The sequence below is a fragment of the Puma concolor genome, chromosome A2 (genome assembly GCF_028749965.1).
Source record: "Puma concolor isolate L17-30 chromosome A2, mPumCon1.1.hap2, whole genome shotgun sequence".
Lineage (NCBI taxonomy): Eukaryota > Metazoa > Chordata > Mammalia > Carnivora > Felidae > Puma > Puma concolor.
Window position 1 is genome coordinate 35,034,761 of NC_141668.1, and position 72,089 is coordinate 35,106,849.

At 40.1% G+C, this 72,089-nt stretch overlaps 2 protein-coding genes across 4 annotated transcripts; both read right to left on the minus strand.

Annotated features, from left to right (window-relative positions):
• Positions 1-1,096: 1,096 nt before the first annotated feature.
• Positions 1,097-36,647, minus strand: CAV1 (caveolin 1). 2 transcript variants are annotated; one of them, XM_025929725.2, is made up of 3 exons: positions 36,490-36,647; positions 34,891-35,055; positions 1,097-3,314 (listed from the first exon to the last, which is right to left on the minus strand). In XM_025929725.2, exons 1-3 carry the CDS (start codon positions 36,517-36,519, stop codon positions 2,973-2,975), a joined length of 537 nt encoding a protein of 178 aa, XP_025785510.1. In that variant the 5' UTR covers positions 36,520-36,647; the 3' UTR covers positions 1,097-2,972. The 2 variants fall into 2 exon arrangements, with proteins under 2 accessions (XP_025785510.1, XP_086548032.1); XM_086691906.1 differs by lacking the exon at positions 36,490-36,647 and adding an exon at positions 35,775-35,913.
• A 23,092-nt stretch (positions 36,648-59,739) lies between these two features.
• Positions 59,740-67,776, minus strand: CAV2 (caveolin 2). 2 transcript variants are annotated; one of them, XM_025930033.2, is made up of 3 exons: positions 67,243-67,553; positions 66,726-66,913; positions 59,740-62,009 (listed from the first exon to the last, which is right to left on the minus strand). In XM_025930033.2, exons 1-3 carry the CDS (start codon positions 67,390-67,392, stop codon positions 61,859-61,861), a joined length of 489 nt encoding a protein of 162 aa, XP_025785818.2. In that variant the 5' UTR covers positions 67,393-67,553; the 3' UTR covers positions 59,740-61,858. The 2 variants fall into 2 exon arrangements, with proteins under 2 accessions (XP_025785818.2, XP_025785819.2); XM_025930034.2 differs by lacking the exon at positions 66,726-66,913 and having other exon boundaries at positions 67,243-67,776.
• Between the last annotated feature and the right edge of the window lie 4,313 nt (positions 67,777-72,089).

Genomic DNA, 72,089 nt, shown 5'->3' on the forward strand with positions numbered 1-72,089 from the left:
AGGGTGTTTTTGATGAATAGCACTTAAATTGGTAGAACCAAGTAAAACAGACTGCACTCCCCAATGTTGGTGGGCCTTATCCACTCAGTTGAAGGGACTGAATAAAATAAAAGGCTGATGCTTCTCTGCATAAGAGAATTCCTCCTGTATGACTGCCTTCAAACTGACATTGGTTTTTTTACTGCCTTTGGACTTTAACTAAAATATAAGCTTTTCCTGGGTCTTGAACTTTCCAGCTTTCAGACAGAAATTATACCATTGGTTCTCTTAGGTCACCAGCTTGTTAACTCACCCTGCATTATATTGAGACTTTTTAGACTCCATAAATCATGTAAACCCATTCCTTAAAATAAATCTCTTTATCTGTCTATCTCTATGTCTTTATGTATCTATTTATATTATTCTGTATATATACCAATATATTTGTGAATATAAACAACCACTGTATTTCTTATTGATTCTGCTTCTCTGGAGAATCCTAATACAGCAGCTCTGAAAGTAAACTTAACCAAGGCCAAAAACAAACTGTGACTGAAATTGCCCTTTTAACAAAATCCCAGTTAAGACACAGCAAATTTCAAAGCATTAGCTCCTGGATGTGTCATTTACCAAATGAGAATATTAATATTCATCACAAAGTTGTTGGGGTCTCAAATTAATTGGCATATAAGGTGGGTGGGGAGATGGGTTAAACAGATGATGGAGATCAAGGAGTGTACTTGTTGAGATGAGCACTGGGTATTATGTGAAAATGTTGAATCACTGTATCATACACCTGAAACTAATATTACATTGAGTATTAACTAACTGGAATTTAAATAAAAACTTAAAAAAAATAAAGCATTGGGTAAACTGCTAAGTAAATAATTCTTATTAATTATAAGTTTTATCTGAAGTAACTCATGCATGGTGATGGCCTTAGAACAAATATTCCACCTAAATTACTTTGCAATAATTGATAAGCAGAAGCCCATTACCTCCCACAAACATACTATAAATATATACACACACTATGTACATGATCACCACACACAGACACAGACATAGACACTGACACATACATGCCTGTTTTGGGGAAAAATAATAATGCTGACTGTTCAACTGTTAAACATTTTATTGTGGAGGCTTGTAACCTTTATAGGACATGCAAGATAAAAAAGTGTAAAATATATCAGTAAGCATATAAAATTTCAGCAATCTTTTGGACCAGCAATTGATTTGCAAAAGGGACTAGAACAGACATGTCTTGGGATACACAGTTTACAGATTGGATCACAAAGCAATTCCCCAAGTGATTTTCCTCATATAAAGATAAAAATATCTTTACACTTAAAAAGTATGCAGTATACTACATTTTCAGTTATGTACACAGTTTAAAAGTAAAACTATGTCCATGCCAGTGTCTGTTTTAAATGCAAAACTTAAACATAGGTAACAGGTTGATAATTAAAGTGTCAGGAAAACAGAAAAGATGAAAAATAAAATCAAGCAGAGTTCCAATGGGTGCATGAGAATAAAAATATAAGCATATAACTGAAGGTTGAAAATAATGTCCCCAAGAACAGAATCTTAATATGAGCAGGAGGAATAAAAAGCTTTTAGATGTACCAGGAAGCTTTCTTTATGACTCAGGTTTACAGGTGAAATTCCTCAGTTTGAGTTCAGAAGAATTTGAATTTATTCCAGCAAAATTACTTCAATCGTTTATTACTGCCTCCTCCCCATCTTCTTTCTGAGCAAAGTGATGCTTGGATTAGGTCCAAAGCTCCTGGCAGGGGGAGGGGCTGTGTGTCACAGCATAACAGACGGTTACAAGTGCTTTACTTTGAAGGGGTCACATTTGCAACAAGTCTGACAGTCTCACACAATGGCCTCCATTTTATGAGCCCTTCCCTGGAGGCCTGCTGATCAGCTGAAAAGGGAACACAATGTTCAGCCACTAAACCACCCCAGTGATGGATTAGTTTGGAGTCAGGAAAGCGTGATTATTCTTGAAAATAAACGAAGCTGAATAGACATGCTGACCTCATTCAGCTGATGAGAGGCAGGGAAAGTTGGCTTCCACTCCTGCCAGCCCAGAGAGGGCTCAGTCCCACTTGTCCACCTTAATTCGTTTCATGGGGTTGATATAGACCATGCTCGATATGGATAAAGATGCTGCGTAATCAGATGCAGACAGGAACTTCATCCAACTCTGTTTCTGAAAGTCAGAAACAAGCATGGAGAACTAGGCAATGGATTTTCTAATTTTGGTCTTCAGGGAGGCTGCTGACCTAATGAAAGTTGATTAGTTGGACCCTATTTGAAAAGGAAATTGTGAAGAACAGGAAGGCACTTAGGTCTCATTATCTATATGACAAATATTCAGGCACAGAAAGTATCACAGGTTAAAATTTCAAGAAGTGTAAGGCATTAGTCGCAACATGTGAATGTAGATTATGTTTTCTAACTTGATAAAGATCACTTGATCCGATTGGATCCTTAAAGTGAATGGCAGCAATCTACTAACACTTCAGATTGTGGGGGAAGAGTTTGCTTAAAACCTGCCCACATACCTGTACACTCAATGGCTATAGCCTGTAATTCTTCCCTTACCATAAAATGATCAACATTTTAGAATAGGCACTTGAGGTTGTTCTTTTTTTTTTCTCCTCAGTTCTTCATATTTCTCTCAAATTACCTTTCAACAATAGGTCCATGTCTCAGCCAATAAAACAATGATCCACATGCAAATAAGAATGTAAGGCAAAAACTTTAAATGGGTTTAAAAAATTGAGACCACCAAAAAAATAGATGAAATAGCTCAGAAGAGACAAATAATAGTTACAAAAACTGAGTGATTTCTTTGTTCTGAACCGAGAAAACTCATTCATATACTGTTGCTATACTAGCAACTTGAAACTTGAAATTGGCACCAAGAAAATTAAAAGGAAAAAAAAGAATCAGGTATACTTTTATCCCTGAAGTGTCATTTATATTTCTTTCTGCATATTGATGCGAATATTGCTGAATATTTTGCCAACAGCCTCAAAGAACGGGTCACAGAAGGTGTGGACGTAGATGGAATAGACACGGCTGATGCACTGAATCTCAATCAGGAAACTCTTAATGCACGGTACAACTGCCCAGATGTGCAGGAAAGAAAGAATGGCAAAGTAAATGCCCCAGATAAGCGCCATTGGGATGCCAAAGAGGGCAGACAGCAAGCGGTAAAACCAGTATTTTGTCACAGTGAAGGTGGTGAAGCTGGCCTTCCAGATGCCATCAAAACTGTGTGTTCCTTCTGGTTCTGCAATCACGTCTTCAAAATCAATCTAAAAGGAAGAAGTGACAGAATGTGAGCTATAATACAGGAAAAGAAAAGCAACCACTATTAAGTATCCATAAATAGATATTAGTTTTTATTAATAGGTTCTGTATGAGATGCTCAAAGGCACCCAGAAGCATTAGCATCACTTGGAACCTGTTGGAGAAAACACAGATATTTGGGCCCCACCTAGACCTTATTGCATCTCTGGGGGTGGAATCCAGGAGAACTTTTAACATGTTCTGTAGATATTTCTTTAAAATCCCTGCCTTCAAGTAAAACCTGGCAACATGGATAAGTATACAAGGTACACAGTAAACTGTAAATGACATGACCAACACAACCACACACACAGTGTTAAGGAGGTATTGTATAGTCAAATACTGGCTCTTTGAAAACTCAGTTGATAGAATTTCTTCAAATTAGTTCACTTTGAGCTATGATTACTCAAGGAATGGTGGGGCTTGGGCAGGGCTTGGAGAATAGGGTATGATTTGGAGAGGAAGAAGGGACCTTGGAAATGGTGTGAGCAAGACCCCAGGAATAAGGAAGGGTGATACAGTGAGTATATAGGCAGACAGACCTGTACACACAGCTAGAAAGACAGGTCGAGGCCAATCTTGATTTTATTTTACCTGTAGTGGAGGGTCCATTGAAGATACTGGAGCAGGGAAAGATTTATCAAGATGAATTTAACAGCAGTGTGCAGGCTGGAGAAAAGGGACTCAAGGCAGAGAGACTGCTATATCCCAAGTTTGAGATGGTAGGGCCCAAAATGAATAGCCAGGAAAAAGAAGAAAGAAAAGAATGAATTTCAAGGATGTTAAAGGAAGACCCCACAAGATTTGGTTACTTCAAGGTTAGGGAGAGAGAAAAGCCTAAAATGAGCCCTGAGCTTTGAGATTCTGATTTGCCTGCTAGGGGAAACCAACATGACATTAACAGCAAGAAGAAAGTTAGAAAGGAAGACAGTTAAAAACATGGTAAGGGAAATACATATTTATTCAAAAATATGTAAAGTTTTGAGTAAAGACAGATGCAAATATCAGTGGTCCACAGCAGTGAATGCTGTGGTAGTCCCTATTGGTGGCCACTAGGAAGTAATCAAATGAGTTTGCAGTCATATAGCACTTAATAGTAACCAAGCGCTTCTACATGCATCGTCTCCATATGACCTGGGGTTTCAAACCAATCTGAGAAGGTAGGTTGGTATCGCTTTACAAAAGAAGATCCGGAAGTTCAGAGACACAGAGGGGCGCCTGGGTGGCTCAGTTGGTTAAGCATCTGACTTCGGCTCAGGTCATGATCTCACGGCTCCTGAGTTTGAGCCCCACGTTGGTCTCTGTGCTGACAGCTCAGAGCCTGGAGCCTGCATCAGATTCTGTCTTTGCCTCTCTCTGTCTCTCCCCTGCTTGTGCTCTCTCTCTCTCTCACTCTTTCTCTCTCACTCTTTCTCAAATATAAATAAACATAAAAAAGAAAAAAAAAAAAAAAAGAAGTTCAGAGACATGGAGGGGGACTTGCTAATGTGATTCACACAGCAATGGTGGGACCAGAATGCAAACTCAACACCTTTCCTAACAGCATTCTCTCCTACAGTACATGTTACCAATGAATTCCCAGGAGCTTTTCTCTTTCTGCAAGGATTTATATAAACTTAACTGAAGTATAGGATTAAAAAAAATTAACAATAGAACAGTAGGACAGAGCCAACTAAACTGCTTGGCAAAGGCAGGTATATGAAGGGATCTAATGTAGTTTGAAATCCAGACAAGTTGATGATTGCCAGCAACAACCCAGGCAAGCTCAGGATTAGGGAATGAGGACTTGGTGACTCTCTGGAGCTTCTCAGTGCCAAGAAGCCACAATTGATTCAACACAATAAAACTTCTTTTGGAAAAAGTACATGATGCTTACCAATAAAGTTTATTTTCTAGAACATTCTGTTTCTTGATCTATTGTCCAATGTCCTAATAATGTAATATGTAAAAATGGTATGTCCGCAATTATGTAAATGAAGTTAAACAGATTTATTGTTCTAATTTTTTCTTTGATTTAGATCTAGGCTCAGTAGTAAACATTTACTTGTGTTAAAATTTTAAAAGGTCGTATGAAATAGGTAGCAAGTCAGATCAATCTGTGCAATTTACTTAATTGTCTACTGTCAAGTTTTGTTTTGACACTGTATTTTCCTAAAGCTATTAAGAATAAAAGCCTGTGGGGGCTCCTGGGTGGCTCAATTGGTTAAGCATCTGACTTCGGCTCAGGTCATGATCTCATGATCTCATGGTTCATGGGTTCAAGCCCTGCGTCGGGCTTTCTATTGACAGCTCAGAGCCTGGAGCCTGCTTTGGAATCTGTATCTTCCTCTCTCTCTGCCCCTCCCTCACTCGCACTCTGTCTCTCTCTCAAAAATAAATAAACATTAAAAAATTAAAAAGAAGGGGCGCCTGGGTGGCGCAGTCGGTTAAGCGTCCGACTTCAGCCAGGTCACGATCTCGCGGTCCGTGGGTTCGAGCCCCGCGTCGGGCTCTGGACTGATGGCTCAGAGCCTGGAACCTGTTTCCGATTCTGTGTCTCCCTCTCTCTCTGCCCCTCCCCCGTTCATGCTCTGTCTCTCTCTGTCCCAAAAATAAATAAACATTGAAAAAAAAAATTAAAAAAAAAAAATTAAAAAGAAATAAAAGTCTGTGGTTTTTCTTCATCTAACTGCAAGATACCCAATAGTTTTGTTTTTAAAAGGTGACCTTCTTTTGTAAAAGGATTTTGTGAAGTCAAAATTAATACACAAGAGCAGACATTCTTTTTTTTTTTTTTAATTTTTTTTTCAACGTTTTTTATTTATTTTTGGGACAGAGAGAGACAGAGCATGAACGGGGGAGGGGCAGAGAGAGAGGGAGACACAGAATCGGAAACAGGCTCCAGGCTCTGAGCCATCAGCCCAGAGCCCGACGCGGGGCTCGAACTCACGGACCGCGAGATCGTGACCTGGCTGAAGTCGGGCGCTTAACCGACTGCGCCACCCAGGCGCCCCAAGAGCAGACATTCTTAATATGGGGTTAAAAGATGGGCAGTGGTGGTCCATGAGTGCCCAGAAATGGGAACATACATTTTGAGTGTACAACGGGAGAGGGTACCTCACTTTTATTAAAAAATAAAAACAGTTTACTATCAAAGGAGGGCAGGAAGCACTTTACTAGAGTAGGGTATTCCTACCTCTTTACAGAGCAGACTTGAAGCATGGCTGCCTTGAGATTCTTTTCCTAGGGAAGGGAGAGTTACTAACATTTGTTGACTGGCTATTATGTCAGACACCGTTCTCAATTTAACTCACATCAACTCCTAATGTATTATTCCCATTTTACAGGAAAAATGCAAGCTTCAGAAATGTTAATAATTTGTCCAGATAGATAAGAGGTAAATTTGAGGTTTGAATCTGGTCTGAAAGATACACTTTCTTCAACATATCACTTTAGAAAAAATATTTTTTGAATCTTCTCCAAGGCAATTGTAGTATTTCATAATTAAAAAGCACATTAACAAAAAATATAAAATTGCTGAATTTTACAGTTCTGGTAACTGTAAGAATTCCCACAGTATGGTCTCTGAGGATGATATTAACAATGATGTTATATACATCATATATACAGTTGGTCCTTAGTGAAGATCTATGGACATATGAATGTGGATAAGATTTCTTGATAATAAATTTATTTTCTAAACCTAACTATAAATTCATTTTTTTCAACAAACATATTGAAAATTCTTAACTGCCAGTGAGCATGATTTATCTGCATGTGAATTTAGAGCTGGTCTGCAGGGGTAGACAGCAACATGACAAAAATAACATGTTATATAAGTATATTCAATTAGTTGCTGCTTTAGTCCTGAAATTTTTAAATGGCTAAAGATTACTAAAAGTATAGCCATTTAGATTCAGCTGAGAAAAAGAAAGCAAGGCAGGTAAAGGAAACACACTGGAGCCAGAAATAAAGCTTAGTTCTCCCTACTTCCATTTCTACAACAGTAATAATAATAGGTTTTTGTGAGGAGTACATGAGATAATGTACGTAAAGTCTTAGTACAGGGATAGAGCATTATAATATAGCAAATGCCCAATAAATAGTAGCATTAAAAAAATTCCTTGTTGTGGTTGGCTAAGCTTTTTAATTGACAGTTATTATTATTATTGAAGCTATCAACCACAAAGCACAAGTGATTCAAAAGAAGTAATTTCCATTTATAATGATCTTCACCACAACCCTCTGAGATGCATGCCATTTTTCCCATTTTACAGATGAGGGTAGTGTGGGAGGTTAAGAAATTACTCAAGTTCACACAAATGTTAAGTGGCAAAGCTGGAACTTGTTCAACTTCCAGTGTAAGCTCTTTCTGCTTATGTGTACCTGGGATTACAAGTCCCTATACTAGTCTTATTTGCTTAATTTTGACCCAGATAGATATGCTTCTCAAAATATTCACATTTTGATTATTAAAGGAATTATTGTTGATAGTGTTTCCATTTTAAGTTAGGACATCTAGTAACTAGGATGTTTTGCATTTTTGGTACTGATTCCATTTTCTTGGCCTCGCACAGTATGTTCTCACAATCCTGGGCATCCAGCCAAGAACTCTTACTCTAATTGGCAGATAAGGAAACTGAGGCACAGAATGATTAAAATGGGCCAGACATTCTTTTTCAACGTTTTTAATTTTATTTTTGGGACAGAGAGAGACAGAGCATGAACGGGGGAGGGGCAGAGAGAGAGGGAGACACAGAATCAGAAACAGGCTCCAGGCTCCGAGCCATCAGCCCAGAGCCCGACGCGGGGCTCGAACTCACGGACCGCGAGATCGTGACCTGGCTGAAGTCGGACGCTTAACCGACTGTGCCACCCAGGCGCCCCGGGCCAGACATTCTTAAAGTCCCAAGTGAATTAGTGGAAAAGCTGCAATTAGAACTTTAACTTCCCGATTCCCAGGCCTGAGTCTAGTCCTGTGCTCCACACTATATCCCTAGGAATTACATCTGTCTCACCATATCCCTTCTCCATCTACCCCGTCCATATCTCTAGGTCTCCTGTAAGTCTCTCATTACATTCCAAGGCATTGACTTGGAAGCTATCTCCATGTAAGGTTACGAGAAATGTCCTTTAGCAACGTGAAGATGAATGCTTTTGTACATATATCCTGACATAAGCAGGAAGGAGTATTTTTTAAAATATCTTCATTTTGACATGTATTCACAATGCATTGAGCCCCAATAAAGTTCTGCTAGATAATCAGTAATTCCATATAAAGTCCGTTCACAATCCCCATCACTCAGAGCATAATTGCTTCAGCATTTTCATAGATGTTTAGAGCTGAAGGAATCCTAAAAGAAATGGAGTCCCACTTGAGAAATTGACAGCCAAAACTGTCAGATGACTGGATCAAGGATACCTTCCCACTTAATGGCAGACACAGGATTAGAATTCAGGCTTAGGAATTCTCCAGGCTCCTCTGCTACTGTCTGCTATCACTACACATCACTAGTCAATCTAGCTGCTACATTCTGTAGCCAGCAAGACAGCAAGACAGCTAGACTTGCATCTAAACTTAAACATCATCTTGCTTTCAATAGGTCCTGCAGATCTATTGTTGAATGAATGATAGCACCTCTCTCTGACAATCTCCAATGTGTTCACTGTTTACATCCATCATTGGTTAATTTATCCCTCATTAAAACTATCACTCTGAAGTCTCATTTCCTCAGGGACTTACTCCTCTTACATGTGACTAGGGCTTGCCTAGAGTGGGACTTTATTTGCTCACTTAGGTTTGGAGCAGAAGAGGAATTAGAGATTTGCTTTAAAACAAAAACCAAGGGGCGCCTGGGTGGCGCAGTCGGTTAAGCGTCCGACTTCAGCCAGGTCACGATCTCGCGGTCCGCGAGTTCGAGCCCCGCGTCGGGCTCTGGGCTGATGGCTGAGAGCCTGGAGCCTGTTTCCGATTCTGTGTCTCCCTCTCTCTCTGCCCCTCCCCCGCTCATGCTCTGTCTCTCTCTGTCCCAAAAATAAATAAACGTTGAAAAAAATAAATAAATAAAACAAAAACCAAGAGGTGCAGGTGCCATTTATTTTCTTAAAATGAGATGCCTCAGATGAGCTTGACCTGCACCTCCAAGAACTGATTTTCTGTTATATAATCTATGGAACAAGTTGTCCTTCTGGAAAGAATCATTATGCAGACTTCAGGATCAAAGGCATAAATGTGTTTCAGTGATATTTCTGTGTCTTAATAGATGTTTTATAAGGAATCAACAGTTTACACTACTAGATTTTTATAAATGACATTAAATTCCTTTGTGCAACATTGACTTATGATGCTATAATTTCAGAAACATAAGTCAACAAAAATCTAGCAGCAGGTGTTAAGGAAAACAATCTATCTTGTGTTTTGATCATACTTGACTAATATAATAAATCTAAAAAGATTTCATCTTGTTAAAAGTATGTCATGGCAATATTTTTTTAAAAAAATTTATATGTACACAGTATTAATAAAATACAGAGTCATTTTTTGTCTCAAAAATCTGACATTTTATTTCTGAATAAGGATTTTTTTAAGAAAGAAACTTTAAGTACATTTAGGATTTCATAAGCAATGAAGCTTACATATTGTTTCTATGGGAAAATATCTTTTTAGACTATTAGTGGAAATTGTGATTATAAAGAACACATAAATAACAATATACAAGATGTTTACGAAAGACTTGTGTGTTGTCTGCCCAACATCCACAGAATCCTGATTTATTCAGGTACTAGCAATAATTCTTTGACCTCAGAGATAAGACATGGTTGGTTTAGACTTGCCATGGTAGTGGTAGTCTCCTTGCTGAGAGATTGGTTTAAGGAAAACATGTGGCCCAGTTCTGGATAAGTGGAAGTCTGCTGTGTGGGACTTCCAGGAAAGCTTTATCTTCCTTTTGAAAAGAGAGAGGTGCATGATGTAGCCCTTTCCCCTTTTATCCTGCTTAGAATATGACGTGTTGCCTTAACGTAGGGAAGGCATCTTGTGATGAAGTGACGTGTATATTTTAAAGGCCAAGAGTATAGAAGATGTTGCTTTTGTCATTATCAGCCTATAAAAACAATGCCAATAGCTGTCCATCTCTAGACTTCTTATGTGACACATATATACACTTATTTTAAGCCACAGCTATTCAGGTTTTCAGTTTCCTATAGCAGAAAACACCCCTAAGTGATACAGTAACTAATAGTCTCTTCTGTTGGTTGACATAGTAGTTGTATATCTCCACATTTAGAGACCTGAGTTCAATTTCTAACCTCAATGTATCTTTCTAACACTACTAGACTACTCCCAGAATATGTTACTAACCTATATCAGAAAATACTGGCTTTACATTAACATTTAGTTTCAGTAAAGCACAAATAGGATGATAAATTATGAAAGAGACAAATGAACATATTGTGTGATAAATAGCATCTAAGATGGATCCCAATGATTTCTTCTCCCCTACTTCCTGTTGTTCATGCCTCATATAATACCCTCCACTTGAGTATGGGCTGGAATTAGTGATTTCGTTCTAAATAATAAAAACATGGCAAGAGTAATGGGGTGCACTTCCAAGATTAGGTTAAAAAAGAGTGTGGCATCTGTCTTGCTTCCTTTCTTACTCTCTTGCTTGCCTACTCTGCTAGAAGCCAGATGCCAGGGGTGAGTTGCCCTATGGAGAGGCCTATGTGGAAGGAAATGAAGGAGGATGATAGCCAACAATTATTGAGGGACTGAGGCCTCTAGTCCAACAGCCTGGGAGAAATTGAATCCTGCTGTCAGCCATGTGAGTGAGCTTGGAAGTGGGTCCTCTCCCAGCTGAACCCTGAGGTAACTTCAGCCCTGATAACCTGGATTGCAGCTTGTTAGAGACCCTGAGCCGGAACCACTAAACTAAGTCACACTTGGGACTCCTGATGCACTGCAAGATAATAAATGTTTGTTGTTTTAGGCCACTGAATTTTGGGGTAATGTTATGCCACCCTGGATAACTAAAACAATTCCAAAACAAACCACCTTTATTTTGATTATCATTCCTTATTTTATATTTTATTTTTCTTTTCTATTAATTCAATTCTCCATACTTACAGAAAATTATAGGGGTGCCTGAGTGGTTCAGTTAGTTAAGCGTACAACTTTGGCTCAGGTCATAATCTTGCAGTTTGTGGGTTTGAGCCCCACGTCGGAGTCTGTGCTGACAGCACAGAGCCTGGACCCTGCTTCAGATTGTGTCTCCTTTTCTCTGCCCCTCCCCCATTCATGCTCTGTCCCTCTCTCTCTCTCAAAAATAAATAAGCATTAAAAAAATAAAATTACAACGTATGTATATAAACATACTAGAATTCAGTCTTGGGGAAAAATTCAGGAATATATGAAAAGGAAAGAGCATTTTCAACTTTCTTCAATGTATGTCAAACAGCATGTTAGAAAAGTTTTAGGCTATTTATGGTTCCATCATTCATTTACCTAAAGTGGGTTGGATTTATAACCAAATAGGCACCAAAGACTAAGAGCCAGCTTCATCTACTCCATCTAGAAAGTCCATCACCAAATCTGGAGATATCTCTATATCTATCTATCTATCTATCTATCTATCTATCTATCTATCTATATTTTAAGTAGGCTTCATGCCCTGTATGGAGCCCAACATTGAGATTGAACTGACAACCATGAGATAAAGACCTGAGCTGAGATCAAGAGTCAGATGCTTAACTGACCTAGGTGCCCATGGACTCTTATATTTAATACTTGTGAGTGAACTACTCAGGGATCCCCAATTCCAAGGAGTTCTTAGCAGGGGCCATGTAGCAAAGGAATCAATCAACTGGGGGAGAGTGCTTCTTTAAAAGGCGCTCAGGTCCCATTTCATTCTCAAATCAGATTCTCTCCTGTGGGGCCTGCGGAGTCTGATTTTTAACAAGCTTTCTCGTCTTTTCTCACGCAAAAGACTAAACCAGAGTTACGCCCTGCCCCTTTGGATTTAGTGATATCTCCTTTTTGTTCGTGCTACTCTTTCCCCTCCATGCCGTGAAGTCCTAGTTTGCTTTCTGCTTCTCTTTGGGAGCTCCTGCTGGATGGCACATGGAAGTCAGTGGATAATGAATGGAAATGCTCTTTGAAAGCTTTTCCTAATTTAATCCTATAAATATGTATTATTGGACAAGGATGAATGACTTATTTATTATGAAAAACACTCTAACTGGCAATAGAAATCCTGATTTATTTTCATGATGCTAAACCCAGTATAAACAAAAGTACATTTAAAAAATCAAATACGTACTTCTAAAATCCGAACGTATGTACCAAACCCAGTCACACAGAAAGTAGGTTTAGACTGATTGCAAGCTCACTTCACTGTTCTCATGTATATTTCCAACATGTTGAGCAGCCTTTGAAGTTGATGGAATACATGTGCATGAATGTGTGGGTGTAGAGAGGGTTGAGGACTAGCACAATTAAATGTTACCAGAATGTAGGAACTTTGCCCTAATGCCCATGTGTTTTCTCAGGGGCAAGGGCAAATACCCATGTGTTCACTGGGCCAAACTGGCACCACTGAGGGAAAAGGCTACAGTGTTCTTGCAGCCTCAACTGAAAATAGGCAGCCTGGGTTCTGTTAATGCCTGCGATTATTTGGATTCCCAGAGAGTCCACACACAGCCCTAAGAAAAATGTAAATCTGGGGTGGAACACTGATGTATTTTGAGCTGCCTTGGGGTGGTAGGTACTAGGCAACTTGACCTTACAGAAAACAAAGGATTGCCTCCTGGAGAGGGAAGAAGAGGGTTGCATTATTAATCGCGGTTTCAAGCTGGAAGATGGTAAGGGGGGTATTTGCCTACTTCTGTGAACAAGAGGAGATGGTGTGGGTGCAAGGGGAGGAATTTGGAGGAGATCTGCAGTCCCTGACCTGGGCCGCCAGTTGGGACCTTTGGGTCTCTCCCTTTGGACTGACCTCCCCCTTGTTGCTTTCCAGACACTGGAGAGGCCTCAGAATAATGACATTTCACATGAGTGCCCTATTTCACTCATCTGCTTCCATTCAAAAAGTTGTGAAATCCTAGGTTATCTTTATAATAAGAATGGAAAAAAAATCTTTTATATTCCCACTAAGAAGAGGTCATTTAACTAATAAGTGACTGGACCAAACCAGGACTTAAGGGAGGTCTGTGTCTGTTGCATTCAGCTTGATATCTTCCATGATACCTAGTAGTACTATGCACCCACAATTATCAAATAAACATTTCTTCAGTAAGTATACTATTTTAAAGGAGTTATAAATGTTCATCGAAAGGATGTAGGCATATATAACGTTTCACTAACCATCATATTATCTCCTATGAATTCTTTACCTGATATCACAAGTGCGCTTTTATTTATCTATTGTTTTGGTATCTCATTTTGTTCAAAATGATGTTCTTATTTACCACAACCCTATATTGCCATGACCATTTTGATCAAAATGAAGTGGTTATCATTTAGGTGGCTTGGGCACCATGGAAAGGGGCAATCCAAGCTCTGAAGTCTTCATCTTTAAGGAAAAATGATTTAGAAAATGTTGATTAAAACATATCTTTGCTTGGTTGGGTTTTGTCCCAATGATCTGAATAACTACAATTCTGTAAACATGGCCCAAACGCAGGGGGTGTGCACTGAAGTATGGTGAGGAGGAGTCACCAAGAGAAAGCAAAGGTGGAAACAGGAATAGCAACTAGGCCCAGCCCTGCAGGGGACCAGCAGAGCACCCCAGTGGGGAATGGATAGTGAGGGAGTGAATTTGTTCTTTTCCCAATGAATTCCTGTTGCATGTATGTGTGTTTGTGTGTCCCCAGTTCAGGAAAGGAGGCCTACAACTAATTTGTACTTCAGAATGCATTTAAGGGACTCTGTTTACTTTCTTAGCAGGAATGTAGGAAAATATATAGAGAAAGGCAGAGTATTAGGGTGGCAGAATCAGTTGACCCTTGAATAACCTAGGTTTGAACTATTGGGTCCACTTACACAGATTTTTTTGGGTAAACACAGTACCACACTATAAATGTGTTTTCTGTATGATTTTCTTGATAACATTTTCTATTTCTCTAGCTTACTTTATTTTAAGAATATGGTACATAATACATATTACAATCAACATGTGTTAATTATTCCTGTTATCAGTAAAGCTTCCGGTCAACATTAGGCTATTAGTAGTTAAGTTCTGGGGGAGTCAAAAGTTATATATGGATTTTCAGGGGCACCTGGGTGGCTCAGTCAGTTAAGCATCTGACTCTTGGTTTTGACTCAGGTCATGATCTCAATGCCTGCGTCAAGCTCTGCATTGACAGCATGGAGCCTGCTTGGGATTCTTTCTCCCTCACTCTCTGCTCCTCACCTGCTCTAGCACATTCTCTCTCCCTCTCTCTCTCTCTCTCTCTCTCTCTGTCTTTCAAAATAAGTAAACTTTAAAAAAAGTTGTTTGTGGATTTTTGACTGCACAGGGTGTGGGCACTGTTAGCCCCTATGTTGTTCGAGGGTCAACTGTATATTCTGAGGCAGCAGACTTTTACAGAGGCCTTGGAATAGCAATAACTTACATTATATAGCACTATATGCCTCTGGGTTCATATCACATCCTGTATGTGAGGAGCTAGCTGCAAGGCAGGAGTTATTTTCCCTATTTTACAGACTATGAGACTGAGCCTCAGAGAGGTTGTAATCATTGACTGGATCAAATACAAGACTTGTCTCTCAGGATCCTCATTCAATTCATCATACCATTCTCCTCAGCCCCACATCAAAATTCTCATTTTGTTTATGCAATACTGCTCATTCAAGTGGAGTCACATAGGAATTTCTGAGTCCACATGTCTGGTTACTCTCCTTTCCCTATACCCATGCTTCCCATCCAAACTGATACAGAATGCTTCTCTGACTCAGCAAATCGCCATTTTCATCAGGACAGGGCATCTGATCCAAGCCAGAGGATGTGGTTGTCCTTCTGCTGTCAAACCTCCATGCTAAGTGAGGTTACCCTCACTCCCCAGCAACCAAGCTCCTTTATACCCAGGACCCTTGGGTCATTTGACTAACCACTGGTCACCAGGGTCCCCATTGTCTTGTCATCTCTCTCTGGCTTTTCCATGTTTACCATAAGATGGTATCTTATTCCATTCCTGTAGGGCCAGTTGTCCAACATTAGTACACTCAAGAAGTTTCTGGGTGATGTTTGTTAAAATGCAGATGCCTGGGCCCTGAGATCCTAGATTGGTGGGTTTGAGGGTAGGGTCCAGGTATCTGTACTCCCTCCCCTATTTTATTTTATTTTTTTATTTTTTTTTTATAATTTTTTTTTTTTTCAACGTTTATTTATTTTTGGGACAGAGAGAGACAGAGCATGAACGGGGGAGGGGCAGAGAGAGAGGGAGACACGGAATCGGAAACAGGCTCCAGGCTCCGAGCCATCAGCCCAGAGCCTGACGCGGGGCTCGAACTCACGGACCGCGAGATCGTGACCTGGCTGAAGTCGGACGCTTAACCGACTGCGCCACCCAGGCGCCCCTCCCTCCCCTATTTTAATGCAAAGGGTCTGGGGAAGATACTTTGAGAAACAAAAGCTGCCTTAGGCTTCATTCCCTACTTCATTCCCTACCTGAGTGTCTGAGAAATCTGACAGTTCTGAGTGGGCATGATAAGAGATTAGTTACTGTGTTGCTCCCTACTTTTGAGAGGCAATATTGTCCCCTCCCCTGGTTCATAGCATGAAAGCTAGGTTTGAATCTCAACTCTGCTATGTTATCTTACATAAGCTCTAAGCCTCTCTCTCTTAGTTTCTCATCTGTAAATTGGAGGTCAAATAGTACTTACTTCATAGGATTGTTCTGTGTACTAAATGACTTAACTTATGCAAAATGTTTGGGACAGTGCCTGGGGGCAATGGTCAGTGCTACATCAGGAGCTTCTGGTCCAAGAATCCCAACCAGGAGAAGTGGGGAAATGTCAGGGATTTCAGTAACAGTGTTGGGAGAATGGAGGAGATATTTTGGAAAAGGAGAACTCTTGGCATTCCTGAAATCGTTTCAGGCAGGTGAGTGCTTATTTTGCATCCTGCCATTATGCAAACAAGAAGGATTAAGCCATCTCTATCAAAGTGCATCACTCATCTCTATCAAGTGCATCAGCCTTCTGGAGTTTATTATAAACATGAGGCACACAGCAACCAAATATATCCTGGAGAAGATGATGCCCCAGCTGACTGAGCTCCTGGATTTGTCAGAAGGTGGCACCAACACCAAGTAATGGGACTCCCTTTGCTTTGGATTAATTCTTTTTTGCCTTCTTCTTTTTCAGTCATTTGAAGGTAACCAACAGGTTTCTCCATCTTTTGCTCTTCTTAGGAGGAAGTAAGAATTACCCTAGGGTTTGTATTACACTTTAAAATTTTAAGTTAAATTTCTCTGTTCTGATAACAAAAATATACATTCCTAGTTTGCATCTTGTTATGCATTGAATTGTGTCCTCCTCAAAAAGACATGTTGAAATCCTAATCCTTAGTACCTCAGAATGTGACCATATTTGGAGACAAGGTCTTGCAGATGTAATTAGGATGAGGTCATACTGGAGTAGGGTGGGCCCTTCATCCAATATGGCTGGCATCCTTATAAGAAGATGGTAATGAAAAGACAAACAGGGAGAAGGCCATGTGATTGGAGTTATGCAGCTGCAAGCCAAGGAATGCCAAACATTGCCAGCAAATCACCAGAAACTAGGAAGAGACAAAGGATTCCCATACAGGTTTCAGGAGGAACATGGCCCTGGTGACATCTTGATTTTGGACATCTAGCCTCCAGAACCATGAGACTATAAACTTCTATTGTTTTAAGCCACTCTGTGTGGGATTGTTGTTAAGATAACCCTAAGAAATGAATATACATTCCTTTCAAATTCCTGAAAACTATCCTCCATGATGATTTCCAGGTTCCAAAGCATTTTCATGCTTCCTGGAGTAGGTTGCCCACCCTCTTTTTCTGGGGATCCCAGATAGAAATGTAAAACTATATTTAGTGTACCTGTGACGAGCTGGCTCTGAACCTTCTTTAGGAACCTGAACCATCTCTTCTGTCAACATGGCCTCACATATTTATGATCACAAAAAGTGCTTAGTTGCAGATGGTTCGGTACAAAGCAGACTGCATATCTTTTGATTCCTTATTTAAATCTTCAGTATTCTGATATCGATTTGGTGGCACTTGCTGATGTTGAGTGTCACCAAACAGGTGATATGGAACAAGTGAACAGAGTAAAAATAGGCCATGTAAGGGCTAGTGATAGGAGAATTGACTGAAGCAGTGAACTTGAACAGGAAGGAGTGGTGCCTTCGGGGATTCTTGTTTGTCATCCTTGAGGAGAAATAACTTCAGCCCTTGGAAGTATTGGAAGTTCTCTTAATAGAAAAGTCCTGCATTGCTTAATGCATGGAAATCTTATTCTACCTCCAAACAGCATTTATAAGGATTCATCTAGAGGCCTCACTTGCTCACGAAATTCTATGTTTACACTTGGGAGTTTGTTATTCTTTAAACTTCTGGGTGTGTCATGGGACAAATATGAATGATTACCACACTAAAGAAAATAAAAGCTCTTTCCATTCTAACAAAGACACAAGAAACGGAAATGTCTTCACCATTTTCAAACTACCGATTGGTCTGCATAGACATTTGTTTGAACCAGAGCATTTCCAACCCTCTTAACTTCTTTTCAGTTTCTACAATTCACTTCCTGATGGTGGGAGTTATTTCCTACCATTCAGTTAAGTCAACTAGGGTTACTAATAGCATTCATCTTACCTCACTGCTGGAATATTTTCCCCTCCAGTGCTTAGAGTCTGTTTATTAAACAAATAGAAAATTAATGAAATAAATCTCTGCAGGTTTGAACATTGCTAGGCAAGTAAGGAAAAGGATCTAAACTAGAGTTCTTGTCAGGTCTAAGCAAGGATAATCACAGCCATTATGTGGTTCTCAAGACACAGACCCTAACTTCTACCACAAGGTTTCTCCATCTGAGCACTGTTGGCATTTTGGGCTGGATAATTCTTTGTTGTGGGGTGAAAGTAGGGGTACTGTCCTGTGCACTGTAGAATGATTATCAGTATCCCTATCCTCCACCCAATAGATGCCAGTAGTACCCCCTAAACTGTGACAATTGAAAATAACTCCAGACACTGCCAAATATCCCTTAGGAGGGAGAGCAAAAGTATCCCTGGTTGAAAACTACTGCTCTAGAAAATCATAATTTGATACGATGAGCTAGGACCTGAACTTTAGAAATATTTATAGCCTAGAATGCTTGTATATTTATTGCAGGTACTTTTGGTTTATAGTACTATGGCCTTACGAGTTGATTGATTGATTCATTCATTCATTCATTCATTCATTTGTTCAGTATTTATGAAACACCTACTTTTGAGGATGGAATAAGTAAAACAAAGAAACATAGCTGGTTATGAGTCATTGAGAAGGGGGCAGTGCAAATAAAATAGAGATGACCTCTGGCTGCTCAAGCTTATTCAGGAATCATTACCAGAGAGGGGTGATGTCCTTCTGTGGTGCACCACCTTATTATTAAGGTGACAGAGGAATTTTCTTTCTTGCTCCTCCCCAAATCAGTAATAATTTGAATTTAGACTGGAATTTTGAGTAATTTCTTTCAGGACAATGACCCGAGTCCTTCCCTGTTTTAGGGCCTTCCTACCTCCTGTTAGTTTTGCTTGGAACTCTCCTTCCATCACTCTTCACCTGGCTAGCTTGGAGTTTTCATGTATTAATCTAAATGTTCTTTCTTCAAAGACTTCTTTCTGGTCCCCACCCCTTTTCTCACCTGGATGTTTTATCATCCAGCCTTTCTGACACTTATTTAATGGTTTGATTGAGTGAGTGTGTGTTTGAGAAAGAGAGAGGGAGAGAGGGTAAGAGCTAGAGAGAGATTATTTCTGCTACTAGACTATAACCTCCCTGAAATATAGTTTGGTGTGTGTGTGTGCGCGTGTGCACGCACGCATGCACGTGTGTGGGAGGGAAGGAGAGAGAGAGAGAGAGAGCACAAGCAGGGCAGAGGGAGAGGGAGAGAGAGAGAGAGAGAGAGAGAGAGAGAATCTTAAGCAGATTTCATGCCCAGAATAGAGCCTGACTCAGGGCTCTGTCTCAGGACTGTGAGATCATGACCTGAGCTGAAATCAAGAGTCAGACACTTGACTAAGCCACTCAGGCTCTCACCTCCCTGGAATATATTAGGTACTAAATTAATATTTGCTGAATAAATGAATGAATTAGTTAATGCTGCCATTTGCTTAGCTATATTTCTCTCTCTTCTATTTACAAGAGCACCAAACTGATAAAATGTCCTTTAGGAAAGAAGTTCTGAATATGTTATTATCCCATCCAAGGGTTAGTAATTGCATTTATTGATCGCATTAAGTTATTCTAACACAGTCTTAGTAATTTTGGTGAAAGAGTGATCAAAGGTGATTAATAACAGCAAACTCAGATTAATTCAATTTTTGCGTCTCATGAAATTTGGGTTCAAACTTATGGATTTAGACATAGCTTTGCTTAGGGAGTTGATTAGTTCCTGAAGAAGGTTCAGGTGGTCTGAATTCATGTTTAGTTTTGGCATCGTACAGGTTGGGTGCTAAGTGATAGGATTAAAATCATACAGGGCCCTAAATTTGAAACTTTATATGGATCAGAGAGAAATAAATTATAGCTGGCTAACGGGAAAATCGGACTCAAAGTAATAGTGCTTCTGCTGCATAGCTCTTAATCATCTGATTCTATTGCTCTCAGATGGGCTGTTAAAAGAACTTCAGAAATGTGGCCACATGGGCTAGGTGAATTTGACAACTGTCAGCACTCAGAAAGTCTGAGCATTTTTTATTTAGTCAGACTTTTTTAAGACCATTGCTCTAAAGTTGTAAGTAAGGGTGTAATCTGTTAAGTGAATGAAGAGGAATAAACTGGTTACAAAAAAAGATTACTGAAAGTTTGTAATCTACTTTGGAACTGATTTTCTGGTCTATCTTGGGATACAAGCAGACAGTTTTGAGGCAAGGACAATAAAAGGGAAGACCACAGTTCTGAGCACAGATGAGAAGGGAAAATGAACTCCAGCTCCTCATCTCTTTAGTACCAAATATTTATTGGTAGTTTATTCAGCATGTCATCTGTCGTTAGCTCAGTACTTCAAAGATGATTTAACTGAATCCCACAGCCTGAATATTAAGAATGAGAATCACGATTGGTAAAATCTAGGAAGAAAGTAATAAAAGTAGTATTGATGAGGAGTCTTCCACCATTCTTTCTGAATGGACTTCATATACCTTTACAGGCTTCCACTCTTATGAATACTGGTCAACCGGATCATAGAATTTTAGAAATGAAAGCAACTTAGGGACCATCTAGTCTCTTATTGATTGCTATAGGTGAAGAAACTGCTGTCCAGAGGGCCCAAGTGACCTTTCTAAGCCTCAAGGCAACACTTGAGGTCAGTGTCCAAGAAAGGGTAGAATTCAGACTTTTTCTGAGGCTCAGTTTCCCCATCTGCTCTGAGGAGGAATTGGCATCAGTAAAGCACTTCTCTCTTCTCTGTGCCAGGCACTAGAGAAACGACAGAGACCTGCCTGTTGCTAGGTCCAGTGAAGCTTCCTGTGGCCTCTGTACCAGTAGAAGAAAAATCAGTGCATGTTGTTAGCTCCATTCTTAGTATGCCTGAGCCGTGAACCATGTAGAAAAAGGGGAATGGGGATGACACTGTAACCAGATGATATTCCTCTTGGGGAGAATAGAAAGAATGAGCAAAAGAAAAGGGAAGCAACAGGACTGGATTACATGAGTGACACGAGATTTATCCCACATACAAAGTCTGTCTTCTACAGTTGCTATACTACAGTTCCAGAAAGTATTTTTTGTAATAGGAATTTGAGAGACAATATCATACTCCAATAAAAATGCTAAGGATTCCCCAAAATGAAGACCCTGAGAAGGAATAATTTCCCCATGGTGGCCCTTATGGTCCTGAAAGTTTTATAATGGCACATAATTTTATTATTAAGAAATTCAGACTCTAAACCAGACTCAAATCTGGCTGTACATTAGCCTAACCTGGAAAGCTTTCAGAAAAACAAAAAACAAAAAACAACAATAAGAAAAAAAAAACCAAATAACAATACATAGGCCTGGGCCCCATCATAAATTAGTTCAGTTAGAATTTCTGGGGATGGGATACAACAGTATTTTGAGATGTTCCCCCGATGATTTATGCCTAAATCATGTGGTCTAAAGTCACAAAACAGCCACCCCTTTGCAGAAGCCATACTGTCTAGTGAGTTTAAATCACAATAGGGGTTTATACAAACTGTGAAATTGTTTGAATATGCAATGTGTAGGTGGGAGTGGATGGGCAGGCTTGCCATAGAGATAATATTTCATACTGACCTTTTGGTACATACAATGCATGCATTTTTCAGTGTTCTACTTTCAGATGTTTACCACATGCATTCCCAACCACTGTTTAAAACAATGCCGTACCAACTCCTCTTTGCCCTCAAACAAACCAGGTATCCTGCTGGAATAGAGGAAAAGTGCTCATATGTATGCCAGTGCTTAATTATGAGACTGTGTGTCAATGCTGTTATACATCTATTTGTAATTGCAGAGGTAGAGGAATTTGAGCAGTTACATAGCAGTTACATAGACAAGTTACATAGACAAGTAAGGAATTTAACACACAACTATTATAAAACAACCTCTGTGACACATTCCTGGGATTAACCCCTCTTATTACTTGAAATTTCTTCTCCCAGGAAACCTAACACTTTTTTTTTTAAAGTGTACATCCCTTCCTCCCTTTTCCTTGTCCTGAATGGTGATTGGTCTCATAATAACCTGGCAATACCTAAAGGCAGCTGTCATTCCATGTTCCCTTCCAACTCTTCTAAAAAATTGTCCAGACAAAGAAGTCCCTTCTGAGCCATACCTGGAGGTTTCTCTTCATCCCTTATCTCCTTCCTTTTGCTCTTCTGTGGGATCTTTCTAGCATCTCTACCTCCCTCATAAGATCAAAACAGAACACATTTTTAATAAGTCTGACAAATAGCAAATGAAGTAGAGAATCTTGTAGGTGACATTTCTTCTGATTGCATTGTCCATTTGATTCCATCTATTATACTTCCTTTAAAGTATCATTATATTACTGAGATGTTTAGTGTTTATGAACAACTGGTAGACTAGCTTGCATCCCCTATTGCCCAAGGGGAATGGAGCATTGTGGATTCATTTAAGGGCACATTTACAATAGTGATTATCACCCTGGAGATCTTGGTCCCTTATAGACTGTGGAATTATAACAAAGGGTTTCCATATCCATTATGCTCACCAAGCATCTCGGTTTTCCACATCAAATTTCCACAGAAATGACAACCTTTTCCTGGTATTTTCTTATTTTTCATAAATTTACCTTATTTTTTATAAATTTTTATAAAATTTTTATAAATTGTTTCCTACTTAATATCTATACGTTTTATTTCTAGTCATTTATCATTATCTCACTTTGTATAGGCCTTTATCTTAATAGGGCCATAAATATAGGCCCTATATTTATGGGCCACTTATAATTTGTCACAACCACTTTGATATTAATCACAGATATTAACAAGGTCATTGTAATTGGTGTCATTTGTAAGTTGTGAGTCCTCTTATTCATTCCAGTCATTGATAAAATATTAAATGTGCTAGGTAGGGCTGTGGTCTTGGCTGTATGTTAGATACCAGTCACACCTAAAATTCTCATTACACATCATCACCCTTTTTTTGATGGCTACTTTCTAGTCCTATCTATTCTTAACTAAATAAGATCCTGATCTCCTATACTTAGCTTGTTGATAGGGAAACTGGAGTCAAACCAAAAAGTCTTACTTTTATACATATTGCAGTAAATCCACTTCTTCTCACAGGAGATGAGAGAAAGGATGGAAAAGGAGCTAACTTCTTTTCATTTGGGACAGACATCAACAATGAAATGAATGATGTCTGATCCTTTCTAGAGACATCTATATGTATTGGTCCATTTTTCTTCTCCTCCTTCTCTTTCTTCTCTTTCTCCTCCTTCTCCTTCTTAAACCTGAGACCTATGAGAGAGGACCTCTGAGGTACAAAGAAACTTCTATGCTGTTGGAATAGTGGATTAATGGTTACCACCTACCAGTTAGTAAAATCTCAGAGCTCTATGTACTTAAGATCTAGAAGTAATAAAGCCAAAGAGAAGGAAAAAGAAGCTTGGGTTTCTCAAAGCTTTTGGCTCCTTCAGGTGTGGAAGGTTTGAATTTTTCTTCAGAGCTGTCTCCTGACTTAGTCATTCCTCTGATGTTTGCCATTGTCCAGAGGCATATGGGTGGTCTGACAGGGAGTTCTTACCCCCTTCTTTGTAAGGGATTTCTCATGTGTCCCAATATCCAACTGTCAGTCTTCTGGCCCCAGTGGGCAACGTCAAACATCAATAATGGCATCTCTTGGCATTCTGGGAATTTGCCTGCCCTATGTGCCAGAAACTTAGGAGATTATCCTTATCCCCTGGGCCCTGGGAGACCATCCAGGTGCCATAGCCTGCTCACTGAAGGCTCAGGAGAGATGCATTTGTGTCCTCCTCAAACTGGAGACAAAAATAAAATTTTTAATAATAAACATATACACAGAACATGTTTTCTCTTTACTTTAGTAAATAGAGTTGATATTTTTGGATTTCTTTATTATCTGGATATGTTTTTTCTTAGAAGGTTTAAAATGTGGCTGCCATAGAGAAAGGGGCAAAGGAAGACACTCAATAATGTAATCCTGTTGTCCTTTCACTTGCAGGAGACATTCAGTTACTTAAAGAAGAATTTCAGCAGACAACTTGACATCCATTTTCTGATGGCAGACTCAGTGTGGGGCCCTGGGGTGGGCACTGAGCAGCCACAGTTCTGGGGCCACCAGGGGGTCACTGTCCAGCTCTGAAGGACTCAGGCATGCAGTGGAAAGGGAAGGTGGGGAGGACATGGGGATAGAGAAGCAGAATACTTAGAAGGCTTTGATGTATACCAAAATAGAGATAAAAACAAAATGTGGTGGAAGCGAAGAAAAGAGATAACCAATTCCTATGAGATTGGTCAGCAAAAGCTAACAGAGGCGCCCATGTCTCAGATGAGCCCTGGCAGAAGGCTGTGGTTCTGTCAGGAAGACTCTGGTGAGGAAGGACTCAGGACATGCTTTGTGCCTGGTTTGGAGTGCATGCTTCTTAAATATTTGTTAAATGGCCTTTCTAACGGAGTACATTATCTGAGAATGACTCTCATTCTCACCTCTATAACTACAGTAATGGAGGTGTTTACTTAAAATAGTTCGGTGAAATGGTGATTATTAACTATTTTGGGCAATTTCTCTCCCTATTAAAAAGCATGGTGCTCAGGATCAAGTAAGGAAGAGATCTGTTGACCTAACCAAAATAATTGGTGATCTACAATGAATGCAATTCCATTTCCTTGACATATTTTGGTATACCCATTTCCAGCTATATTTTATTACTGCTAATCATATAGAAAAGGCCAACAGTGAGCCATGATTGATAAAACATTCCCATTGTTCTTCTGAGAGATTAATGGTGCCTTGTAAAATGCCTTATTAAGTCTGTTCCTTACTTCTGGCATTTGTTTTTGAGAACAAATACATAATTACTAGGGAGGAAGTCTCAGAGAAACTACTTTCAGGATTAAAGAGGCATTTCTCCTACTAGCATAAAACTAAGGTTTTTCTCAACTGTTTTCTGTTTTCACAACGTTTTACTGTAACAGCACAAACGTCTAGAAAATCGAATAGGCAAATTGAGAACCTTAAATAAAGCTGTTAAATTGAAAGTGCCTGTCAGGACGTGCCTCATTCTCTCACATCTGCTCCTCCTCCCCACACATCCAGGTAGGACCAGCCACACCCCAGGCACTTTGGCCAACCTGGGCAATCAGGATGCTTTAAAGACCCAGGTGATTGAGCACAAGCCAGCACTGCATCTTGTCTGGTTCTGGGCATGTATTACTCTTTAGTCACTGAGACCACATCCCCACTTTGTACCCCAATTCTGGTCTTTGGGACTTGACCCTCCCTGTCTTATTGGGAACTCACCCAGCATCTAGATTTCTTGAGGTCTGGGGTCTTACATTAGTCTTCACATTGGTCCTTTTCCCTCCTTCCCCAACCCACCTGCCAGCATCTAGAGTCTGACCTTAGGACTACAGGCCTGTCACTCCCAACTCAGAGGACTTCTGGAATCCCCCTTGCCAAATGCTGTCCACCTACTCTGAGAACACAGTCATCTCTTTCTGCACTGTGGTGACATGACTGTCTGCTTGGACTATGATCTATTGCTGGAGAGAGAGAGAGAGGCACTGGATGGAGTACAATGGTTAAGAACCTGAGCTCTAGAATCTCACTGTCTAGGTTCAAACTCTGACTCAACCACTTCTTACCTATGTAATTCTGAGTAAATGAATAAGCCTGAGCTTCCTTATCTGCAAAGGGAATATAATGGTGATAATAATAATAGTCCCTACCTCAAAGGGTCATTGGAGGAGTAAGTAATCTGTGCCACTGAGCTAGTGTGTAGGAATGTTGGCAGAAGCATCCCATCTCCTGTTTGACTCTTGCCTGCACATCTGGCACCCTTTGGATGGCCCCACTGCTTGAATTTAGCCCTTTTTATTAGTAAAGGTCATATCTCATCAGTTCGCTTCGTGGCCTAATAATGCCTTGGTGGATTGCTGTGGCTTATAAAGGGACAAATGCCTTGGCTGGGCACAGAAGACCCTGCTGATCTGGGTATTGGTTGTGTCCCTTGCTTTCGCCCCACTGACTGTGTCATCAGACATGGCAGCATTGTGCAAAGAAAGAAATGGACATGGGGCTACTGGAGTTGGCATGTGCAAAGCTCATTCTAGCACAGAGTGGATGGCAAGATGGGGAGAAGGGGCCTTCTTTTTTTCTCTCTCTTTGCTTCTTTTTTTCCCAGTCTTACACTTTCTCAACTACTTGGGTCCCTATATCAGCATCTTTTCCAGTTACTCATTGTAAGTGAGAAGATGTAATTGTGTTTGATACCTGCAACAAATAGGAGATGATCCAATGCAAGCTCTAGACACAATTTATCTTTTTACATAGACTCTATCAATGTCCATTTTTACTGTAATGTCCTTGCTGGGCTCAGGAAAGGTTTATATATTGAATACAGCTTTAAAAGTTTTACTTTTAAATTGCTGTAAGATAGAATATTAAGCACATATACACAACATCAAATTTATTTAAGCCTCCTCCAAATTAAAAATGCCTGGCTCTTAATTACCTAAACAGCTGACAGTAGCTGAAGAGGAAGCTTGGTTGTGCCTTTAGGAATATGTATTTCCCCTGCCATGAAATAATGACCAACAAGAAGACATCTTTTCAAGGTTCAATAAAAGAAAACAAGATGTATTTTATATCTGAAACATCAACATAGTTCCCATGAGAGGCAGGAAGTATGTATTCTGTGCAGGTGTAAATCCGTTCTATCAAAGAATTCCCCTGGTAGTTGCACAGTACATGGATCATGCAGATTTCCTTTAAGACAAAATTAAAAACACTTCCCCCAACCCTAAACAATGGTTCATGTGAAAAGCATGCCATTTTATGTTTCCTGGACTAACTGAAAAATAGTTAAAACTATTTTAAACATTTTAATCCTTGACAGAGGAATTGACAAAATATGTGATGGAAGGATGTCAGTTTCATTAACCCTGTTTTCTCTCCCTGTTGCAGGGAGAGAAACTAAAGGCTGACAGTAGAGTAGATTGGCACTTAAGAGCTCCTCCTTCAAGTTACAGTGCAGCTTGATGGTTGCGATGAAGGGCAGGAAGGGGTCAGCTGGAAAGAAAGGCATGTCATGCCTGGCGTGTGGAAATTTTGCCCATTCTGCTAAAAATTAGTGTGTGTAGGGATTTCCAGTGTAATCCAAGTTATAGGAATCAGCTATAGGCCATTGCCAATCCATCTGTGACCATATAATTTATCTCTTAAGCTATGACACTTCTGAATGTGGAAGGGGCACTATTAAGAGGCCATATCTATTAAGGCCTATTATGGCACTATTAAGGGCCATATTAAGAGACCAATAGTTACTTGGGGCTGATCACTACCAACTGGTCTGAATGGGACAAACTAGAGCCTGTGGCTACCCACTCCTAGGTCACCCTGCAGTGCTAAGTTTATGGTTGGCTATAAACCCAAGTGGCCTCAAGGGATGGAGAATCATTGAGCAAAGTAGATTTGGGAGCCTTTCATGGTGTTTCAAAACTCTCTGGTAGGTTTAAGCTAGCCTAATCCTCAAATATTCTTCTGGAAGGGAGAATATCTAGAATTATACAGTGTTACTATATAGTCCTCTATTTTCTTAGGATAGAGCCATCCATGGTGTATGTCTTTAAGCCAAACTTTCTAAACCTATACAAAATGTAGTTACATTGTGAAAATCATATAGGGAATTTTGAAAAATATAGATCCTTAGGCTCCAACTCTAGATATTCTAACTTAATCGATCTATAGTAAGGTCAGACACCTGTATTTTTTAAAAAATTTTTAAATATTTATTTTTTGAGAGAGAGAGAGACAGAGAGCGCGAGCACAAGTGGGGGAGGGACAGAGAGAAAGGGAAACACAGAATCCGAAACAGGCTCCAGGCTCTGAGCTGTCAGCACAGAGCCCCATGCAGGGTTCGAACTCACAAACCATGAGATCATGACCTGAGCTGAAGTCGGACGCTCAGCCGACAGCCACCCAGCCTCCCCGGGCACCTATATTTTAAAAAAATTCCTTTGGTGATTCTGATGCCTAGCCACATTTTTATAACCCTCTTGGGTTTGTAAAGAGGCTATAAGGTTCTTAAAGAGCTGAAAATTTTAAGGATTCAATAGGAATATTAGAAGTTGAGAGCCAATGCTGGAAGAGAGAATATGAAAGAACAGAAATATTTTCCATAATTTAATTACATTTTAAATAGGACAGAAACAGAGGCAAATTGTTTAAAAATATATATGTTCCTTATTTTGCCCATGCCTTGTTTACTGGCTCAGGAACAATTTGAGGCATTATAAATGAGTCATTTTTTGAACTAAGCCCTGAAGGTTATAAAGTTTTAACGACAGTAGAATTTGTTAAAGAAATTCCAGCAAAAGTTTGCAAAGTAAACTATATAGAGGCAAGGAAATAGCTTTATACTCTGTGAGTAGTGCTCCTATCTATCTTGCTCCATATGGTAGCCACTGGCATAGTACGTAATAATTATTTACTTAAAGGTAGATGACTGTTTGAGGGAATGCTATTATATGAGAATGATTCTCATTCTTTTCTTTATACTTAGAGAAATTGAAGCATAGAAACAAAATAGCTTGCCCAAAATATTTTTAGGGCTGGTGTTTATTAGCTTTTATTAGCCAAACAAGTTTGATTCCTATTTATAAGCCCAATTCTCAGGGACTACTGTTGGCCCCACCATTCTTTACTTCTTCCTTGGTGTCCAGTCTTCCACTAATGGGACTAGATACTTTCGAACTGAAAGAGATCATGAAAGTTTTAGGCCATTATGGTGAAACCAAAACTGATCTGATTACTATGTGTATGCTTTCCCTTGACTGTTAAAGGAAAAGAATTTTGTGTCTGTGCATATTTAAGAATGATTACATTCAAGTTTTAGAGAAGAAAGTTACAAAAGTTGCAAAAATATTTTTTCTTATCTTGGCACAATACTCTTTCCACTCTATCAAGGTGCCTCTGAGTACCTATACACCAGGCATTTATCTTGGGGCTGGGGGCTTCTTTTTTTAAGAAACTTCTTTTAAAAGAAGTATAGTAAGCAAATCTCTTTCTCTATGGCTTTAGGGTACTGTAAAGCAGATAATATATATAAGATCCAGAGTGTGGAAGAAAAAAGAGTGTTTCTTGGCATAAATCACCTTTGTATGAAAACAGCACCCTTGCCCTTTCCTCACACAAACCAAGCCAGGAGTATCATGAAAGGGTCCAGAACCCCACAGATCAGTGCGCGCAGCCCTGTTCTTGCAGGGGCCAATTCTCTGTTTCATCATAGAGAACTTATGTTGAAAAGTAGGGCAAATTAAAGCAGTTTCACTCAGAATATGAAAATGTCTGTTATTTTATGGACTTGAGTGGGCAGGATGCATAAGCAGGTGGTTTTTCAAATTACTGGACTTTCCAGATGCTGTTTACTATTGCAGCTGTTCTTACTTTAAGCCCTTTTAAAATGTAGCCAATGCTGTTGTTAATTGGAAGAATAAGCCACACCATGAACTTTTTCATAATTCAAAGACATTTGGTGTATCTTGTCTAAATTTTAATAAGTTTTATGAAATTTCATAACCAAACCAAATTTGAGTTAATCTTTCAGTGTCTTTTGATGACAGGAGATGGAGAAGAAAAAGACTTTCTTTTAATAAACATTTAAAACGTATATCATTGTTGGCTAAAGTTGTGTTTTCAGATGCTTATGAATGAATAATAACCCCCAACTTAGTATTATTCTTTATTCAGTGATGTGAGAATAATTTCCCACCAAAAATGACCATAATGCTCCTTTACAAGCTGGAGATTCTGAATTCCATGCATGATCTCATCCTATGTGGCATGTGTATCACCTTCTTGTGAGGCTATCTCCTACACAAATAAACCAACAAAACCGACTCCAACAGAAGAAAATATTAATAGGGTACTGAGTCCTTTGAGACCATCTGATCTTTTAAGTTTTATGCTTTGATTATATGTATATCAAATAAACAGAGAATTAAAAATGACCTTTATATTGAGATTAATTGTCAATGGCTCTAGATTGCTTTCTAGCTGAAAGGGATCAGGGAGGCATTAGGACGTCATTTTGAAATCAAAACCGGTCTGATTACCATGTGTATGACTTTTTTTTGACTTCCAAAGAAAATTTTGTGTCTGAAAATATTTAATAATTATTACATTCAAGTTTTAGGATAGAAAGTTACAAATGCATATTTTTATTTTCCAACCAAGTTCTTCTCTCATATGTTCTGATTTTTCTCAGAACTAATCTCAGAATTGTCTCAATTCATTCCTTCCCTCAAAGCAATAGTCTATAAGAATCACATAATCTTGTCTATCCTTCCTTATATTTCAAAATATCTGTTTTGGACAGTAATCATTTGAAAACATGGATAAAATTTTAAACTTCCTTATTTAAATTTCCCTTAAATAATTGGAAGTTAGGCTGGTAACCATTATGTTCTCTTCCAATTATAAAATTCTGTCATTTTGTGCTTTTTATCTCCAGTGCCACTGCATACCGTCTTTCTCATTTCATGTCTAGACCATAATACAATTACCTCTTAACAGTTCTCTGCTCATCCAGACTGTCTACCTTTCCTTACATAGTATAGTTTAACTAGTCATCTTCCAGAAAGCCCACCCTCACCATGTCATACTCAAACTTGAAGTCTTCTTGCCTTCTCACTGCTGAGATGATAAAGTCCAAAGTTATCATGAGTGCTGAATAAAGGACTCTGCCGTCTGGCCATGATCATCTGGCTCATCTTTATGACGTACCATTCTGCCACATGAACTCTCTAATTCCGATCAAAACGGGCTACTAAACCTTCCATCATGCCCTATATGAGACATTCCCATCTCTGCCTGGTTTATTTAGAACGCCCTCCTGTGCTTTTCCCTGCTATTTGCATTCTATTTGTCCTTTGTGATCCAACTCAGATTGCACTCTTTTGTGCTCTTCTCTATTAAACTATAATCCGTCTCCCTTCCCTCACCCTGTTGTGCTATCCACAGGAAGGTCTCCCTAACACTTAACATCAATATCGTTCACTTTTTTAAAAACTTTATTGAAGAATAATTGACAAGTATAATTGAATGTATTCAACGTGTACAATGTGATAATCTGATATACATCTACATTGTTTGATTAGCAAGATCAAGATAATACCATTCACTTTTTAAAAACCTTTTTATTATTCAATATTCAATAATACTTACTTTTGACTTATTACATTATATATTTGATCTATTTCCAAAATGATGATGAGAAGTTTTATAGTAGACACCACATAAAATATCCTGTCTTAAAAAAGAAAGTGAAAATACAAAACCATATGTGGGAAAGAGTAAGTAACATGGGTTAATGAAACTTAAAATCTAGCTATATGTTTCCTGGCAGTCAAAGCAAAAAGGACCCATTAGTTACCATTTGGCAGTGACTTACTATTGTGATATGGTGTGTGTGTATTTTTTTAAACATTTTATCTATTTACATCTTGTCTCACTAACTGTAATCCTTGTGATTGTTAGGACTTATTTTGGGAATTATCCTTTGTAGTATGTAACACAGTGTGTAGTCTAGCATATGATGAATTTAACAAAGGAATTGATTGATGGCTAATATGATATCTGAACCCATGTTATTTATATAGAAGTTACAAATAAGTGCATAGTAAACATACAAATGAAAATGTGAACATAAAAAAAAGACAGTAATCTCAGAGAGAGAATGAGGGTCCGAAGTTGTGATCACTTTAATCAGAAGAAATTTTAAAAAGCATTCATAGCCTACTATTTTTGGACAGATGTCTATACAGATATCTCATAGTATAGCAAACCTTTAGTGAGATAAACTAATTTTATTGGAATGAATTGTAGAGACCAATTTATGTCATTATCACTAGTGGAATAGGTGATAATACTCTACCCTCTTGAAATATAAATTCATGGCATACCCAGCTTCTGAGTTTTCTTTTCCTCCCTAAGTAGCTGTTTTATGAGACTGAAAGGACACTGTGCAGATGAACCATACTGTTCCTCACACTGTACATCAGTGTTTCATTTCTTCTCCTTCTAGAGTTATTTTTCTAAACTTGGTATAAGAGACTTTTAAAAGTGCAGGGAACTAGTCTGGCGCTGTCCAAAAGCAATTTACATGATGATGGAAATGTTCTGTACCTGTGCTAATACAGGAGCCAGTAACCTCATATACTGAGAACTCAGATTGTGGCTAGTGTGACTGAGGAACTGAATTTTAAATTTTATTTAATGTTAATTATTTGAAATTGAAATTGAAAGAGCCACAAGAGGCTAGAGAAGACAGACTCAGCAGAGGCAGCTTTTATGGAGCTGCTTGCCTTTCAAACAGGCCTTTCCTTACCTGATTTGGTATCCTGACCACTGTTTCTTCTATTATCACATGAAGTTTTAAGCTACTGTGCATTCACAGAACTCGGGATGATTTTGTTATTTTAAGAAGTCTGTGTCATCAAAAGGAAAATTTAGGGAAATTTATTATTTACTGCCATGTACATTGGAGAGAATCATCCCTCTTTCTGTCATCATGTCTGTGCTTGGACTCAAAGAAAAACACTTATAAAATAGGAGTCTCCATAGAATATAGGCCACCCTTCCCATCTCTACTGGCAGACAGCACTCTTTGAGCAAAATTTGTACTTGTAGCTTGGGTCTCTCTTTGTAGAGCATTCTCTGAAGTCCTCTCTTGACCAAGCAGCTGGTCTCCAAAATCTTCCCAAGGTGGATTTTTCTGTCTAACTGTCTTGTTTTGCTCATAGGAGCAAATGGGAGGGGTTTGCTTTCTCTAGGCCAGCAGGAGCTTGCTGTAACTCTTCCTTTTAATTTTTTTTTTTTTAATATGAGGATCCCCACACTTGCTCTTTGAAATGCTATTCTGTAAACTGCTATTTCCTCTAAGCCTGTTATGCCTTTTTTCCATCTGTGTTGAAGTCTCTTTTCCCAGTGGGGCCTTTCTTTCTCAGCTTAGTCATGCTATGTGTAGAGACCCACATCCACACTGCTGGCCTCTCTGACTCATCCTGGGAGGCTTGCTTGCTCCAGGAACCCCACTCACACTATGGTGGAACAACAGGGAGGCTCCAATGAAGCTGGCCCTTTCTGAAATCTGCCTCTTTTCCTGGCATCTCTTCTCATCCAAAGCTACAGGAGACTGGCAAAAAAGAAAAATGCCCTGCCCCGCCCCCCTTGCCCCTTTGAAGTAATGCTTCTAGTAAGTAGTTTTTATCAACTTTAATTTCCAGTTTATAAACTACTCTTGTTATTGCTGCTGCTTTTAAATATTCCATAATCTGGCTAGTAGAAAAACCCGCTAATGCTCCAGTTTTCCTTTTTCCTCCATCAGCAAGCCGAGAGAGTCAGTTCTGACAGTTACATTTTCCTTCCAGTTACAGGTTAAATTGTTTCCCTTTCTGAAATATATTATTCATAAATGTGAACAGTTTCTGAACTCTAGCTCCTCCCATCCACAGATAGAAGGCTGGGTACGTGGAAATCACTCATCTGCCCCATTGGCTGTTCTGGGTTATGCAGAATTGGGTCTTCACACTGTAATCTTTCAGGCCAGGATTTTCCTTGGCCTTCCCCACCCCTCAAAGAAAACTCTCTGCCAAGAATGGCTTAGACCCATGATTTCCCAATCCAGATGGGTTCAGACAATAAATTTCTCTGACTTGATTTGCTAAAAGGGTCGAAGTTGAATAATATAATGATAATCAAAAACTGACCACTGATTGAAATCTAAGTTTGGCCAATAACTCCTTCAATTAACTTTTTTTTTAAATCACTAAAAACATTCTGAAAGTATACAAAGGAACTCCAACCTGAGTGTCCCATTAGCTGAGGGAAGGCTGACTCAGGTAGTCACTGAAGAAACAATTTTATATACCTAACTAGAGGTGTCTATGGGAGAAATCAAGAAGTACACATTATTTTCTGTTGTGTAAATTAGCTTGATTGTGCATGAGTACAATACCTTTCCAGTTAAAATACCTTTCATATGTATAATATTATATCCTATTATATATAATATGTACTATATGTATTACTTGTACTTAGTCTGAAGCATTTTTACCCACTGTATTATTTTCAAGAAAATATCTTGATTGGAGCTACGATAATCTGCCCACTCTGCATTCCGGTTCTCATCTTGGCACAAGACCTTATGCAGTGACCTTACTGCTTTAATTCTATGTGCAATAGGGCACCACCCTTCACTAGACGTTAAGCCTGGGAATAGACAGAGGGTGACCTGCAGGGCAACTGTCCCACCCTCCCAAGGAGTGTGGGTCAATCTGTTGCAGAGATCCAGAGGTTCATTTGCCAGGAGAAAAGTGCAGTTGTAGGAAAAGTGCAGTTATATGAAACTCCATTAGCTACATTCCGGCTGAACTAACCAGCAGGAGGGGGGAGGGGATATGTGACATTTCTGAAAACTGCTGGAGCTCCCACACATCAAGCCCAGAAAACGATATGTGTGGCAAAGGTACAGAAGGATGCACAGCCTGCTTGCCAGAAGAGAGCTGTCCCAACCCCGACAGCGTCTCAGGGGTGGGGGTGGGGTGGGGGGGGGGCGTCCTTTATACGGTGGCCGCCTCACCTTACCTTGACAACGTCGTCATTGAGATGCTTGGGATCGCGGTTGACCAAGTCGATCTCCTTCGTGTGCGCGTCGTACACTTGCTTCTCGTTAATCTCTTCTGCCATGGCCTTGTTGTTGGGCTTGTAGATATTGCCCTGTTCCCGGATGGGAACAGTGTAGAGATGTCCCTGCGGAGGGCAGACGGCCAGGAGGGGGGAGGGTGGTCCGGGCAATGGGAAGAAAATTTCAAAAAGGAAAACAAGTGATCAGAAGTCAGGCTGGCGGCGGAGCAAACCTCGAGGCTCAAAATCGAACTAACCGCTTCGGCAGCGGTGGCTCAGCGCACAGTAAACTCCTTGGCGCCGCTAGCTTTTTAAGAGGATCGAGCAGAGGACACCACACCCCTCCGTACCAGGCAGGGAGCTCCTGTCTCCCCCGCCCGCCGCCAGGGGTCAGGGCAAACCCCGCGGCGCAGTCAGCCCAGGCCCCCGCCCAGCGCGCGCCCTGCCGGAGGTACCCCGCGGTACCCCGCGGAGACCCCAGCAGGCGAGGGGATCCGATCTCTGACGTCTGTCCAGCCACTCTTTCCGCCACGCCACGCTCGCCCCGAGTGCTTCACCTGCTCCATTTTCCCCTCCCCCATTCCTCCTCTCAGTAAGCTCTTCCAGTTTATCTTTCAGATCCAGGTTGAACACCCTCGACCCAAAAATGGGCTGTCCCCATTTTTGTTGCTTCCAGGTCGCATATCCCTCGCACCTGTTCGCGCCCCACCCCCCAATCTCCCTCTGCGCTCTTTGTCCCTACACTGCTCTCCCCGCCCTCGTAGTGGTCACAGCCCGAAAGCCCCCATCTCTGGGCCAAGCCATGTGTCAACCCCCCTAAACTCCCTAGAACAATGGTATCTCACCTGCACTGCGCCCTCGACCCACCCTCAGGTCACTCCTAGGCTGCCGGCCGGTGGCTGAGCGGCGGCCCTGTTTGGGAAAACGAGGTCTCCACACTCGGGCGGAGCCCGAGCGCAGGAGGGTAGTTGGACCTGGTGGTGGTAGTTGGGGAGAGTAGAGCTCCATCCTTCTCCAAACACCCCCTCCAGGCGCCAAGATGCAGGAAGAGTTCTTGAGGTGGCCCAAGAGCTTTGGAAAGTGCAAACATGACTCTGCCGTTCCGGCCAACCGGTCCAGGTGCCTGGCGGGGAGTCGCGGGGACCGTCCCCAGGATTGCGGGTGAATGACTTCCCACCCTGCGTTCCAGCTCGCCGCCTCCCAGCAGTCAGGGATTGGACGGTGGGAGTCCCGAAATAAAGCAGCACCCCGGACCCACCTAGAAATACGTCCTCGGTCCGGCAAGCAGACCTAATTTCAGGACCCCCGCCCTCTTTTCCTCCTCTCTCTAGTTTGGGAGGCCCAGGTCCCCTTTCTCGATAGGAAAATCTAAAACATTCCTGCCTTCTCTTCAGCTCCCCGCCCAGGCCCATTCCTCAGAGGTGCCAGCGCGAGAGGAGTGTTCTAAAGTCAAGAGAGGGCTGGGGCAAGAAAAGCAGTCGGAATATTTGGAGTGGAAGATAGCAGAAGGAGACACTTCTTGTGCTCTCCAGGGCCCGGCGCGCACCCACCCAAGCCTACCTCGGAGTCTACGTATTTGCCCCCAGACATGCTGGCCCGTGGCTGGATGAAGGCTCTGAGATTTCCCTGGGCTGTTATTTAAGGGAACTGAGGAAGGAAGATCTTGTATTGTATGGGGGAAAAAAAGGCGCTGGCGGGGGGCGGTGGCTGGGAGGGAGCCTCCTGGCCGCCGGCCAAGGGTTTGTTCTGCTCGCGGTTGGCCGGGACTTGCGCTGCGCCGGGTCTAGGCACATCCCCAAGGTTCTGGCAGCGGAGGGTGGGGAGCGCCCGCAGGGAGGAAAGAGCAATGAAAAAGCGTTTCACCCGCTCTGAGTTGCTTGGGCAGATATTTTAAACCTGGGGCAAGATTTTCCCAGTTATGAACCACTGAGAGGCGTCCTGCGGAGAGCGAATGTTTTTGCAGTGCATCATCCCTGAAGGGGTGGGGAGTGCAGGGACACGGCGCACAAGCAGAGATGCCCAGTATGGGCACCAGAGCTTCAGAAAGATTTCTGCTCTGTTCTGAGCCGGTTCTTCCCATCGCCCACGTTCCATCTCTGATCAAGACACAGCTATCTCCCTGTTCCACAGAGGAAGAGATGAAAAATGGCCCGGGACCTTTAGGTGCATTTCGTCTAAACACAAGGAAGGAATTTGTGTGGGCGCGTGTGTGTGGTGTGCTTTTGGTGACAATCCTTTACATCTAGTCGGTGTGGATGGAAACTTGGAGAAGCAGGCATGTAGAATTTAATATTTCCCAAACCACTTCTGAAATTCTCCCAAATGCTTTGAAATAAATGAAAATGTTGAAGTTTACTGTTCTTTTTGGAACAAAGGAAATTTATGCCAACACGTTATGCCGTATTTACAAAATAACATAAAACATTTACAATTGTAGAAATATTTAACTGGGCTGCAAGTTTATCATAGAGGAGTTTTTTCTAATGTACTTGGCTGTGAGTTACAGGAGACTTGGTTTTTCTACTGTTTGAGTAGAAGTTTAAAAAATTGTTAGCAATTAAAATGCTCTATCTCTTCCTGAATCTGGGGCTGCTTTCTTTATTATAAAGCAACATAAGAATTAAACAATAAGCAGTCATTTTACATTTGAGCTATCATGAGTCAAGATATTCGCTATTCAGAAAGGACATTTTAACTAAGGTTCCATATACAATCAAAAGTAAAATTATGGCTTGAAATAAAAAAGCTGAGAATAACCTGAAGGGGCACAGGTTACATTAAAAATAAAGGCAGTCTGTACATACAGGTGGGGGCACAAAAGGAGGGGGAGGAAGAGGAATAGAAGATGGAACCCTTAGAGTTAATTGTCTAGATGGAGAGAAGATACAAAAATATAAAAGAAAGTATAAAGGACAGGCTATTGTTGATAGCAAAAAAAAACAATATAATTAAAAAAAATTTATTTAATTACATGTCAGGACAAATATCACAAATGTTGGCATGACTTTGATTTTGCTGGCTAGTAATTATTAGAATACTGATGATCTCCTAAAAAATTGGGATTTTAAACGTTATATTTCTGCCAAATTCCATTTCTAAATTCTTTGAACAAATTGTGTGTTAACAAACATGATATGCTAGGAAAGAGTGGTGTCAGCGTCAATGTGTTGTGTGGTGCCCAGTCTACCTCTAATGATTGCTGAAAAACTGCTGTTCATCTAACTCTTCCTTCGTAAGTGTTGGTTGCAAAGCAGTTGTGGTTATGTTCTATGGAAAAATGTGGAAACCCTTTCCCATCTATTGTTATTCAGTCCTCAGCTGTGATGAGTAATCTTGACTGTGAAAAAAAGCCAACAGGAACTGGGAGAGAGTGTGTCCTGCATTCCAGCAAGGAATGGACTTTCCGGGGAGGCCTGTGAGTGAATGCTTAACTAGCACTCACCGGAGGGAAATCCAAGGCGAAGTCAAATCAACAGCAGCACACGGAATCATAATGATCACTGAAGCGTTGTCAATGCCAGAATGAATTCCTAATGAGAGGAAAAACCACAAACTCTTCATTAACCTGCCTCAACAAGAAGCTAGAACCAAAAAGAAACAGATTATATGGTTTGTAATAGCTAAATTGGGGAATTGGCTCCAACTTCATGAGAAATAAAGATAGGAGAACATTGTTAGCATAGGTATAATATTTGAAATGAATAGATGATACAGAAAACAAAATATTTTTTTTGATACCCCTGCAGATAACTTTAGGTTTGGAGGTAAGTCAATAACTTTCTCCAAATCATTTACTAAAAAATGAGTGTATGGCAACTCATTTGGCCTATATATATTTTTTTATTTAAAAATTTTTTTTTCACGCTTATTTACTTTTGAGACAGAGAGAGAGACAGAGCATGAACGGGGGAGGGTCAGAGAGAGAGAGGGAGACACAGAATCTGAAACAGGCTCCAGGCTCTGAGCTGTCAGCACAGAGCCCGACGCGGGGCTCGAACTCACGGACCACGAGATCATGACCTGAGCCGAAGTCAGCCGCTTAACCCACTGAGCCACCCAGGCGCCCCAAAAGAAACAGCCTTAAGGTCAACTTATGCATTATATGTTACTGAAAATATAGAGCTAAAAGGGACACCATTCATCCAAATCCATCTGTTTTACAGATGAGGAAATTCAAGTCTAAATACATGAAAATGATTTGTTCTTAAGGAGTTTTGTGGGGTAATGAAACATTTTAAAGTTGATAAATAACGAGAGCACCTGTTAACTGATGGGGTTTGTGATGGGGGTTTGATGCTGATAGCCAAGAGAGAATTCTTGAAGATGTCTTTGGTGCAAAAAGGTGATCTTTATTAAAGCACGGGGACAGGACCCATGGGCAGAAAGAGATATGCACTGGGGTTGTGAAGAGCGATCCATATATACTGTGGATTTGGGGGAGAAAAAGTCAAGGGGAGGTTTCTTAAAGGGATTTCCATATGCTAAAGAAGACTCATAGATAACTGGAGGCCTAGCTATTGTCAAGCTAAGGTTGTTTTCCCTTCTAGCAAAGCATTAACACTAAGACAGTAGGGCATTCCTGGACTTTAGGTTATTAAAAAGATTGCCTTTTTTTTTTTTTTTTTTTTTTTTGTAATTGTACTAGGTTATTTGTAAACCGATGAAGACTCTTATCAGTTTAACCAATTGTTTTTTGTCCTTTCCTTTGTTCCTGGACAACCAGGAGTGCCTGAGGAATATCACATGTATCCCACCTTGGGGTGGGTGTGGGGTGGTGGTGTGCTAGCTTGTGCTTGCCTGTCAGCTTGCCTTATGGGCCCTTATCATTAACAGTTTCTGGGACATAGGATCTTTAAGCAGCCTGGTGAGGACCTACTCATGGTAAAACTGTGAAGTTAATTGGGGCACCTGGGTGGCTCAGTCAGTTAAGCGTCAGACTCTTGGTTTTGGTTCAGGTCAGGATCTCAAGGTCCCTGAAATCCAGCTCCACATTGGGCTCTGTGCTTCCAGCTGACAGCATGGAGCCTGCTTGGGATTCTTTCTCTCCTCTCTCTGTGCACCCCCCATTCCTGAGTGCAGGCACACAGAGGCACACGTGCTCTCTCTCTCTCTCTCTCTCTCTCTCTCAAAATTAAATTACACATTAAAAAATAATTGTGAAGTTAATTGCCCTTTGTGTTCTCTTATCTTCTCTAGCCTCCTCCTCCTACCACCTTCCTGCCCACCCCCCCACCCTACCTCTCCAGCTTCCCTTTCCAGTCACCTTGAGGTCCTGTTATGCTAAACTGGCTTCATCAATTTCCACTCTAGGATTAGGAGTCTAAGGTTTGACTACTTACAGTACAATCCATGGTTTTAAGAAGAAGCATCTTTCCAACATTTATCAACACTCAGAAGCCCAAGACTGCCCAAATATGACTTTGTCAGTGAGTTCAGAAAAGGGATTACTGTTTGCATCATAACAGTGGTTATCATGTAGCAGTGACTCACACACAGCCAGGACACCGAGGCTTTTCTTTCTAGGAGGCAGCTTTTTTCGTACCATTATGGGCTCAGTGGGCTAAGACCCAAAAGGCTGAGCCCTGAGCACAGCTAGGGGCTGCCTTTTGCACAATTTTTGCTCCTTTGTCTCCCATATATGGTAACATACAGTCTGAATGGTTGGTCTATGTTAGAGTTGTGATGTTGCGTGCACACACACATAGCCAGGCTGCCTTCCCTTGTCTTAAGGTATTCACCACATTCCTTAGGGAGGGGCTCTGCCACTTTCCCCTCTTTGATGCTTGGACCCCCTATTTTGGGTCAAAGAGCATCATCTTGGTTTAGAGGTTTATATTTCCATAACATCATCACATGCATGGCAGTTTTCCTTTCAACCATTACCTCAATGAGGCTGGAGACAGACTGTATAACCAGGGGAACTAGGCACGGTAGGATTAAGTAAGCTCCCAAAATCAAGAGGATAATACCTTTGAGGGTTTCGAATCCCCTGAGAGTTGAAAACCGTCCTCCAAATAACTCCCTGGGGTCCCAAACTTTCCAGCTCTGGACTGGGACATGAGCAACATTTCTCATTCTATCTGTAATCTCCTCTATGACTTTTCCTTGGCCTGAGAAGTGGGTATGGTATAGTGACTCCCTGGCCTGATCTGGTTATGCGAATGCATGGGTCACAGGATGAGGAATCTAGGTCTACAGAAGGGATCCAGATTAGAAGAAACCAATACCAATGAAGCATCCTATCCACAAAGGGAAGGTAAATGCTAACAGAAACCTGTCACCACACTTCCAGCCAGTCAGGGCAGCCTCTGCCTATCCTGTGGTGAAAAGTAGAGCAAGAATTACAATAACAGTGAGAAACAAGGGGCAACAGTCATCACAGTAAGGAAACAGATATAGAAAATAAGGACAGTTTATTTGTTCCACTGGGCCGTCGATTCCTCAAGCTTCTGTGTAGATTAGTCAGCTTCCGGAGTGACGAAAGCAGGGCTGCAGTCTCCCAGAGCCTCTGGAGTTGTGAATTGCTTCTTCCATATGGTCAGCTTACAACGCGTTATTGGATCAGGAACGCACTCCCAGTTTCGAGATGCCGGCTTCACTCTGTTGTGGTGAATTCAGGGACCCACCTCGGCTACCTTTACTGCACTAGGGGTGGACAAAATGACAGTGAACCGGCCCCTCTAGAAGAGTTTTAGGGGCTGGACATTCCACTCCTTCAACCATACAGCATCTCCTGGTTTAAAGGGGTGAGCGTCTGTGGTCAGACTCAAAGGTAACCACTCCCTAATCCTTTTTTTTTTTTTTTTTAATTTTTTTTTTTCAACGTTTATTTATTTTTTGGGACAGAGAGAGACAGAGCATGAACGGGCGAGGGGCAGAGAGAGAGGGAGACACAGAATCGGAAACAGGCTCCAGGCTCTGAGCCATCAGCCCAGAGCCCGACGCGGGGCTCAAACTCACAGACCGTGAGATCGTGACCTGGCTGAAGTCGGACGCCCAACCGACTGCGCCACCCAGGCGCCCCAACCACTCCCTAATCCAGTGATGTAAGGTGGTTAGGGTAGAGCCAAGAGCCAGCATCTGTTGCCTTAGGGGTAGATTGCCTATCTCATTTAGATCCCCCCTTATGCCCTTGATAATGGGGGCAGGGTGCCCATAAAGGATGTTATAAGGGGAGAACCCCATCTGCTTCATGGGGCTATGCCTGATCCTTAACAAGGTGATTGGCAACACATTGTTGCCAACCAGCAGTGTAGGTGGGTTTCCTGACATAGTTTGCTTAATTGCTGCTTCAGGGTTCGGTTCATTCATTCCACCTTCCAGGAACTCTGGGGTCCCTATGCCGTGTGTAACTTCCACGTGATCTTTAACCCCTTTGCCACCAGCCGCACCACCTCAGCTACAAATTCTGGCCCATTGTCTGATCCCATAGTGATAGGGATCCCAAATTGAGGAATGATTTCTTTTAGAAGAAGTCAGGCCACTTCACATGCCTTCTCTGTGTGAGTAGGGAAGGCTTCCACCCAGCCTGAGAAAGTGAACACAAGACCAACAGATATTTATAATCTTGGACCCAGGGAACCTCAGTGAAGTCCACCATCATATTTTCAAATGGGGCTCCACCAACACTCTGCACCCCTGGGGCAGCCTTGGGTCCCTGATGTGGGTTATTCCAGGCACACGTTTCACATCACTGACATATTTCTTGGGCTATGCTGGAGAGTCGAGGGATGTAGAAATATTGGTTCAACATAGTCTTGAGAGCTGTCTGGCCAATATGGGTTTCCTGATTGAACTTCTTGACAAAAGCTGGAGCTAGAGCCTCAGGAATTGCTACTCGGCTGTCTTCAAATTTCTACCATCCACCTGGGAGGTAGCTTCCATTTTCAGTCTTAAACTAGGTGTTTTCATGTGAGTAATTAGGGTCCCATTCTGCCCAATGGACTAGGGGACAGTGCAGTGTTTAAAGCCACTGATTTGCTGTTCCTTTGGAGGCCACAAGCTTTGCCTCTTGTTCTGCCTTACAGTTTCCCCATTCAGCCGTGGAGACCCCTTTGATGTCCCTGGAAATGCATGACTGCCACTCTTTTAGGGGCTCACACAATGTCTAAGAGTTCAAGGAATTCCTTACCATACTTTTATGTCTTTTCCTCCTGAGTTTATTAGAACCTTCTCTTTATATAAAGTCCCATGTACGTGGAGGGTGATGAAGGCATACTTAGAGTCTGTGTGTATGTTAATATGTATCCCTGACACCAGTTGGAAGGCTTGGGTTAGCACAACCAGCTCTGCCTTCTGTGCCAAAGTCCCATTTGGCAGGGGTTTGACCTCACTGATAGAATTCAGGGTCACCATGAAGTACCCTGCAAGGCTTGCTCCCTCTTTCACAAAACTACCATCAGTGAAATACTCAGTATCGGGCTTCTTGAGGAGCTGGTCCCTCAATTCTGATCGGTTGGAGAACACCTCATCCATGACTTCAATGCAGTCATGATCTGGTTGACCTGGCCCAACAGGCAGTAGAGTTGCAGGATTTAGAGTCCACACTATGGGTTCTCACATAGCATTCCCTGATATCTGACCATCCTGGTGTTGGTTAGCCAGTATTGTCCCTTGTGTTCCATTAATGTCAATACTGAATGTGGCACTCAGACAATTAATTCTTGTCCTAGAGTTAACTTGTCATCCTCAGACACTAAGAGGGCCATGGCTGCAAGTGCCCATAGGTAGGGTGACCAGCCTTGGGCAACAGAGTCAAGCTGCTTGGAGAGATATGCCACCAGGTGATGCCATGACCCCAACATCTGGGTTAGGACTCCCACGGCAATTCCAATACATTCATGAATGTACAAGAAGAAGGGCTTGGACATGTCTGGGAGTCCCAGACCAGGAGTGTTGGCAAGGGCCCATCTGATCTCTTCAAAGGCCCTTTACTGTACTTGCTCCCATAACAGAGGTTCCCACTCTCCCCCTTTTGTGGCCTCATAAAGGGGTTTTGCCAAGAATGGGAAGTTAGGTATCCAAATTCTACAGATACCTGTGGACCTGAGAAATGTCCAAACCTGACAAGTCAACGGGATGGGGATGGAACAAACAGCTTGTTTTCTCTCCGGGTGGGCCGAGTTGGCACTGCCCTGGGAGAGGCAAAAGCCAAAGTACTTGATTTTCTTTTGACAGATTTGGGCCTTTTTCCTTGAGACCTTATAGCCAATTTCCCATAGGAGAGTAAGGAGTTCCTTCCATGCAACCCTCCGAGCCCTTCCAGCCAGCAGTAAGTCATCTACATATTGAAGCAAGACACAGCCATGTTGATCTGCTGGGAAGGCTCTTAGGTCTGAGGCTAATGCAGTGCCAAAAATAGTTGGGGAATTTTTGAACCCCTGAGGCAGTCTTGTCCAAATCAACTGGCCCTTGTCTTTGGGTGTTCTTCCGTCCGCGCCCCCTGGTCACGGTTGACAAACACTTTAGTTGCTACTTCCAGCAACTGAACAGCATTCATGCTGGCGAAACCTTCTAGCTTTTGCAGCTTGTACCAGATGTCCCTTGGGGCTGACCTATGAAAGCCACATTGACCATCAGCTGGTTAATGGTGCCTCTGGATCAAAAGGGGTGTAGAGATGAAATGCCTCACATAGTCTCTCAGAACTGACTCTGGCTCTCCTTGGGTCCCTGGAGCACTTCTGATGTTTTACTCATATTTATGGCCTTTCCCCCACTTCCTTCATGCCATTTAGAAGGGTTCCTTGATACCATTCAGCCTTTGCAAGCCCTCCATCTACACTTGAGTCATTTGGGTCCCACTTGGGGTCCTCCCCAGGGAAGTGAGCCCTAGCATAAGCCTGGGTGTCTAGCATACAACCAGGGCACTCTCCTCTAACCATTTTAGGGCCACTTGGGTAATTCAGCAATGCTCCTCCATGTCAAAGGGGGTCAGGAAGAGTTGGTGGCAGTCTGTCCAGGTACGTTTATGGGTTTGAAATATGGACTGCATTGGTTCAATCATGGCCTGCAGCTTCTCCATATAGGAGGGAGTATGGTGCTTCCAATTTAGGAGGTCCAAAGTAGTAAAGTGGTAAAGGTCCATAAAGGTAAAGGGCAAAGTGGTAAAGGGTCCACAAAAACACTCTGGCCTCCTCGGATATGGCCTTCCTAATCATAATAGATGGGTCCCTTAGTTTCCCTCAGTGGCATCTGTAGGGCTCCCTGGTGTTGCTGCAAGGAGGGACTGTCTCCATTGGACTGATCTTCTAATTGCCTTCTGGGAGTGGTAGATGAGGTTAGGACTGGTGGTCCGGGAGAGCCAGTCACATCGGGAGAGGCCAGTGGTGCTAGAGGTGGCAAGGCCTTCGGACTAGGGGCAGGCTCTGGTGGGTTTTCAGCAGCTGAGGTGGCTGGAGGCGCAGGTGGCAGTGAGGGGTACAGTGGGGCATATGGCAGTGAGGTTTCCGCAGGCTCTCCCAATGGTATGGGTTTTTCAGTTTTGGGCTAGCATTTGGAAGAAGCCATGACACGAGCCGTCATAACTTTACAGTTCTCTTCAAAACAGACTTTTAGCCAAGGCAGCCTGGATAGGACCAGGTCTTGCCAACAGTCAATGTAAGGAAATTGGTTGGGGTGGCCTGGACCCCCCACAATGACCCTGAACACTAGGGCCAACCAGTGTTGGCCCTTATCAAGTGAATCTTTGGAGGGCCAGCCCACCCTGAATGATGGCCAATCAATTTCACAAAATGTCTGGAGCTTTTCAGGAGTTAATTTCATACCACAACCTCCTGAATATCCCTTTTGAAATTCCTCAACATACACTCTAGGGGAATCAGTTTACTCTGCTTTCTACCCATTTCTTCCCACTAAGGGACAACTTTCATGCACAAGAGAGGAAAAAGGGGGAAGGGAAGGACTAATTTGGAGAAGACACACACTCACTTTGTCTGTTTCTTGCCTATCTTCTCTCAGAGATATTTCGGGCACCTCTTGACATTGGCGGGTTGTCTTGGGCCTTTCCATTTTGAGTATTTTAAATGATTTTTTAAAATTTATTTTCTTAAAAAATAAACAACTATTTTTACATTTAAAGACCTTTCTGATCACAATGGATGAGAAAATATTCTTTTCATACTATTTATTTAAATTAACTTCATTCTGCCTATTTGTAAAATGGAAAACATATTGATATCTATCCAATAGCAGTGCTATGAACATTTAATGAGGTAGATGCATTTAAAGTGCTGAGGATAATGCCTAAATCATTCCAGATGCTAGGGTTAAGGACACATATCAGCCTACAGATTCAGAACTAAAATAAATGTATTTTACTTTAAAGTATTTTTATTGTAAAATAGTTTATCCACCCAAGATACAGCAAATAGTGTAATGAACACCCACTATCAAGTTTGATCAAATAATATCATTTTGCTTTATTTGCTTCAGATTGTTTTAAAATGGAAAATATGGATACTACTGAATTCCCTTGTGGGATGTAACTTTCTCTGTTTTTTTAACTATGATAGTAAAAAAAATAGGATAAAATAGGCAGAGAGGGAAATGATTAGGACCTGAGGTCCCTGGGTGGAGAAAGACATATTTTGGAACAATGCTGGGAGTGTCTGCCCACAGCAAAACCCTTCAGGTGACTCCCCCTCAGGTTTTCTTCAGGAATTTGACAAAAGACCTGACTAAAAGTAAGTAAAACCTATGACCCACAAAGAACTGGTATGGCCATAGACCACCCCTCATACAATGGAAATGAGCCAATCAGGAATGGACAACCCAGCACCTAGAGTTATGCAGCCAAGAAGGATAAAACCTGAGAAGAAACAAAGGGGAAGGACAGGGGAGGGGCGACCAGAACCTTATAAAACAAGGACCCTTGCCTATTGTCGGGAGGCTTTCACTTTCGAAGGTAAAGAGAGCTTTCCTACTATTCTTCCTTTCTAATCTTATACTCTAATAAACTTTTGCCTACTGCTCATTTTGTGTCCACCTCTCATTCTTTGAAGTGGTGAGATAACGAATCGTGGGTATTGTGGTAAAGAAAAAAAAAACCTACAACATAACTGAATTTAATTTCTTTCACAAACCCCCATTCCTTCAGATGGCAGAAACTTCAGCTCAGTCCATTTCTGGTTTCTGTCATTTTGTTAGGATTGCGCCTAAATTCCAGGGGTATATGAATTGCCAACGCATCTCAGAGTGAATCTATGGAGGAGTCTCTTCCTTAGCTGTGCATCTTAGATCTGCTGATAGATACATCATCCTATCTGTCCCCAATCATTGGTCCACTCAGGGTACTGCTACCCTGTCCTTCATGGTCATTCAATACACCTGTTAGGACTAAAGACACTTTTTGCTACTTTTGTTTTTTTCTTGGGCTCTACTTATATCTAATGAATTTGGGTGGGCAGGCTGATGTAGCAGCATGGAGCCTCCCCTGGTGAGTGTGGTGTAGAGAAGAAATGCCCTGCCTTGGTGCAGAGAAACTAGTGGGTTGCTGTCTCACAGGCTCTGAGCGCCTGGGCTAAAGACACACACGTGTCAAAAATCATTTTGCTTATTTTTCCTCTCCCTTGCACAGGAAGGCATACTCACATATCACCTGATGGGATTTTGGAGTGACAGGGGTTCAGAGCTGATGGCCAAGAAAGAATTCTTGAGATGTCTTTGATGCAAAAAAGGTGATTTTATTAAAGGAAAGGGACAGGACCCAGGGGCAGGAAGACCTACTCTGGGACCTTGAGGAGAAACTGGTTATATACTTGGGAGTTGGGGGAGGTAAAGTCAAGAGGAAGCTTCCAAAAGGATTTTCATATGCTAAAGAAGACTCGCAGGATCCTGGAGGCCTACCTATTGTCAAGCTAAGGTTGTTTCACCCTCTAGCAAAGCATTAACATTAAGACAGTAGGGAGTTCCTGGAGAAATATTATACTTCACCTGCCCCAAGTATTTGTCAGTAGGCTGCAGGTTATAAGGAAATTTAATTTTATCTGCCATTTCCTTCTGTCTTTGTTTCTTACATCAACACCCAACTTTTTTTTTCTTTTTACATACCCTGAATTCCCCCAGGGCATTCACCAAGGCTTTTGGAATCATGAAAAGCTTTATCTCTGCTTTTCTGCTGTAAGATCCTTCCCTAGGCATGGGGTGGGTGGGGACAGGGGAGGGCTCCAGGGGCATCCAGAAAAGAACCTAAGTTAAAATTTCAAAAGTGTCATCATTCAGTTTTCTTTTTTCCCTTCAACCAAATCCTGCCAAGATTTTGCCAGTAACATTACTCTTAAGTTCTGTCTGGTATTTCTGAATTATAACAAACCCTAAAACTCAAAATTTAAATATAGTAGAACTTCTGCCAATATTTATATTTTATTGATAGCGTTGCATTAAGGCTTTTATCCTTCTAACTAAAAATATTGATGGTGGAATTATATATCTGGCCTTTAGCTATCATGTCTGTTTACTTTATAATTTTTGTATCAAGTATTTTGTTATTCAAGACCAAATCAATCTGGCTGGTTATGTAATATGATTGAAAGAAGATTAATTCTTGGGAAAACTTTTGGGTAGCAAATCCTGTGTAGAAAAATACAATTCTTTTTTGTGTCCTAACTAAAATTGGTAAAGGTATAGTTGTATTGTACACACTAAATCAGTGCAGGTGAAGCTTTATGGCTATGTCTGAGTGATATCACAATAGCTGATTAAAAGTGAAAGATGATGAGAACGAATACTTTTTAAAACTTTTTTAAAAATTAAGAATTTTTAAGATTTTGTTTATTTTTTAATTTGATTTATTTTGGGGGGACGGAGAGGCAGAGAGAGAGGGAGACAGAGGATACAGGGCTTGAACTCAAGAACTGTGAGATCATAACTGACAAACTGTGGTCGGACACTTAACTGGCAGCCACCCATGTGCCCCTCAATCAACACTTTTTTTGTCATCATATATCCAATGCATATTTTAAAACTGAATTTTAGGGTGTTTCAATCAACTATTGCTACAATAATTGGACATAAATAAACTATAAAACTGAGTAGCTCAAGAACAACCATTTATTTATGTAATTCTACGGGTTGGGTGGCCTGGGGCTCAGTTGAAGTAGTAAGGTGGCTCTGGGGCAACTCTGCTTTTCATTCCAAGTCTGTGCTGTCTCTGTTCCATGTCTCTGTCCTCCTTGGACCAGCAAGCTATTGGATAAGATTCTTCTCATGATCAAGAAGTAGCAGCTATGAGAAGTAAGGGAGATGATTCATTTTCAGAAATACCAAATAAAAGCTGTCTGGTCTAATTAGCAATAGGTTTGCAACCTATTGTAAATATGTACAAACTGCCCCGACCTCAAATGGAGTTCCAAACCCTTGGACACTTCACTTTCTGGTTCTTCTTACCTTCTCCATTTTCAGGGCTTATATTCATTGCAATGAGCATGCGCCAAAGAACAGAGGGAGGAGGGACTGAAAATCTCTGTGTCACCTTAGAGAATGTACATTTATTCCAATCAGACTACTTCTTGCCTTAGATTGGCATAGGCAACTTCCTGGTAAGGCTGTAACCTCTGTAGTACTCAGCCAATGAGGAACCAGGGGAGGGACTTGCACACTAGGAGATAAATTTTCAGCCCTAACTGCCCAGAGTATGCCTGTCCTTCAGATGCCTGCTCTTGCAAGAACGTTGGTGAGAGCCTCCCTTCATTGTGCTCCCAGTCTCCGTGTCCCTCCTTTGATTGTGTCAATGGGCTTATTTTTAACACAGCTACAAAAAGGGAGAAGGAAAAATATGAACAGGTTCCTAGAAGCCTAGAGCTGGAAATAACACATTGTGTCTTCTGCCCCATTCTGTGGACCAAGGCAAGTCACATGACCTCCCCTAAAGTCAAGCGACTTTCATCAATGATGAGGTCATAGCAAGGATGTGAATACAGGAAGGTGTGAAGAGCACAAATCTACGTTAAATGTATTAGTCATTAGGGACTGGTTTTTGGTTTTCAATTTTCCATGTTTTAATCTAGTTTCTGAGCTATAACCTTTTGCTATCTTTTATTTAATTCTCATAAAGCTTTATATATTAAAAATCTTCCCATTAAGCAGTTGGTAACAAAAAAATATCTCTTAGTCTCAAATGCAAACTTCTATATGAAGATTCTCACATGTGATGCTTGACAGAAGGCCTCAGAGAGGAGCCTAGACCAGTCACAGTATGCATTCCCTTGCCTTAAAGCAGAATATGATTTTCCAGATAGTTGACAGTTTCAAAACATTAGGCTATCTCTTGTTATCATTGCCATTGCCATTATTATTATTCTGGATTAATTGTTCTGGATTATTTTTATTATTATTGTTCTGATGAAACTTGTGGTTTTCTTTGAAAATGCAGCAAAATATCTCTAAAAGTAGGTGTTCAAAACCTACAGCCTTACATTTTCTTTTACCTGTAAAATTTTTTCTTTGAGACATTGTTTTTAACAAATTATATTAAAAACAAAATCATAGAACAATCTGGTTTTTCATCTTCAAAGTAAATTTAAATATTGAGAAAATGATAAATTATAAGCAAACACAAATCACATTGAGTTCTTTTTAATTTGTGCTTAGATCCATGCAAAATTCCAGGTTCAATTTAGGATCTCATTATGATGACATAAGAAATCAAAATAACTGCTGTGAAATTGAGCTATCTACCTACCTTGACTATTTTAATAACCAGATTATAATAGCCCTAAGAAAATAACTGGTTTAGTATTCTTTAAATAGGGAAAATCTTAGTCCAAACTTAGAGCGAAATGGTAATATAACCTAGGCATAATGCATTTGAAAGCATGAAATAAGAGGTAAATAAATATTTGGCTCATTTTTTCATCTAGATAGATTTATATAATAATAAAAGTAGTAATTCCAGTCTTATCTAATCCAAGACTGAAAATATTTAATGTAATGCTTGGATATAGCAATTTTCAGAAAAACTGGGGTCAAGTGGTGAACAAGATTACTACATTACATCTAACTGAGAGAGGTAGAATATTTAGAGATGTGGACAATGACTACATTTCCTTCTATTCAAGCAAAACAAAATTATGAGCACCCTTTAGAAATATGGAAACTCTATAAGTCTTATCCAACTTATGACTAACTCATAGAAAAACCTAGTAGGATAATGAAATATAATATGATATAAAGTAATATAACATATATGTGCAATATTTACCATTTTATAATATACTGCTAGAGTGTTTAAACAGCATATTAGAATATCACATATTTTATTTTTACAAATAATTTAAAAATTCCATTTTAACTATAATGAAATAATAAAGAATAAAATAACATTATCCCCTGAATACTACTAAAAATTATAAGGAGATACAGATGCTGTATTTTTCTTAAGTTAATGTAAATATTTGGGAGGATGCCTCCACAAAAGCCCTTTGTTTTGTAATCATCTGGCTTTAAGTCAGAGCTCCATTATATAACAAAGGAAACTCTCTTTCCTTTTGGCTCTTTCCCTAGTAAATAAAGTATTCACCAGGAGTTGCTTTTACCTGGGGAAATTTATCTCTACAGCCACTCCCTTTGAAGCAATGATGCTTAATCATAAAACATTTCACTCTTAAAAAAATGTGTGTGTGTGTGTGTGTGTATGCACACACACACACACACACACACACACACACACAAGTTAATTTGACCATTAAGTTTTTTCACTAATTTCAGAGACAATTTGTGATTGCAAATCACATACTGGAGGAAGGGATTAATTCTGCACTGCTGGCTTTGCCTTCAATCAATTCAGCTTACTTCAGAGGAAATGTGAATGTGTTTTAAAAGCAGGTGCGGGGGATTATAGTTATGGACAGATTGTAGAATCCTTTGATAGGGCCCAACAAATATCTCTGTCAGTTTCTTCTTTTCTGTCTGCAGCTGCTTCATGGTCTTCTCTCTCCATGTCTTACTCAAGCTTTACTAGGACTATATTACTCAAAGTGCAGTCCAGGGAGCCACAGCATTGGCATCAGCATGGCCTGAGAACTTGTTAGAATTCAGAGTCTCAGGCCCAGTTCCTGATTTACTGAATCCAAATCTTGACTTTCACAAGGTCTCCAGGTTATTTGTATGCACTTTAAACTATGAGAAGCTGTGATCTAGGGGAAACTTGAAAATGCACACTCCTCTGAGGGCATTTTAAAAGCAAGAGTTATGACAGCAAATACTACTTTCCAATATAAGAACTATAATTGAAGACCCCCCCCCCCCACCACCACCACAATTACATGCAAAAATAACCTTTATGTGATGGGAAGAACAGTAGAACTGAAGCCTAGATGACTTAACAGGGAATCCCAACTCCAGAAGAGGAAGTAACAAACATACTGTTAAAGAAATATTTGTAAACATGTTGAAGGAAGCATCATTTAAGGGGGAACCCTACAGGCTTAGTTGGCCAAGTTGCTTGCAGAGAACTGGCAGTTCTTTTCATTTCTATAAACTGAAGTCTTCTTGGATTGTGAAATCAAGAATTAAAAACTGGGTAGCAGCCAACATGATTTTTTTTTTTTTTTTTTTTTTTTTTTTTTTTTTGCTCTGAAGGTCTTGAGCTATATTAAACTATCCTGTTAGCCACACCCAAAAAGTATTGGCCAGTAATAAGAGTTGAGGCAGAACTAGCCTGTTAACTTTATAAGAAGACAGAGCAGTTTCTTAGGGACTGCTTTAAAGTAGCCCAACCTCGTCTTGAACCATGAAGTGTTTCATGCTGGGCAAACCTCAGAATTCCTGGTTCATTTATTTAATCTCTAGTTAAATGAATATGCAGCATTGAACCTGCCTACATTTAATCTGTCCCAGATAGATTAATGCTCATCATCCCCAAAGTTCTTGCAGGAAAAATATTTTACAATATTCTTTTTACCATTTCCCTTTGTTTGACTATATTTATGATCACAATCTTATTGTGTGTATATATCTACTGTAATAGAATTTTCATTAAGAGAATTCCACTTAGGCTTTCTCTCTCTCAGAAAAAAAAATAGTTTTAATAGAATCGTTATCTTTCATGTTTCATGTGGCCCTTTAATCACTTTTAGAGTAAATAGTACCAATAACTGGCTCTTTTTCAGTGGTCTATTTCAAATTTTTAATTATGATAGGATCTTCCTCTCATCTAAATAAAATGTAGGGTGCCTGGGTGGCTCAGTCGGTTAAGCATCCAACTTCGGCTCAAGTCATGATCTCACAGTTTGTGGGTTTGAGCTCCAGGTTGGGCTCTGTGCTGACAGCTCAGAGCCTGGAATCTGCTTCAGATTCTGTGTCTCCCTCTCTCACGCCCCCTCCCCTGCTTGTGCTGTCTCTCTTTCTCTCAAAAATAAATAAACATTAAAAAATTAAAAAGTAATAATAATTACAATTGACTTTTATACCCTAAGTATTCCAGTCTCTGAAGTAAAAGCTGGCAAATCATCACAGATATATCCTAGAATCACTGGCTTATAAACTACGAGTTTGTGGTAGTTTTTCTAAAGGAATATTTTTTAAATAAAATTTCAATAGAAAAGGGGCGCCTGGGTGGCTCAGTCAGTTGAGCTACTGACTTCGGTTCAGATCACAATCTCATGGTTCGTGAGTTCGGACCCACATTGGGCTCTGGGCTGAACAGCTCAGAGCCTGGAGTCTGCTTTGGATTCTCTCTCTCACTCTCTCTCTCTCTCTCTCTCTGCCCCTCTCCCACTCATGCTCTGTCTCTCAAAAGTAAATAAACATTAAAAAAAAAGTATATAAATAATTCCGTTGATTGCTCACTTGTTTCTTTTGCATGATAGCAAATGATTTTTTGGTCTTTTATTTTTGATGCTTTGATTATGCCCTTTTCATACCGTTTTCACCCCCTGCATGGCCCCTACACAAGGAGCCCATGAAATTGGTTGAGTATGCTAAATACTCTTTGGAGATTTCCCCATATTTTTTTTATTTGTTTATATTATTTAACCCCAAATGATGTGTCCTATTCCTGTGACTGCCTCAGCTAGATCATATCTAAACTGGAGAGGAAGGTTCAGTTTATCTTATGCTTCATTTTATATATTCCAGTGTTACGACTTCTCATCTTCAATATTGCTCCCTATTTTAATATTGATTAGTTTATGGGTGTTACTTTGTGAGAAAATATGAATGTAAAAAATATTTGCCATTACAGACATGTTCATTTGGTGATTTCTTTACTTGGGTGCATTGTAGTTTACAAAGTTTTAATCAGAAAGAATATTAAATTTTGTTAAATTAAATAATTTAAGACAAAGTTCTAAAAACATCAAGATCATATTGTATGGTCCATTTAGTTTTTCTTTGTCTCATAGCAAAACTTTGTAAACCATCTAAAGTGTTCAATTCATTGGACTGGACAGGAAAGGGGAAGAGAAGAAAGAGAAAAGGAAGAGAAGAGTGGGCAGATCTGTTCTAGCCATTGCCAATACTGGGAAATATAAAGTCCATGCCCTGTGGTAGGCTCTAGGATAACCATTATTGCAAAGCACAGACAGCATTACTATTTTAGATATGAGTGAAAACTTAGGGGGATAAATGAGAATCAGGGTCACAATACTTGTTATCACTATAGGAAAAAAAGTTTACTAAATTTTTATTTGGGTACAATGGAATACTACAGTTTTGTTCTACAATAACACTGAATACCTTAGTAAAAATTACATATACATGTATAACTTTTTACATATATATATATATATATATACAAATGCTGACTAGCACATACTGCTATTGCAATTTTAATTTGTACAAACCTATTGTAAAGCAGTTAGACAATATACAACTACACCATTAATATGGTTGTATACATTAATCCAGTTTTTCTTCTTTTGAAAATTTATCATGAGCAAATTACGCTATAAGAGGAAACAAATTTATATCTGGTTTTCTTTGGGATTTCCAAGATTAAACAACTGCCAATAAGATTGGATAACATATTAAAAGATGTACAAACTGACAAGAAATTTCCAACCAAATAAGAAAAGATACAAAATGTGCCCTCTGTTTAGAAAAATATATGCTTAGGGGCGCCTGGGTGGCTCACTCGGTTAAGCGTCTGGCTTCGGCTCGGGTCCTGATCTCACAGTCCATGAGTTTGAGCCCCGTGTCGGGCTCTGTGCTGACAGCACAGAGCCTGGAGCCTGCTTTGGATTCTGTGTCTCCCTCTTTCTCTGCCCCTCCCCTGCTCATGCTCTGCCTCTCTCTGTCTCAAAAATAAATAAAAAAACATCAAAAAAAAAGAGAAAAATATATGCTTAGTCTAAATAGAAATTATTACTGTAATTATTAATATTTTATGTGTCAAGCTGTCAGGTAGTGAGGAGAAATATCATCATTGTGCTTTTGATACATATTAAGGATGTCTTTGTTAAAGATAGTGAAATTTTATGAAATTTAAAAAAGGTAAGAATAATGATATTTGAAAAATATTTTTCTGACCTAAGCTAGAGTGTAGGGCCTAGAGCACAGGTCATAAAGGGAAGGAAAAGGTGTGCTCAGGAGAGCATGCTCTAAGGCTAGGGGAGGGCTCAGGGATCATAAGGGGGCAGAGTGAAGAGGGTACAGGGAACTCAGTTACCAGCCTGAGGGGAGCTCTTACCACTGAGGACTTGGAACTGACTCCATTGATGGGAGAAAGGAAAAAAAAAAAGGTGCTTCTCAGGGCAGGGAAGGTGACATGACTGAATGATGAATGAAAAAGAAGAATTTGGCTGGAAGGGAGAACAAATCATTAGAACAGCTATGACACATGCTAGAAATAGCAAATCATCTCTGTAGTGATTAAGAGCCTAGACTTTGGTGTCAGATTGTCTTGGCTCAAATTCTGACTCCCATTGTGAAAATCCCTCAACCTCAGAGCATGAGTTTACTCTCCTGAAAAATGGGGATGATGATAAAACCTATATCATTGGGTTGTTGTGCAGGTTAAATAAAACCCTAGTAGACAATAAATGCCCACCAAATGTAAATGTTATTGTTTGTATCGGAGATCAGAATTCATCTGCTGATATAAGGCATGAAGGATTCCAACCAGCTTCCCCCTCAGTAAAAGAAGCAGGTTAATCCTTGCTACTTGCCTCACTGGGAAACTGTGTGTTTATCCCTGCAACTTTCCAAATGACTCCTTGTTTCACTGTCCCAGTTAGCTGAGCCAGCAGTTGGCTGGAACTGGTATGCCATTCAGCTAGAGAAGCAGGTCCTGCTTACTGCCCTTCCCTCCCCTTTTGTTACTGGCAGGTGCTGGATGACAAGCTACTAGGAGGCAGGGAAAGAAAAGAATGCTCCAAAGATGACCTTTTGCTCCAATCTCTTCCTGATGCATTTATGTCTGGGAGAAATATTTCCCCTGCTTACGTGCTGTTTCCCACTCTGAGTCATGTCTCTTCCTTTCTCTCATCATTTTCCACCCCTACCTTTTCCTATAATGGCAAAAACCACTTCTCCAGCCGTGCAGCCAAGCTGAGTGACCTAACACGTCCAAGTGCAGGCAGATAGGTGTCTCTGTCCTATTTTTGGATAATTGTTGAAGTGGTGTCCTCTGATTTCTCTGACTGCTGCATGGTCTTCTTTCTTTGCTACGGACACATGGCAACAGTCAACAGCACAGAGAGGCAAGGTGGAAGAGAGACAGATAGTCAGACTTTGTAGTGTTCTTTATACTTTAACTTTTGCTTTTCTGCATTGCCTTTAGGGCCCATGGAGGTAGCAAAGCCCTCACAACCCCTTCTAGCCCTTTTCATTCAATAAGACATAAATAACATTTCTTTATGAAGGAAAGGAAAGTCTTTAGATGATTTCAACTCCCTCTATCCCTGCTCATTTTCCATCATCCCCCTTCACTAGAGGTTTGGGGCAGGGCTGTCCAAAAGCAAAACTGTGATGGGTGATGATTGTATCATGGGAGCCTTCTATTTTCCCTTTTCCTGTCCCAATTTTCTCTTTGGTGCTGTGTCTTTTAATCAGTATATGGATATGGTAGTCACATATGGAACTCAGGTCAAGGCCCTCATGCTCAGGTCCCTCATGTAATTTTCAATATGCCCTTCTTATTCACATGAAAGTAATAGATGACTGTTTATGGATGTAAATGTTACCCTACCCAAGGGTACTTTTTACTTAAGCAAGCATCAAAGTGTAATGTTCTATTGGTGACAGTTCAGATATAGTCCAAAGAAAATGGCTAAGGAGTGGGTACAAAAATGTTGTAAAGTACAACAAAGAGTGCCTTCTTTTGCTCATTTGCTGTTTGGGGGTGAATAGGAAAGGAGATTGTGATGATTAAATTGTGGAAGCCCAAATTATTCTGATTCCTACAAATTATTGCCTGAATATCTAGTATATCTTTATCCTCTGATTTTTTTCTCCTATAATTCTTTCCCTTGTCCTCCCCACATATATACCTTGAAGGAAGGAAATATACCAAATCCTGGTTTATGATAAGTTGCATTGTGGTGGTAATTTTTCACTGTAGCAGTACCTACATTTTTTTTTTTTTTTAGTTTCTTAATGTGTAGCCTTGTAAAAATCCTTTAAGCTCATGTTATCTCAAATAAACATCCTAAAATGACAAAGCTGCAAGCTAAAAAAAACTGAGCCATTATGTATATGATTTCTCTGCCATGCTGTTTAATTTGTCCTGGGATTCAAATGAGACAACATATGGGACTGGGTTTTCTAAAATGTAAAACTCCATAAAACTATCTTTTAGCATTATACATTTCAAAATGGGAAATAGGATAGTAAAGGAAATAGCAATATATTAGAATACCAGGAAGCATGTTTCCAAATGAGTTTTTAAGTGCTAGTATTTCCTACACTTCAGAAATGAGAATACATTTTAGATAAGAGAATTAAGAGTAAAGACAAGCATCACAAGACAAGGATGAAATATATCTGTTTTACATACATTTTTGTTTTCCCACCTTGATGATTCATGAATGAGAAAATGGTGAGAAAGGAAATCTCGTTAGAATCAGTGCCTTTCAAACCTCTCTTGCAAATAAAGAAAATTTGGTTCTTTCTTTATAAAGAAAATTATGAAGTTGAAATGTGATCCCCATTCCAGCTCTGCAGTCATTCCAAGTTTTTTTCAACTATTTATTCACATAGTCATTCATTCAGAAAATATTGATTGAGCTCACTATGTGCTGGGCACCATTTCATAATCCCAGGAAACAAAGAGGAAGTCATGTTTTTGGTTCTCAACGACCTATCTAGCAGTCTAGAGGGGATTAACAGGGTTAGTTTTACCATGTGGGAAGTAACAATAGGGGTTTGCATAAGATTTTTTCTGAAGACACAGAAGAGGCACTCGATGTGGGGGAGTTTTAGAAGCGGGAATGGGACAGGCCATGAGGAGAGGAGTGATGTGGGCATGGGGACAGAAGAGAGTTGGGCACTTAAGAGCAGTATGGCACTTCAGTAAGGGCTACAGTAGACAGCAATGGGTTGGTAGTGAAGGCCTTGTCTAAATAGCTCAAGAGTTTGGATTTTAGTCTAAGGGCAACCACATACATTGATAGTTTAACACAGGAGAATGTCATGGGAGTCTTGATAAGATCACTATTTTTTGAAGGGGAAGATGGATTAGAGAAGATAATATTGAAGGCTGGAGATAATATTGAAGGCTAGAGAAGATAATATTGAAGGCTAGGCAGCTGTGGCAACTAGCCAGGCAAAAGATGAAGAAGGCAATAGCAGTGATTTTGGCAGAAACATCTTCAAATACAATACACTTTAATTAACTAAAAAAAATAGAGAAACACATTATTTTCAGAGAAAATGTAACAATAATCCTCAGAATTGTTAAAAATCTAGGAATCCTTGTCATAGAGAATCAAAGCCACACACTCATCTTTACAGTCAACTGAAGAGTGAAAAGTGAATGTATTTGTTATTGTATTTATAGCACATCAGCCCTCTAACTGACAGAAAATTTTTAATTTTTAAAAAATTCCTGAACAGCTAGATTCGTTTGCATACAGTGCCAAGGCTTTATCCTACTGATGTCACAGAAAGCAATGAGATAGGAAGTTCCTGAAACCTCCTTTTGTTCAATTCTTTCATTAAAGATAAGAAAACTGAGAGCCCAAGGTGAAACCTTTTGCAGGAGGTGACACACCTCAGTAATGGCAGTGCTGAGACTGGAATCCAGATGCCTAACCTGGAAGGCAGGGCCCTTTTCACTGCACTGTAACAGCTTCCCAAGAAAGGCATCTAAATAAGTCAATGGGATGTGGATGACTATTGAAAAGAGGAAAATTTTTCAAAACTATAAAAAGCATTTTAAAAAGCCAAACACCTGCTTTATTATTAGAAGCTGGTCATTTTTCCAGATTAACTGATGGGAAAATCCATGCCAATATCAGCAGCTACTCTTCACATACTCACTTTCCAAAAATAATTTTGGACTCTAGTCTGGCTTCATGGCACCAGTATCCAAGTACATGTGATTTATGTTGTTTTACTTTCTTATTTAAAAAATTGAAAACAGAACTATCAGTTTATTTAGGATTAGCAAGAGACTTTCATTTCATGAGGAAGATGAAGTATGACGGGTTTGTGAACAATTCATTGTGTATACTGTTCATCAAATGATAGAAAAATTTATAGGGAACCAGTTTAAGTGCTGAGAAAACAAATTACCAATCCCATAATTTTTCACAAATACGTTCCTGAATAAGCAATAACTCATATTTTTTTTTTCTATTATGGGGTTTTAACAAGGTTTAAAAAGGTTCTTTATTGATTAATTTTGTATTTAATATAATAAAAACAATGAACACATTATGGATTTTTAGAAAGTTTATTATAGAGACTCATCGCCTACTTGCCCCACCCCTGAAGAAAAGAACTAACATGTTTGCACATGAAACCTGGATCACTTGGTACAGAATTTCAGTCTATGAAATAAAATAGCTAATGGCAAGTCTCAGTAAAAATTCATTTTGACAGTAATCAATGCTATTCAGAAATAAGGAAGTCATATATCTCACTTGTTAAAAGTTAATAGGTTTTGTTATATGACTATTTGTATTTATTTTGGCTTTAAAACTTGTCAATAGCTATTTGGAAAGATATGATTTATTTAAGCTTATGATTTATTTAAATACATATTTTATTAATCAAATACTTTTAGCCAATCCACAGATCCAAATATTAAAAAAAAAAACAACACTTCAAATACATAGTTGTATTGTTTATAGTATAACTGTAGTCATGAGACTGACCTTTTTAACTAACATAATAAAATCTATATAGTCAAAAGAGTGGTAATGTTTTAAGGTAATGACCATGAGAATCTTTTCTAATTTTGAAGTCTCTTTTGTAGCTATCTTCAAAAGGATAGGAATTTTATAATTTAATCATTTGTTTACTTTGGCCCCAATAGTATTCCAGTTCAGTCATCCTTTATATTCACTAGTCCTAGTAATTTGGAAAAGTAAAATTAATATTCACTGAATGAAGATTTATCATCTATGAAGATGTTCAGAGGAATGTTAATTCAGGTTCTGATAATAATTCTGAAATTTGAGCATTTATAGACTTTTATGATATGTAAATTATAGTAACCACTTATATCATAAACATATTTTGTACATGCCTATCATTTTGGATAATGAGATTTTTAAAAGAATAGTGACATAACATTGAATAGGACTTTACAGTTCAAAAATGATAAGAATAATTTTATACTAACAAAATCCATATCAGATAACATCTTCAAAGTCTGTATCTGTTACTCTTTAACTTATATATATGGACCTCAATAGCATGGGCCCAACAACTGACAACTTTCCTATAAGTCTTTCTCCATGAATCACTGTAGTTGAAATAGTACTTAAGTGTCAAAAATAGTCTTTATGTTGAGTGTTATTAAATAGCACCAGTATTACTTGAAGGTAAAATGAGATATTAACAGGAATGCAGAATACAGGTTTAATTTCTAACTATAAGAGAGAAAGCATCTCCTAGATGAAATACCATTTAGATCTGGATTATTTTTAAGGTCACAGCCAGAAAAACCTAAGTCAGAAAACTTTTCAGGATTTTGGTTAGAAAATTTAAAAAGAAAAATCTTATATTATATATCGCTCTTTTATATTCTATTCCCAAAGAAGATATTTATGCTTACATAATCAAGACAGTGCAATCTCACCAATGAAGTTCCCCAGGAAAGATACATTTAATCATTCTATATATTAGTTCAATAAGATAATATAATAAAAGTACTTGAAAGCAATCCGATTAGAGCAACATTTACAGTAAGTACAAAATATACAGTAAAATGCAACATCTTATTAAATAGACCTGCAGGTTAACAATATCCTATTTAAAGGAACAGATGTTCATGAATCTATTTTCACATTTATTTGTTTTATTATATTTGATATCTATTACCACTGCATGCTTTTGTTATTGTAATTCCTAGGACCTTTTTTTTTTTCTGTACATATTTTTCCCGTAAATATTGCCATGATTTTTTCTGCAAAGGTAATTTTAAAAGTATTACTCTCAAAGTAAAAAAATAAGAAATCGCATATTATTTATGAGCAGTTGTGACAAAACTATTATAGTGTTTAAGAAGTGTCCCTTGATCTTTATAAATTCATCATTATGAAATGTATACTTTTTTACTAAAGCAAAAACTGTCTGCCTTTAACATTAAGTGTTGCCAACCTACTGTTTAATTCGGGCTATAACGTTTGTTATGAAATCCTTGGCTATTAATTAGAAAAGGATTATTTGAAAAGATCTGCCAATAAACATTTCTAAAAGTGGTTGCTTATCTTAAAAATTTGCTCGATTAGAACAATTGGGAAATGAACAGAACAGTAGTGCTTTTACATTAAAACAACACAGAAGTATTACAGTATCCAAATCTCTAGACCTGGGGTCCAAGTGTTCAGTCGTGGCTTAGTTGCAAGCTGACAGAAGAGAAGCTGCGTCCTACACTTGTGCACAGTGGGGCAATGACAACATCTGTTATGCTCTTCCATATTGTCTGCACTGAAGGCAGGACCATTAGGCAGGTCTTTACAAAAGGCATTATAATCCTGGAATGGAGGAAAAGATTTGTGTAAGGATTACTGATGTTACCAAATAAGGCCACTGACTCTTGCACATGCTTGGAAAGATACAATAATGGCCTAATTTACCTAAATTTGGTCGAACATTTGAAACAGGTAAATGAATAGTGACCCACATAGTGATAGGATGCACAGACATATGTTGTTTAAAAAAATAAACAGGCAAGTAGATGACAAATACCAGTACTCTTTCTATTGGTGGCATGCTGTCTGAATCAGTAAAACAAAAAATAAATAAAACGGTAAATATATCTACCTGATCGCTGCCCCTAAACATTAACCTGCTTAATTCTTCATTTTTCCCTGAGGTTCTATTTCCTGGTAGCCTTTCCTGTTTCCTCACTCCACTTCCCTACCCCTTCATCCAGGCTGGGTTGGAGACTCCTTTTTTGTGCTTCTAAAGTACTAAAATAAAATTTCTTAATCCTCAAATTTACCAAAGGATATCATAAGTAGATGGCTATATTTCTGTCTTTCCTACTAGAATCGGAGCTCCTTAAGTGAGGACATCCTTGACCTTTATTAAACGTTTGAGCTGAAGTGAATTTAGCATTCTGTCACACTTAATATTACTAATTTTTCATAGTCATTACAAAGAGCTGTGTGGTAGAGTTAAAAGAACCCTGCAAATACTTTGACAGAACCCTGTCAAAACTCTTAGACAAAACAAAACAAACAACCTAGACTATCCTGAAATTATTTTTTCTATGTCTTTTCTTAAGATAACTGCAAACGTGCATATTCTTCATGCTGATTAATTTTCTATGTAATCCTCTGAATAATGCTCTCTGTTGTAGTAGTGCTATTTGAGCACAAAAGTATCTTTGAACACTCAGGAATTGCTGGGAGCCTCAATGGAATTTTTATTATTATCTGGATGGGCACAAGGAAGTAAGGTTGATTTTCTTGATTTGCTATTAAAATGTGACTTAAATAAAGGTCTGTTGTGCTTAGTCAAAAGTGAAAGGAAGACCAGGCAAATGTGTGATTGAGATATTTTTAGAATACTGAATTATTCATACTGACTGTCTATACACTTATATTTATCTCGTGTTTTGTTCTAAGTGCTAAAGACTTAAAGAAATTTTTAAAGAAAATTAATTACTGGGTGTTTCAAAGCTAAACAGTTGAATGGAAACCAGAATGATGACAACTTTTGACTTCTTATCCCATTATGTTTCTCACTTGATTTGTGGCCCTGGGCATATCACTACAAATTAAAGTATGAACAGGAGCTCTTATGATTGGCTATAGGGATTAACATTTATTATATACCCTTGGAATGTCTTTATGATGCTACTATTATAATGTATATATGATGCCATCATGTATAAATAGAACAATCTGAAATCAGAATATATAGTGAAAACAATTAAAACAATCTCAAATTGATGTACTCTAAGACTAAACTTTAAATCAGAAAGTTTCCTAACCAAATCTACTTCACTGAGAGTACAATATACTTTCCACTCTTCCTTAGGCTAAGACATTTTCTTTCCCCATAACTTCTTAGATCTCCATGTCCTAAAAGGGAATTAAGCGGACAAAGTGGACTTTCTAGTTCAGCAAAGTATAGTTGCTCACATTTGAGACTTAAGTTGATAGGATGTGGTGAACTCATTTTAATTTAATTTTATTTAAATCTATTTTATTTAAATTTATTTTAATTTCATTTTAATTTTCTTTAGGTTGTTGTTCTCTCACTGTGGGTCAGAAGATACAATGATCCAAACACTTCGTAAAGAAATCTTATAATTTATAAGATTATACATTCCTCCATTGAATAACAAAGCGTTTAGGACAGAGACTTTTATTTAGCTTTGTATTAACTATAGTATCATGCAGATTGCATTGTCATTAGCAATTTGCTATATTAAATACTTCTTCTAAAAGTGAAAGTGCTACCACTATATTTCTATAAGTTGGACAATCTATCTGAATTGCATCCCAACAAAAACAAGGGGTAAGGGAGCTCCAGGCACATTTCTTTGATATGATCCCCTTATGACCAATAATCTGCTGTTGCTTCAAGGTGGCTATCTCAATCTGAATGTGGTATGGTATCAATACAATCCACTGGTCCCTAATGACCTGTACTTCTGACCTAGGATCCGATATCACCAGATTGAGCTCCAGGTGTTTTTCTTGTTGTTATTTGTTTGTTTAAAGAATCTAAAATCAGATCCACGGTGAGGAAGTGATGTGGTTTGAATATCTATTGCTGCATACTTTCATCGCTTTGGCCACCAATCTCTTTATAATAAGCAACCCCTATTCCCTGCCAAAAGAAAAAAGAAAGAAAAGGAAGTGAAACAGAAGAAAGGCTTACTCAAATAGATTTGTTCTGTAAGACCTCTCCTTGGTCTGGTCTTATCATGTCATGGGAATGTAATCTATTAATGATAAATCTATTTTATCAAGTTAGTTTTATAAACTAACTTTTTAACCATTTTTGTTTGAAGTTACTCCTCTACTTGCAATCACAGCTGCCTGATGATGAATGGGTGATGGCTAAATATTAATGTTCCACATGAATGTAATTTGAAAAGCAAGCTGAGGTTAAAGAATACATTTTATGTGACTGAAAAAGAAATGATTTGATGATTCATCATTGGAAGCACCACATACAAAAAACACCTTCCATTTTCAGGAGAGCCAGGTGAAGAGAAGCATTGTTGGGTAATTATAGCTTTACTTATAGCTTTCCACTATTTAGTAAATGAAAACCATTTTGTTTTCAATTCCTCAGCAAGTGCTTTAGGAAAGCCCAGCTCTGTTGATTATAAATATGGCACTCTATACTTCCAAATAGCTTCATAGCCAACATTTCACAATATGCTATGTGGTTACTCAGTGTGTCACATTTTTGAAAGAGGTTAGATGACTGGCTTCAGTTCATTAGGAATCCAGAGTTTATGTGCTGGCTGAGGCCTCTTTTTAAAAATCCATATGCTAATGTCAGAATATGAGCTAACTATACATCTGGCCTTTGTGAATCTGCTTATGTATAAAGGCAAAGATTTTCATCCTCTTCCAGTCTTGTGGCACTCTCAATATATTTTAGTTGTTGTCAATCTTTAGTGATCAAATTAAATAGTTGTTTTTTGTCCTTTACTTATTTGGTGAATTTTTATGTACCCTTTAAAAGACTTTTTAGATGCACCTGGGTGGCTCAGTTGGTTGAGTGTCTGACTCTTGATTTTGGCTCAGGTTATGATCTCATGGTTTATGGGTCCAAGCCTACTTTGGGCTCCCTGCTCACAGCAAGGAGCCTGCTTGGGATTCTCTCTCTCCTTCTTCCTCTGCGTCTCCCCTGCTTGCACAAACTCTCTCTCTTTCTCTCAAAATGAATAATAAAATAAACTTAAGAAAAACCCCTCTTTTTAGACTCCTTTCTCTCTACATACACTTCCTAGTGCCTCCCCCTTCCTCAACAGATTTACCAGAGTTTTCCTCAGCATCTACTTCTATACTTAGCCAGTTGCCCTGATATGCTAGGAGTAAATTGAGGGCAGATACTACATCTGTCTTACTCATCCTGGGCCCAGTGCCCAGCACAAACCAAGCATTTAGTAAATTTATTTGGTTGAGCTAACTAGCTAGCTAAGTGACTAAAGGATATTGATTTACAAGGTAAAAGGGAATTGAGAATAATTTCTTAACTTTTAACAATGGACACAACAAGTGTTAGGGTGTGGCAATACCATATGAAGTGATTAAGAAAGACACCAAGGCATTTTAGGATTATACATGTCACCAGGATTGCCCTAAAGCACAAGCTTGACAACTGTGGCGATACTCCAGGGTGACCAGAGTGTTCTTTCTCTCAGGATAAAGTGAATACCTTTTAATATAATAACAACACAACTTCTTGGTAAATATAAAAGTTTCCTTCAAAAAAATTTTAACGCTTAAAATATTCTTCAAGGTTTTATGATGCATTTTGAGTGTGAATAAATTTACTCAAAACATCTTACCAATGCCCAGCAGGTTTCTATACTTACTTTCCCTTGAAGTTGATGCCACTCTCCATGTCTCATAGGCAGAAAAGTAATTTGGAGGACTTCTCATTTCATTATCCTATGCAGCTTGAGTTTTCATTCATTTGTGCTGAGGGCCCCTCACAATTGCACACACATGGCATCTCCTCTGGTCTCATCCTTGCCATTTGCTAGTGGCAGGACTGGAGCAGCCCTCCATAGCACTGCTTAGCCAGGTCTGATATCCCTGTTCAGTTATACTGTCACTGGCATTCTGCTCAGAGATCACTTTTGTTTTACCCCAAGCACAGGTGGTGACTGAATAAAAGGTGATGAAAGAAATAAGAGCCTAGCCCAGAACCACTGGCACAAGTCCTAACTCAGACCTATAAGAGAACAACTTGTGGCAGGAAGCATGGCCTCCAGGTCTCCACCTCCAGTCAGCTGGGCCTTTATTAACATCGGAAGGAAAATCACACCCGAGGACAGAAGAACATTACTTCTGTTTAAACTCCTAACCCAACCAACCTGTGATTCTAAAGAAAGCATACGCCCTACCAGATCTCCCAGTTCTTGCTACTGTGTGGGTGAACTGATGAACCTTCTTGCAAGCTGGCCTGGGAGAAGGGGAGTGCAGGGGGCAGGTGGCAAAGAACATTCCTACTTTCAGAAAGTTGGTCCACCCCTGTGTGCCCTTTCTCACCAGATGTGTAGACAGCTGAGGGTGGCAAAGAGAATTCCTGCAGCGAAGGCCAGGGGGATAGCCAGGAACAGTGTCAGGAACTTGTATATCACGTATTTGCTGATTTCAAAGAGGGCATGGCTGCAGATCCACACTTTGTCAAAGGAGTGCATAGACACCGGCTCTGCAATCACATCCTCGAAGCCCACCTGCAGAGGCAAGACACAGGGATCCCGAACTGTCACCAACCTGCGCCGCCCCCCCCCCCCCCCCCCCCCCCGGGGAACCAGGGGTGCTCGGGTGCGAGAAGCGGGCTGGGCTGCCTATCTTCTCAGGGTCAAGTTGGGGGAACAGGAATTTGGCTAAGAATTCCTGGTTACACAAGCGACCCCGAGGCATGTGGATTCTGGGTCCCGGACCCCGCAGGGCTGACCCAGTGGCGAGGGTGGAGGGTGGGATCCCGGCTAGCGTAAAGGGGGAGCACCAGCGCCCCCAGGCCGTGGCGCGGCCCAGGTTACGGCCCGCCCCTGTTTTTCACCTTGAGGTTCGAGTTGAGCCGGTGGGGATCCCGGTCGGAGCCCGAGTCCGCGAACTTATCCGGGTCAGCGTAGTCGACGCCGCTGTGGCGGCTGTAGGAGTCGTCGTCCATGAAGAGCTGGACGTCTGCTTTCTCCGTCTCCAGCCCCATCGTGGCGCTCGGTGCGCGGCTGCTGCAGCCGGCCCGGCGCGGCCTCCCCTTCCCGTCGCGCCCCGCCCCGCCCTGCCTCGCCTCGCCTCGCCTCGCCTCTCCCGGCGCGGCCCGGGCGGCGGCCGCTTCCCGCTGCCGGCTACCGCTCCCGGCCCGGACCCGACCCGAGCCCCGCCCTGCGGCCGGGCCCGAGGGGCGGGAACCGGACGCAGCCGGAGAGGTGGTTCCCGCCCCGCGACTCCCGCCGCCACTTTCTGGCCAGGTCCCCGTCTGTCCCCGGCCCGGCGCCATCCCAACAGGCACATTCCGGCCCTGCACAGGCGGGAGAAGCGTGCTCCGGGCACCAGGACCCGTATTCCCGCCACAGAGGGGCCGGAGGGCTCCCGGGTCTCATCGCTTGATGCCTAGAACTGTGATCCTTAAGAGCTGGCAGGTTGTTCTGGGATGGTGCACTTACTGCTGGGAGACAGCTAGGTGGTTAGGAGCGCCGGTATAGAAGCACAAGATCTGTCTTCTCCCTGCTCTACCATTTACCATGTGTGCTCGGGACCTCAGCTACCTCCTTGTGAAATGGGAGGAGTCGTTGCCGCTTCACAGAGTTACTGAGAATTAAATTCCCGTCAAACTCTTACGTGGTCTCTAACACACAGTTATGACACTCCTGATTGCCAGGCAATCCCACAAGTGCTAGAGGATCCAGCAAGCGCATCAGCTATGCATCTATCCCGGCGCCCACAGAATGTGTGAGCCTGTTGGAGGCAAGGTGAGGAAATGGAGTTGGTTTGGTGAGCTCACTACCCCTAGGGGTTTGCTCCCTCAGAGCAGAGAGGAGGTATCTCTTTTTCCTTCTAAATTAAAACGCTTAGTTTTCTTCTGAATCAAGTCTTGAAAGATTTCAGTTATCTCTGAGATGCAGTCACATCCACAACTATCTTGTAGGAAACTTGTAAACAAACCCCTGCGGTAAAGCCACACTGCAGTAGAAGACCCAGACTGCTGACTACTCAAAAGCTTTCAGAGGGAAGGATTAAAGGTTAAAGGGGTATAAAGGGTTAAAAGTCTGGTGGACTTAGGTACTTGTTTGGGGGAGGAAGGTACTCAGTGAAAATTTGCGAAAAGCAAAATAATGTGTCTCAGACTTGGGGTGCCTGAGGCTTGCTCTGTGCCTAAGGCATAGTAGGAAGGCAGTCAACTATTTGCTGAAATACACAGCATTTGGAACTTGCTGCATGTATTAAATCCTGATGTGTGAACTGGATTTGAAGAATTACTTCTGATGGGGAAAAAAAAGTTTTTGAAACAGTAAAAATTATACACAAAGAGCAGGATCAGAATAGGAAAAATATTTTGGAGCCCAAACATAGTATTTCTAAGTTAAATGCTGAGTTTACTGCTACTAGCCTGTAAGAATGGCAGTGTTGTAATACCGTGGTTGAGTCTCAAGCCTGCCATGGTGCCCCTCCTCTCCCAGAGGTGGTCCAGCTTGCCCCTTCTTTTCTTTCTTTTCTGTCCCAATTTTGTTCATGTTTAGTTCAATCCAAAGTGATGACTTAGACATTTTGCTTCTCTACTTCCTCTTTTCACCGAAGCAGATGACTGAGAGTTGGGGCTTTTCTAGAGTACTTGTCTGAAACTGTTTATCAAAGTGAATAGAAGACATTAATCCTTAAGAAAATTCGTAATACCATTTACCAGGAAATGGAAAAGAATTGAGTTTACAGCTAAATAACATTTTGTAAAATTTTGTTTTCCTTAAAATAATCCCAGATTTTAAGATGTTCCTGAAGAAGAAAGTCATTCCCATAGTGCTAGAGTGAGCTTAAGCAGTGGCTGAAAATCTGGCATTAGGGCTTCTTTCCTTTCTTTCCTCTGATCACATTTACATTTCCAGTGGGATTAGTAAGACATTTGCAATAGTTACCACAAATAATTGACTCACTTTTCAGGCAGCAGGGCCAGGAGGCCAAAAAGCAGAAGAAATTAACATTGTCTTAATGGGACAGTTTAGATTATAGATTCATTTGTAAAATGATAGGTATTTATGAAAATGTAACTCCAAAACTGAAGTTAAAAGAAGGCTTGTTGTATTTCACATAGTGCTTAAAAAAGGAGGGAGGATTCATTCATACATTTACTATCAATTTTTTCTTGAGCACCTCCACCATGGTGGGTTGATCTGTGTAAGGTTCTTATTTTGATGAAATTCTTGTTCATTTCACCATTTTAATACCAAAGATTCTTTTTAGAGACGCTATAAAAATGATTTTGCTTATCTTATTAGTAGATGCCTAGAAAATGTTAGCTACTGTTGTTCTTAAGGAGTTTAAACCAATGATTGCCACAGCAAATGGTCCCTACTAACTGGAAGGGAAATCTGCCAGGAAAAGGATAAGATAGGAAGTGGGTTGGAGCTAAATGGCTGAGCACACTGTAGTATCTCCCAAACCACAGGATTTCTCTTCAATAGCTTTCTCTAATTTTTTTTTAAATTGCCCTATAACTAAGAGAACTAAACAATTTACTAATGCATTCATCTTTTAGTTGTTATCACAGCTTCTGATAAGAGGGTTGCTTTTCAGATGGTATACTAATATATTTGAAGAATAATAACTTGATAATAGATGAGTATTTATGAGTAGGATAGTTTATAATTATTTTTTTCCTCACTTTTCTCAGTGTATTGTCTGAGAAAGATTATTTTTTTGGTTCATTGAAAATCGTGAATGCTTTTATGAAGAAAAATAAGTAATTTTTCCCTTCCTTCTTTCTCTCCTTTTCCCCTTTGTTCCTTTCCTTCCCTTTCCCTCCCTCCCCCCCTTCTTTCTTCCTTACCTTCCTCCCTCCCTCTACCCTTCTCCTTTCCTTTCCTTTCCTTTCCTTTCCTTTCCTTTCCTTTCCTTTCCTCTCACAAATGTGTCTTTTTTCCCCTCTGTATAGCTTTATAGCTAGCATAAAACTTTAGGCAGGGTCTATTTTTTCAATCTGCCAAGTGCAAATTAATCATTAATGAAAATGATAATGACTTCTTAATTTCACCATTATGGTATTATGGTTTAATAATGTTTAATAAAGCATTTGGAGTAGACCAGTTTTCTGACCTCAGCACTTACTGACATTTTGGGTCAGATCATTCTTTGCTGTGAGGCGCTGTCTTGTGCATTGCAGGGTGTTTAGCAGCATCCCTGCCCTCTGCCCACTAGTTGCCAGTAGCACTCCCCAGTGGTGACAAACCAAAACATTTCCAGATGTTGCCAAATGTCCCCTGGGGGCCAAAATCACCTTTCCTCTCCTTTCTCAGGCTGAGAACCATTGGATAGGACATTGCTGAAGCAGTTCTTCATGTGAGTGGAAAAATTAAGTTCCAGCTGTCCACTTACACACTTACGCTTAAGATTAATCTCAGAATTGTAATACCAATTTGTCAGAAACTCCAGGGTTTTTTGAAATTAAGCTTGAGGATACTTGTTCGGTCTGTAAAGTTTTCAGAAGAACCCATTATCAGTGATTAGTTGCAGATTTTCAATATAATGCCGGTATTTCTTGAGGGATACATATACCTCATCAAGAGACCAACAAGAAGCAACTACCAGGCCCTGTCTATCTTGCAGCCAACTGCTATTCCCTCAGAAGGGACAGAACAGTTTGAATAATTATAGCTGGAGAAATGGAGATTTGGGACTTTTTTGTATTCTTAGGGTTGTAAGGTTTGATAATTTTTGACACTCCAGCAGCTGAATAGCTTTTCAAGTTTTAGGTGACCTTAATAGAGAAGCCCATAGACTTGTTAATGGCACAGCCAGGTAATAGCTTAAGCATCTCTTCCTAAACTTGCTTACTGTCAGCAAGGATTAAGCCTGAGAAATTTGGAAAGATCTCCAGTGTCCTGTGCGACCCATTCTCCCTGTGGATAGTGGCGTTTCCACAGTCTGTTCCTTGCATAACTCCCTGTCCTCTTGTCCTCTTCATCAGTGTATCTTTTCATCTTCTTCCCTTTCCATACCCACCCTCCAATTATCTCCTCCTCAATACACATGACAGCCTCTGACAAAACAACTTATTATTAAAAACAATTTTTTTAATATTTATTTTTGAGAGAGAGAGAGAGAGAGACAGAGACAGAGTGCAAGTGGGGGAGGGGCAGAGAGAGAGGGAGACATAGAATCTGAAACAGGATCTAGACTCTGAGCTGTCAGCAGAGAGTCCAACTGGGGGCTCAAACCCTTGGACCGGACTGCGACCTGAGCAGAAGTCGGATGCTTAACTGACTGAGCCACCCAGGCATGCCCAGGCAAAAAATTTAAAGGAATAGGTAAAAAAAAAAAAAAAAAAAAAACCTGTTATTAAAGTTATTCAATAATCAACTGTTGTGGAGTGTTGCCAGATAGTTGTATGGTGCTTAATGAAAGCGTGTTCTTGTTCTTTTTTTTTTTTTTTTTTTTTACCTATCACTTTATCATTCTGGATAAAATTAGCCTTGTACCACTGAACCAGGGAAATTTTAGTTTAATATTAAGGCATAGTCATTTGTTTGTAGTTAGTGCCAACTTAATCTTCTGGCTGTTTCAAATAGCACCTCCTCTGGCCAAAAACCTTTTTTCATATACAACAATGTCCAGAAGTAACTTTTGTTTGGAAGTACTTGACTATTAGAAATAGGCAGGGAAAAAAAGAACACTCTTAAAAAGTCTATATTCATG

Coding starts and splice junctions, on each gene's coding strand:
- CAV1 (XM_025929725.2), bottom strand. CDS start 36,519: ATGTCTGGGGGCAAATACGTAGACTCCGAG. Junction 35,056..36,489: donor GCAAATACGTAGACTCCGAG/GTAGGCTTGGGT, acceptor TGCCCTCCGCAG/GGACATCTCTACACTGTTCC. Junction 3,315..34,890: donor TCAATGACGACGTTGTCAAG/GTAAGGTGAGGC, acceptor TCTTCCTTTTAG/ATTGATTTTGAAGACGTGAT.
- CAV2 (XM_025930034.2), bottom strand. CDS start 67,683: ATGGCGCCGGGCCGGGGACAGACGGGGACCTGGCCAGAAAGTGGCGGC. Junction 62,010..67,242: donor GGCTCAACTCGAACCTCAAG/GTGAAAAACAGG, acceptor CCTCCATTCCAG/GATTATAATGCCTTTTGTAA.